We start from the raw sequence: 72,089 nt of genomic DNA, 5'->3' as shown, positions 1-72,089 counted from the left end.
TTTGGGATGCCACTAAGTTGCAGTATTTTTTGCTATTATTATAGCTTATTAAAAACAGAGCAGGAGGGTGTAATGCAGAGGTGCTAGAAATAGCTTGGCACCAGTGGGGCACAAATATAGTACAACAGCCACTTTTTGGATGCCACTAAGTTGCTGCATTTTTTGCTATTATTATAGCTTATTAAAAACAGAGCAGGAGGGTGTAATACAGAGGAGCTAGAAATAGCTTGGCACCAGTGGGGCACAAATGGAGTACAACAGCCACTTTTTGGATGCCACTAACTAGCAGCATTTTTTGCTATTATTATAACTTATTAAAAACAGAGCAGGAGGGTGTAATGCAGAGGTGCTAGAAATAGCTTGGCACCAGTGGGGCACAAATGTAGTACAACAGCCACTTTTTGGATGCCACTAAGCTGCAGCATTTTTTGCTTTTATTATAGCTCATTAAAAACAGAGCAGGATGGTGTAATACAGAGGTGCTAGAAATAGCTTGGCACCAGTGGGGCACAAATGGAGTACAACAGCCACTTTTTGGATGCCACTAAGCTGCAGCATTTTTTGCTATTATTATAGCTCATTAAAAACAGAGCAGGTGGGTGTCATGCAGAGGTGCTAGAAATAGCTTGGCACCAGTGGGGCACAAATGGAGTACAACAGCCATTTTTTGGATGCCACTAAGTTTCAGTATTTTTTGCTATTATTATAGCTTATTAAAAACAGAGCAAGAGGGGTTAATGCAGAGGTGCTAGAAATAGCTTGGCACCAGTGGGGCACAAATGGAGTACAACAGCCACTTTTTGGATGCCACTAACTGGCAGCATTTTTTGCTATTATTATAGCTCATTAAAAACAGAGCAGGATGGTGTAATACAGAGGTGCTAGAAATAGCTTGGCACCAGTGGGGCACAATTGGAGAACAACAGCCACTTTTTGGATGCCACTAAGCTGCAGCATTTTTTGCTATTATTATAGCTCATTAAAAACAGAGCAGGTGGGTGTCATGCAGAGGTGCTAGAAATAGCTTGGCACCAGTGGGGCACAAATGGAGTACAACAGCCATTTTTTGGATGCCACTAAGTTGCAGCATTTTTTGCTATTATTATAGCTTATTAAAAACAGAGCAGGAGGGTGTAATGCAGAGGTGCCAGAAATAGCTTGGCACCAGTGGGGGACAAATGGAGTACAACAGTCACTTTTTGGATGCCACTAACTGGCAGGATTTTTTGCTATTATTATAGCTTATTAAAAACAGAGCAGGAGGGTGTAATGCAGAGGTGCTAGAAATAGCTTGGCACCAGTGGGCACAAATGGAGTACAACAGCCACTTTTTAAATGACACTAAGTTGCAGTATTTTTTGCTATTATTATAGCTCATTAAAAACAGAGCAGGTGGGTGTCATGCAGAGGTGCTAGAAATAGCTTGGCAAAAGTGGGGCACAAATGGAGTACAACAGCCACTTTTTGGATGCCACTAAGTTGTAGTATTTTTTGCTATTATTATAGCTTATTAAAAACAGAGCAGGAGGGTGTAATGCAGAGGTGCTAGAAATAGCTTGGCACCAATGGGGCACAAATATAGTACAACAGCCACTTTTTGGATGCCACTAAGTTGCTGCATTTTTTGCTATTATTATAGCTTATTAAAAACAGAGCAGGAGGGTGTAATACAGAGGAGCTAGAAATAGCTTGGCACCAGTGGGGCACAAATGGAGTACAACAGCCACTTTTTGGATGCCACTAAGTTGCAGCATTTTTTGCTATTATTATAGCTTATTAAAAACAGAGCAGGAGTGTGTAATGCAGAGGTGGCAGAAATAGCTTGGCACCAGTGGGGCACAAATGGAGTACAACAGTCGTTTTTTGGATGCCACTAACTGGCAGCATTTTTTGCTATTATTATAGCTTATTAAAAACAGAGCAGGAGGGTGTAATGCAAAGTTGCTAGAAATAGCTTGGCACAAATGGGGGACAAATGAAGTACAACAGCCACTTTTTGGATGCCATTAACTGGCAGGATTTTTTGCTATTATTATAGCTTATTAAAAACAGAGCAGGAGGGTGTAATGCAGAGGTGCTAGAAATAGCTTGGCACCAGTGGGGCACAAATGGAGTACAACAGCCACTTTTTAAATGACACTAAGTTGCAGTATTTTTTGCTATTATTATAGCTCATTAAAAACAGAGCAGGTGGGTGTCATGCAGAGGTGCTAGAAATAGCTTGGCAACAGTTGCGCACAAATGAAGTACAACAGCCACTTTTGGATGCCACTAAGTTGCAGTATTTTTTGCTATTATTATAGCCTATTAAAAACAGAGCAGGCGGGTGTAATGCAGAGGTGCTAGAAATAGCTTGGCACCAGTGGGGCACAAATGGAGTACAACAGCCACTTTTTGAAAGCTACTAAGTTGCAGCATTTTTTGCTATTATTATAGCTTATTAAAAACAGAGCAGGAGGGTGTAATGCAGAGGTGCTAGAAATAGCTTGGCACCAGTGGGGCACAAATGGAGTACAACAGCCACTTTTTGGATGCCACTAACTAGCAGCATTTTTTGCTATTATTACAGCTTATTAAAAACAGAGCAGGAGGGTGTAATGCAGAGGTGCTAGAAACAGCTTGGCACCAGTGGGGCACAAATGAAGGACAACAGCCACTTTTTGGATGCCACTAAGTTGCAGCATTTTTTGCTATTATTATAGCTTATTAAAAACAGAGCAGGAGGGTGTAATACAGAGGTGCTAGAAATATATTGGCACCAGTGGGGCACAATTGGAGTACAACAGCCTCTTTTTGGATGCCACTAACTGGCAGCATTTTTTGCTATTATTATAGCTTATTAAAAACAGAGCAGGATGGTGTAATACAGAGGTGCTAGAAATAGCTTGGCACCAGTGGGGCACAATTGGAGTACATCAGCCACTTTTTGGATTCCACTAAGCTGCAGCATTTTTTGCTATTATTATAGCTCATTAAAAACAGAGCAGGTGGGTGTCATACAGAGGTGCTAGAAATAGCTTGGCACCAGTGGGGCACAAATGGAGTACAACAGCCACTTTTTGGATGCCACTAAGTTTCAGTATTTTTTGCTATTATTATAGCTTATTAAAAACAGAGCAGGGGGGTGTAATGCAGAGGTGCTAGAAATAGCTTGGCACCAGTGAAGCACAAATGGAGTACAACAGCTATGTTTTGGATGCCACTAACTGGCAGCATTTTTTGCTATTATTATAGCTTATTAAAAACAGAGCAGGAGGAAGTAATGCAGAGGTGCTAGAAAAAGCTTGGCACCAGTGGGGCACAAATGGAGTACAACAGCCACTTTTTGGATGCCACTAAGTTGCAGCATTTTTTGCTATTATTATAGCTTATTAAAAACAGAGCAGGAGGGTGTAATGCAGAGGTGCTAGAAATAGCTTGGCACCAGTGGGGCACAAATGGTGTACAATAGCCGCTTTTTGGATGCCACTAACTGGCAGCATTTTTTGCTATTATTATAGCTTATTAAAAACAGAGCAAGAGGGGTTAATACAGAGGTGCTAGAAATAGCTTGGCACCAGTGGGGCACAAATGGAGTACAACAGCCACTTTTTGGATGCCACTAAGTTTCAGTATTTTTTGCTATTATTATAGCTTATTAAAAACAGAGCAGGGGGGTGTAATGCAGAGGTGCTAGAAATAGCTTGGCACCAGTGAAGCACAAATGGAGTACAACAGCTATGTTTTGGATGCCACTAACTGGCAGCATTTTTTGCTATTATTATAGCTTATTAAAAACAGAGCAGGAGGAAGTAATGCAGAGGTGCTAGAAAAAGCTTGGCACCAGTGGGGCACAAATGGAGTACAACAGCCACTTTTTGGATGCCACTAAGTTGCAGCATTTTTTGCTATTATTATAGCTTATTAAAAACAGAGCAGGAGGGTGTAATGCAGAGGTGCTAGAAATAGCTTGGCACCAGTGGGGCACAAATGGTGTACAATAGCCACTTTTTGGATGCCACTAACTGGCAGCATTTTTTGCTATTATTATAGCTTATTAAAAACAGAGCAAGAGGGGTTAATACAGAGGTGCTAGAAATAGCTTGGCACCAGTGGGGCACAAATGGAGTACAACAGCCACTTTTTGGATGCCACTAACTAGCAGCATTTTTTGCTATTATTATAACTTATTAAAAACAGAGCAGGAGGGTGTAATGCAGAGGTGCTAGAAATAGCTTGGCACCAGTGGGGCACAAATGGAGTACAACAGCCACTTTTTGGATGCCACTAAGTTTCAGTATTTTTTGCTATTATTATAGCTCATTAAAAACAGAGCAGGTGGGAGTCATGCAGAGGTGCTAGAAATAGCTTGGCAAAAGTGTGGCACAAATGGAGTACAACAGCCACTTTTTGGATGCCACTAAGTTGCAGTATTTTTTGCTATTATTATAGCTTATTAAAAACAGAGCAGGAGGGTGTAATGCAGAGGTGCTAGAAATAGCTTTGCACCAGTGGGGCACAAATGGAGTACAACATCCACTTTTTGGATGCCACTAACTAGCAGCATTTTTTGCTATTATTACAGCTTCTTAAAAACAGAGCAGGAGGGTGTAATGCAGAGGTGCTAGAAATAGCTTGGCACCAGTGGGGAACAAATGTAGTACAACAGCCACTTTTTAAATGCCACTAAGTTGCAGCATTTTTTGCTATTATTATAGCTTATTAAAAACAGAGCAGGAGGGTGTAATACAGAGGTGCTAGAAATATATTGGCACCAGTGGGGCACAATTGGAGTACAACAGCCACTTTTTGGATGCCACTAACTGGCAGCATTTTTTGCTATTATTATAGCTGATTAAAAACAGAGCAGGATGGTGTAATACAGAGGTGCTAGAAATAGCTTGGCACCAGTAGGGCACAATTGGAGTACAACAGCAACTTTTTGGATGCCACTAAGCTGCAGCATTTTTTGCTATTATTATAGCTCATTAAAAACAGAGCAGGATGGTGTAATACAGAGGTGCTAGAAATAGCTTGGCACCAGTGGGGCACAATTGGAGTACAACAGCCACTTTTTGGATGCCACTAAGTTGCAGTATTTTTTGCTATTATTATAGCTTATTAAAAACAGAGCAGGAGGGTGTAATGCAGAGGTGCTAGAAATAGCTTTGCACCAGTGGGGCACAAATGGAGTACAACATCCACTTTTTGGATGCCACTAACTAGCAGCATTTTTTGCTATTATTACAGCTTCTTAAAAACAGAGCAGGAGGGTGTAATGCAGAGGTGCTAGAAATAGCTTGGCACAAGTGGGGCACAAATGGAGTACAACAGCCACTTTTTGGATGCCACTAAGCTGCAGCATTTTTTGCTATTATTATAGCTCATTAAAAACAGAGCAGGATGGTGTAATACAGAGGTGCTAGAAATAGCTTGGCACCAGTGGGGCACAATTGGAGTACAACAGCCACTTTTTGGATGCCACTAAGCTGCAGCATTTTTTGCTATTATTATAGCTCATTAAAAACAGAGCAGGTGGGTGTCATGCAGAGGTGCTAGAAATAGCTTGGCACCAGTGGGGCACAAATGGAGTACAACAGCCACTTTTTGGATGCCACTAAGTTTCAGTATTTTTTGCTATTATTATAGCTTATTAAAAACAGAGCAGGTGGGTGTCATGCAGAGGTGCTAGAAATAGCTTGGCACCAGTGGGGCACAAATGGAGTACAACAGCCACTTTTTGGATGCCACTAAGTTTCAGTATTTTTTGCTATTATTATAGCTTATTAAAAACAGAGCAGGAGGGTGTAATGCAGAGGTGCTAGAAATAGCTTGGAACCAGTGGGGCACAAATGGTGTACAACAGCCACTTTTTGGATGCCACTAACTGGCAGCATTTTTTGCTATTATTATAGCTTATTAAAAACAGAGCAAGAGGGGTTAATGCAGAGGTGCTAGAAATAGCTTGGCACCAGTGGGGCACAAATGGAGTACAACAGCCACTTTTTGGATGCCACTAACTAGCAGCATTTTGTGCTATTATTATAACTTATTAAAAACAGAGCAGGAGGGTGTAATGCAGAGGTGCTAGAAATAGCTTGGCACCAGTGGGGCACAAATGTAGTACAACAGCCACTTTTTGGATACCACTAAGTTTCAGCATTTTTTGCTATTATTATAGCTTATTAAAAACAGAGCAGGAGGGTGTAATACAGAGGTGCTAGAAATAGATTGGCACCAGTGGGGCACAAATATAGTACAACAGCCACTTTTAGGATGCCACTAAGTTGCAGCATTTTTTGCTATTATTATAGCTTATTAAAAACAGAGCAGGAGGGTGTAATACAGAGGAGATAGAAATAGCTTGGCACCAGTGGGGCACAAATGGAGTACAACAGCCACTTTTTGGATGCCACTAAGTAGAGATGAGCGAACCGGTCGCGGTTCGGCTCGAGGTTGGTTCGCCGAACGGACCTCCCGTTCGAGTTCGGTTCGTCGAACGTTCGACGAACCGAACTCGAACTGCATAGGAAACAATGGCAGGCAATCACAAATACAGAAAAACACCTAGAAAACACCCTCAAAGGTGTCCAAAAGGTCACAAACAACTCACAACACATGGGAAAGTGACAAGGACATATACTCATGCGAAAACAAAAGAGCTGGACAAGGAAAAAGAGGAGGACACACAGATATATGAGTATATGCAAGGAAACATGCCATTATTGTGCAACTTGAGCCCTGCTCATTCTTGGCTTCCAATCTTGATAAATTGCCTGAGCTCGCCACGTACGTCTTGGGGATCTTGTCGTGTCCTGCAGCCAGCGTTCTCTCGGAACCTGTCTTCAGTGCTGCTGTGGGTCTGCTGGCAGATAAGCACACGTGTCTGTCCACTGACAATGTGGACATGGCTCTCAGAGGACTTTTCTTCCCCGGGGTCAGCCAGGGGACGGGAAAGGCACGCGTATTTTTGAGAGTGCTTCATGCAAAGCATCTTTTTCTTTTTCAAAAGGGGGCTCAACCGATGCCAGTCAAGTGGGGTGTGTGTGGCCCAGTGAGTGGCAACGAGGGAGACTGTGGTTGGAGTCCCCTCGCTGTGTTTCTAAAAGAACCAAGATGAACAAGTCATGGCTCTCAGAGGACTTTTCTTCCCCGGGGTCAGCCAGGGGACGGGAAAGGCACGCGTATTTTTGAGAGTGCTTCATGCAAAGCATCTTTTTCTTTTTCAAAAGGGGGCTCAACCGATGCCAGTCAAGTGGGGTGTGTGTGGCCCAGTGAGTGGCAACGAGGGAGACTGTGGTTGGAGTCCCCTCGCTGTGTTTCTAAAAGAACCAAGATGAACAAGTCATGGCTCTCAGAGGACTTTTCTTCCCCGGGGTCAGCCAGGGGACGGGAAAGGCACACGTATTTTTGAGAGTGCTTCATGCAAAGCATCTTTTTCTTTCTCAAAAGGGGGCTCAACCGATGCCAGTCAAGTGGGGTGTGTGTGGCCCAGTGAGTGGCAACGAGGGAGACTGTGGTTGGAGTCCCCTCGCTGTGTTTCTAAAAGAACCAAGATGAACAAGTCATGGCTCTCAGAGGACTTTTCTTCCCCGGGGTCAGCCAGGGGACGGGAAAGGCACGCGTATTTTTGAGAGTGCTTCATGCAAAGCATCTTTTTCTTTTTCAAAAGGGGGCTCAACCGATGCCAGTCAAGTGGGGTGTGTGTGGCCCAGTGAGTGGCAACGAGGGAGACTGTGGTTGGAGTCCCCTCGCTGTGTTTCTAAAAGAACCAAGATGAACAAGTCATGGCTCTCAGAGGACTTTTCTTCCCCGGGGTCAGCCAGGGGACGGGAAAGGCACGCATATTTTTGAGAGTGCTTCATGCAAAGCATCTTTTTCTTTTTCAAAAGGGGGCTCAACCGATGCCAGTCAAGTGGGGTGTGTGTGGCCCAGTGAGTGGCAACGAGGGAGACTGTGGTTGGAGTCCCCTCGCTGTGTTTCTAAAAGAACCAAGATGAACAAGTCATGGCTCTCAGAGGACTTTTCTTCCCCGGGGTCAGCCAGGGGACGGGAAAGGCACGCGTATTTTTGAGAGTGCTTCATGCAAAGCATCTTTTTCTTTTTCAAAAGGGGGCTCAACCGATGCCAGTCAAGTGGGGTGTGTGTGGCCCAGTGAGTGGCAACGAGGGAGACTGTGGTTGGAGTCCCCTCGCTGTGTTTCTAAAAGAACCAAGATGAACAAGTCATGGCTCTCAGAGGACTTTTCTTCCCCGGGGTCAGCCAGGGGACGGGAAAGGCACGCGTATTTTTGAGAGTGCTTCATGCAAAGCATCTTTTTCTTTTTCAAAAGGGGGCTCAACCGATGCCAGTCAAGTGGGGTGTGTGTGGCCCAGTGAGTGGCAACGAGGGAGACTGTGGTTGGAGTCCCCTCGCTGTGTTTCTAAAAGAACCAAGATGAACAAGTCATGGCTCTCAGAGGACTTTTCTTCCCCGGGGTCAGCCAGGGGACGGGAAAGGCACGCGTATTTTTGAGAGTGCTTCATGCAAAGCATCTTTTTCTTTTTCAAAAGGGGGCTCAACCGATGCCAGTCAAGTGGGGTGTGTGTGGCCCAGTGAGTGGCAACGAGGGAGACTGTGGTTGGAGTCCCCTCGCTGTGTTTCTAAAAGAACCAAGATGAACAAGTCATGGCTCTCAGAGGACTTTTCTTCCCCGGGGTCAGCCAGGGGACGGGAAAGGCACGCGTATTTTTGAGAGTGCTTCATGCAAAGCATCTTTTTCTTTTTCAAAAGGGGGCTCAACTGATGCCAGTCAAGTGGGGTGTGTGTGGCCCAGTGAGTGGCAACGAGGGAGACTGTGGTTGAAGTCCCCTCGCTGTGTTTCTAAAAGAACCAAGATGAACAAGTCATGGCTCTCAGAGGACTTTTCTTCCCCGGGGTCAGCCAGGGGACGGGAAAGGCACGCGTATTTTTGAGAGTGCTTCATGCAAAGCATCTTTTTCTTTTTCAAAAGGGGGCTCAACCGATGCCAGTCAAGTGGGGTGTGTGTGGCCCAGTGAGTGGCAACGAGGGAGACTGTGGTTGGAGTCCCCTCGCTGTGTTTCTAAAAGAACCAAGATGAACAAGTCATGGCTCTCAGAGGACTTTTCTTCCCCGGGGTCAGCCAGGGGACGGGAAAGGCACGCGTATTTTTGAGAGTGCTTCATGCAAAGCATCTTTTTCTTTTTCAAAGGGGGGCTCAACCGATGCCAGTCAAGTGGGGTGTGTGTGGCCCAGTGAGTGGCAACGAGGGAGACTGTGGTTGGAGTCCCCTCGCTGTGTTTCTAAAAGAACCAAGATGAACAAGTCATGGCTCTCAGAGGACTTTTCTTCCCCGGGGTCAGCCAGGGGACGGGAAAGGCACGCGTATTTTTGAGAGTGCTTCATGCAAAGCATCTTTTTCTTTTTCAAAAGGGGGCTCAACCGATGCCAGTCAAGTGGGGTGTGTGTGGCCCAGTGAGTGGCAACGAGGGAGACTGTGGTTGGAGTCCCCTCGCTGTGTTATACATGCTTTTAGAAGGGCATGACATGGCTTGGAGGTTGACTTTCATAAAATGCAAACTGTTGGCTACCAAAATGCTGCCTTTCCAACAACTGTGGTTATAGGCAATGAGGAACATACTGATGAAGATGAGACGCAGATACCCGATTGGGATGACAACTTAAATATTCGGTCAGGGCAAGAAGAAACTCGGTCTGAGGGGGAGGGGAGTGCAAACACAACAATAGATGATGAAGTTCTAGATCCCACCTACTGTCAACCCACAGTCAGACACTCGAGGAGGTCAATAGAGGCGGTGGAGGAGGATGCAACCGACGTCGAAGTAACCTGGCGCCTTCCTGGACACAGTCGGAGCACTGGTAGCACGTCTACAACTGCATCCTCAGCCACCACTCTGCCTCTGAGTGGACACACAGGATTTTAGAGACCTTATGTCTGTCGCTGTGCCCCAGTACCAGATGCCTAGTCGCCACTACTTCTCTAAGAAAGGTGTGCCCGCGCTACACCAGCATGTCGCACACAACATCACCGCTTCCTTGAGAAACTCTGTGTGTGAACGGGTGCATTTCGCCACCGATACTTGGACCAGTAAGCATGGACAGGGACGTTACATGTCGCTGACTGGGCACTGGGTAACTATGGTGATAGATGGTGAAGGGTCTGCTGCACAAGTCTTGCCGTCCCCACGACTTGTGTGTCAATCCTCTGTCTGTCCAAGTTCCGCCACTGCTTCTGCATCCTCCACCTCATCTGGGTCCTCCACCTCCGCCCCAAGCCTGCCTGGTCAGGCCCCCAGCGTTCTCACTGCGCAGAAGGAATCACGCACCCCTCATTACTATGCTGGCAGCAGAGCGCAACGGCATCAGGCGGTCTTTAGCTTGACATGTCTTGGGAATAAGAGTCACACAGCTGAGGAGTTGTGGTCAGCTCTGCGGTCCGAGTTTAATAAATGGTTGTCTCCACTCAACCTGCAGCCTGGTAAGGCCGTGTGCGACAATGCTGCAAACCTGGGTGCGGCCCTTCGCCTGGGCAAGGTGACACACGTGCCTTGTATGGCTCACGTGTTGAACCTTGTTGTCCAGCAATTTTTAACACACTATCCCGGCCTAGATGGCCTTCTGACCAGGGCACGGAAACTGTCTGCAGTGCTCACTTCCGCCGTTCAAGCGCCGCAGCTGAGCGACTTGCATCGCTCCGGAAGTCTTTCGGCCTGCCGGTTCATCGCCTGAAATGCGATGTGGCGACACGCTGGAATTCAACTCTCCACATGTTACAGCGACTGTGGCAGCACCGCAGAGCCCTGGTGCAATACGTCATGACGTATAGCCTGGGCCAACGAGATGCAGAGGTGGGGCAGATCACCCTGATGGAGTGATCTCAGATCACGGACCTATGCACCCTTCTGCACAGTTTCGACATGGCGACGAATATGTTTAGCGCTGACAATGCCATTATCAGCATGACGATTACAGTCATTTACATGCTGGAGCACACGCTAAACACTATTCGGAGTCAGGGGGTGGGACAACAGGAAGTGGAGGAACTACAGGAGGATTCATATGCGCAAGACACAACAACATCACCAAGGTCCAGACGTTCATCATCACCAACGCGGCAGGCATGGGACCATGGGGGACAGGGATCAACAAGGGCGCATGGTAGCAGGCGAGATGTTGAGGAAGGTGCAGGAGGACATGAAGATATGGAGGACGAACTGTCCATGGACATGGAAGACTCAGCTGATGAGGGGGACCTTGGTCAAATTTAAGTTGAAAGAGGTTGGGGGGAGATGACAGAGGAAGAAAGAACGGTTAGCACCTCTATGCCACAAACACAGCGTGGACTTGGTCCGCATGGCTGCGCAAGACACATGAGTGCCTTCTTGTTGCACTACCTCCAACATGACCCTCGTATTGTCAAAATTAGAAGTGATGATGACTACTGGCTTGCCACACTATTAGATCCCCGGGACAAGTCCAAATTTTGTGACATAATTCCACCCATAGAAAGGGACGCATGTATGCAGGAGTATCAGCAGAAGCTGTTACTCGATCTTAGCTCGGCTTTTCCACCAAACAACCGTGCAGGTGAAGGGAGTGATTCTCCCAGTTGTAACTTGACAAACATGGGACGGCCTCGTCATCTTCAACAGTCTACCCGTACCAGTAGGACCGTATCTGGTGCTGGTAACAGCAATTTTATGGAATCTTTTCATAATTTTTTTAGACCCTCCTTTGCAAGGCCACCAGAGACATCAAGTGTGTCACATAGTCAACGGATGGAGAGGATGATACAGGAGTATCTCCAAATGAACATCGATGCAATGACTTTGCAAATGGAGCCTTGCTCCTTTTGTGCTTCAAATCTAGAAAAATGTCAAGAGCTCTCCAGTTACGCCTTGAAGATTTTGTCGTGTCCAGCTGCCAGCGTTGTCTCTGAACGTGTCTTCAGTGCTGCTGGGTGTGTGCTGACAGATAATCGCACGCGTCTGTCCAGTGACAATGTGGACAGACTGACGTTCATCAAAATGAACAAGTCATGGATCCAGAAGGAATTTACTACCCCTGTGTCATCCTGGGGAGAGTAAATGCTTGTGGATTTGGAATGTGCTTGATGCAAATCAAAACATCCTGTTTGCAACTAGGGCACAAGTCCTGCCACTGATGGGGTGTCTGTGTGCCCAATTTGGGGAAAAAAGGTAGACTCCGCTTGGAGTAACCCTTGCTTGCTGTGTTTTTTAAAAATGATACAAGATGAACAGATCTGAAGACAAGATGAAGGCAACATCATGTCTCCGCCTGCACTTTTCTCACAAACCTGCATTTTTCCAGGGACACCCTACTCAACACCGTCTACAGACAGCAGCCAGATCTCTGTCCCTCAGATGTGGTCAAATAAAAGGCCACTTACTGCGACCCATGACAAAGCTAAGTGGTTGACTCTATCCCTCTGTAAGCTGTTGGCTACCGAAATGCTGCCTTTACGCGTAGTGGACACACAGGATTTTACAGACCTGTTGTCTGTCGCTGTGCCCCAGTACCAGATGCCCAATCACCACTGCTTCTCCAAGAAAAGCATGCCCGCGCTACACCAGCATGTCGCACACAACATCACCACTTCCTTGAGAAAATCTGTGTGCGACAGGGTGCATTTCAACACAGATACTTGGACCAGTAAGCATAGACAGGGTCATTACATGTCACTGACTGGGCACTGGCAAACTATGGTGAGAGATGGAGAAGGGTCTGCTGTACAAGTCTTGCCGTCCCCACGAGTTGTTTCAATCCTTGTTCTGTATGTAGAAGTTAATACACTGCTTCTGCCTCTTCAACCTCGTGTGGGTCCTCTACCTTGGCGCAAACCCTGTGTGGTCAGGCCACCTTTCCTTGCAACTGCGCACAAGGACTACCACACACCTCCTTACTATGCTGGCAGCAGAGCTCAATGCCATCAGGCGGTCAAAGTTTTACTTTGAAATGTATGGGAAATGTGAGTCACACCGCTATTACAGAGAATAGTAGTCAGGCAGGGTCAAAACATTAATTGAGGAACAGGAACAGAATGGGACGGCCAGGAAAGAATCAGAAAACAAGCAGAGGTGAAATGCGTATCGGCCAACAAGGTACATAAACAGCAAGCAGGAAAAGTAGTCAGGTAACAAGCACACAAAATCATAAAACTGAACTGGGGGTAAAATTAACCAGAGGTTCATAGCTATGTCTGGCAGTGGTCTGCAGACAGGATGGGCATAAAAAAGGGTGTGGTGTCTTCCCATTGGTTGTAGCTGAATGATGGTATTTCATCTGTGAGATACCCACCAGCTACATTCAGCCAGAGATTCTGCATCTGTCAAGGTAATGCAGCCCAGTGGGTGAGCATAACCTGCGTCCACCTGCGCCGCTGGCATCGACTACTCTCCCATCATCAGCACTATTCATGAAAGGAACACGTTGTCACCTGGCGACCGGAGTACAAATTGACGGAGCGGACTCCGTTGGTGACTTAACAGCCGTGTGCGGCAATGATGCAAACCTGGCTGCGGGCCATCCTCAGGGCAATGTGACACACGTGCCTTTTAGGGCTCACGTGTTGAACCGAATTCGCCAGCAATTTTTAAAACACCATCACGGCCTACATGGCCTTGTGCAGTGGGCACGCTCGCTATGTGCTCACTTCCATCGTGCGCACACAGCAGCTCAACAACTTTCATCACTCCGGAAGTCTTAGGGTCTGGCAGTTAAACGCCGTAAATGCGATGTTTCGACACGCAGGAATTGGAATCTGCACATGTTGCAGCGTGTGTGGCAGCACCGCAGAGCCCTGCTGAAATACGGTAAGACATATAGCCTGGGATAACTTGATCCAGAGGTGGTGCAGATCACGCTGCTGGAGTGGTGTCAGATCAAGGACCTATGCACCCTGCTACACAGTTTTGAAATGTCGACGAAGATGTTTAGCACTGGCAATGTCATTCTCAGCGTGACAATTCTGGTCATCTACATGATGGAGCACACTGTAATTATTATTCGGAGTCAGGTGTTGGGACAAGAGGAAGGGGAGGAAGTACAGGAGGAGTCATATGCGGAAGGGATAACAAGATCTACGAGGTCCAGATGGTCAGCGGCACCTATGCGGCAGTCATGGTGAGGGAGAGGGATTAACAAGGGCGCATAGTATCAGCAAAAAGTGTTGATGAAAGTGCAGGAGCCCATGAAGAAATGGAGGACGAACTGGCGATGGGCATGGAAGACTCAGCAGATGAGTGAGAGCTTGCTCACATTTCGGTTGTGCGAGGTTGGGGGGAGAGGGCAGAGGAAGGATGCACGATTCTCACCTCTCTGCCACCAACACACCAAGGACTTGGTCCTCCTGGATGCACAAGACACATGAGCGCCTTCTTGCTGCACTACCTACATGACCCTCGGATTGTATGAATTTGAACTAATCCTGAATACTGGGTTGCCACACTGTTAGATCCCCGGTACAAGACAAAATTTGGCGAACTAATTCCTGCCATAGAAATAGACGCACGTATACAGGAGTATCTGCAGAATGTGGTACGCAATCTTAGATCTACTTGTCCACTAAACACCAGTGCTGCACAGAGTGAATCTCAACGCTTTGTCATGGATAGGAGGAAATGGTCTTTTACTTGTCCACATCGGAGGGACCGAGGGATGGCTGCTGTGCTGAGATGGCGTTGAGTACGGTGTCCCTGCACAGTTGCACTTTTGGTCATATCCCAAAATGAGTTGAAAAAGGACAGATGCTGTTGGAAAGGGGAACAGGTGTGTTGGAAAGGGGAAAAAAGTTTTGGTCCGTGGATTTGGTGGTTAAGCAACTGTAACATTTGCTGAAGAAACAACATCTGTTACAGTGGGACTGGCAGATTTGGATAAAGTGGTATATAATCTGTGACCGCTATATAACGAAAATTAATAAGAAAAGAAAGAGAAAGGTATATATCCCCATCAGCAGTCAGTGTCCACCGTGCTCCCAGTTGGAAAAGGAGAGGTTGGCAACTTGAAGGTTTGGTGGAGGATACAGAGCTGTGTGGCTATGAAACTAATAGTAGCCTGAACCGAGTTAGACGCCATTCGGATCTGGAGACTGTGAGCCCTGTTAGCGTCACAGGGTCCACATGCCCACCCAGCCCAGGAACTCCCTGTTAACAACACAGGGGCCATTGAGTACGCTGACCGTGTGCGTAGGGGCCACACCTGTGGACAGCAGGCGCATCAGCAGCAGCAGGCCTGTTAATGCCACTGGGCTGCACAAGCAGGACTGTTAGGACAGGAGCTGGTCTTAACCGTTCTGCGTTACCAACTGTGGTGGTGGCCTGCATCCACCACCCGATCCCTGCCTACCTCTGGCCTAAAGCCGCAATGGGTTCAACACATGGAGGTGTGCTCTTTCGGAGCATAATAGAAGACTGCGCACCTCCTTGTTGGCTCCAGCCCCTTTTATAACCTGGGTCCGCCCCAAACCAGGGTGAACCACAATGCACCTCCTGGAGACAAAAGTAGAGTGACACGTCATGAGTGGCATAACTAGCGTCCTATTTGGAAACGCAACTTCAATGATGACCTCATGGCTGCCATGACCCAAACACCTCACCAGTCATCGTCTGAGCATCAATAATGCGGTGACAAGTCATAGGTGTGGGCCTCTGCAAGCCATTTGGGAGGACACCTGATGCCCTGTGGTCTATATGGGACCCCCACATCAGGGCCAGGGCCAAAGAGTTCATTACCGGACCTAGTCTCTGATGCAGGAAGTGCCTGAGCATGCTCAGTAGCATGAAATACAGTCTCTGAAAAAAGACTATCAGCTTTAGCATGGTGTCTATGCCCAAAACAGGACTTATACCCGGCACGGAATGCAAGCACCTGTGCAAAGAGGCTTTTCACACTTAGTGTGGGAGCATGCGCTGTATCCCGAAATGAAAACTTAGCGTCAGGAATGGCACAGTCAGGCTGAGCATACTCACTAGGCGAAACACTGTAATTATGCTGCAGCTGGGGTACATCGGCACACGCATGCGCACTAGCTGCCTTTCCACACTTAGACGTGGAGGGGAAATTTGTCTTGGAGATGCTGTCTATGAACAGAAGGAAAAGCTAAAGGAAGCCTGACTTTCTATCCCTCCGAATTATGAAATGCAGCAATGAATTCCATGAGTTTGCTATAACATTAGCGTAGCAAAATGTGCATGAAGGTGTGATGTAGAGGTGCTAGAAATAGCTTGTCACCAGTGGGGCACTAATGGAATACAACAGCCAGTTCTATGATGCCACAAAATGGCAGTATTTTGTGCTATCATTATAGCTTATTAAAAACAGAGCACGAGGTTGTCATGCAGAGGTGCTGCACATAGATTTGCAGTAGTGTGAATTGACAAAAGTACAATAGCCACGTTTAGGATACAACTAGGTACAGTGAGTGTTTGCTAGTATAATGGCTGAGTTTAAAAAAGTTTGAGTGTGCAATGCAGGCAGATGTCCTGCAAATAACGTTCCAATACTGTGAATTGACAAAAGTACAATAGCCACGTTTAGGATACAACTAGGTACAGTGAGTGTTTGCTAGTATAATGGCTGAGTTTAAAAAAGTTTGAGTGTGCAAGGCAGGCAGATGTCCTGCAAATAACGTTCCAATACTGTGAATTGACAAAAGTACAATAGCCACGTTTAGGATACAACTAGGTACAGTGAGTGTTTGCTAGTATAATGGCTGAGTTTAAAAAAGTTTGAGTGTGCAATGCAGGCAGACGTGCTGCAAATAACGTTCCAATACTGTGAATTGACAAAAGTACAATAGCCACGTTTAGGATACAACTAGGTACAGTGAGTGTTTGCTAGTATAATGGCTGAGTTTAAAAAAGTTTGAGTGTGCAATGCAGGCAGACGTCCTGCAAATAACGTTCCAATACTGTGAATTGACAAAAGTACAATAGCCACGTTTAGGATACAACTAGGTACAGTGAGTGTTTGCTAGTATAATGGCTGAGTTTAAAAAAGTTTGAGTGTGCAAGGCAGGCAGATGTCCTGCAAATAACGTTCCAATACTGTGAATTGACAAAAGTACAATAGCCACGTTTACGATACAACTAGGTACAGTGAGTGTTTGCTAGTATAATGGCTGAGTTTAAAAAAGTTTGAGTGTGCAATGCAGGCAGACATGCTGCAAATAACGTTCCAATACTGTGAATTGACAAAAGTACAATAGCCACGTTTAGGATACAACTAGGTACAGTGAGTGTTTGCTAGTATAATGGCTGAGTTTAAAAAAGTTTGAGTGTGCAAGGCAGGCAGATGTCCTGCAAATAACGTTCCAATACTGTGAATTGACAAAAGTACAATAGCCACGTTTAGGATACAACTAGGTACAGTGAGTGTTTGCTAGTATAATGGCTGAGTTTAAAAAAGTTTGAGTGTGCAATGCAGGCAGACGTCCTGCAAATAACGTTCCAATACTGTGAATTGACAAAAGTACAATAGCCACGTTTAGGATACAACTAGGTACAGTGAGTGTTTGCTAGTATAATGGCTGAGTTTAAAAAAGTTTGAGTGTGCAATGCAGGCAGACGTGCTGCAAATAACGTTCCAATACTGTGAATTGACAAAAGTACAATAGCCACGTTTAGGATACAACTAGGTACAGTGAGTGTTTGCTAGTATAATGGCTGAGTTTAAAAAAGTTTGAGTGTGCAATGCAGGCAGACGTCCTGCAAATAACGTTCCAATACTGTGAATTGACAAAAGTACAATAGCCACGTTTAGGATACAACTAGGTACAGTGAGTGTTTGCTAGTATAATGGCTGAGTTTAAAAAAGTTTGAGTGTGCAATGCAGGCAGACGTGCTGCAAATAACGTTCCAATACTGTGAATTGACAAAAGTACAATAGCCACGTTTAGGATACAACTAGGTACAGTGAGTGTTTGCTAGTATAATGGCTGAGTTTAAAAAAGTTTGAGTGTGCAATGCAGGCAGATGTCCTGCAAATAACGTTCCAATACTGTGAATTGACAAAAGTACAATAGCCACGTTTAGGATACAACTAGGTACAGTGAGTGTTTGCTAGTATAATGGCTGAGTTTAAAAAAGTTTGAGTGTGCAAGGCAGGCAGATGTCCTGCAAATAACGTTCCAATACTGTGAATTGACAAAAGTACAATAGCCACGTTTAGGATACAACTAGGTACAGTGAGTGTTTGCTAGTATAATGGCTGAGTTTAAAAAAGTTTGAGTGTGCAATGCAGGCAGACGTCCTGCAAATAACGTTCCAATACTGTGAATTGACAAAAGTACAATAGCCACGTTTAGGATACAACTAGGTACAGTGAGTGTTTGCTAGTATAATGGCTGAGTTTAAAAAAGTTTGAGTGTGCAAGGCAGGCAGATGTCCTGCAAATAACGTTCCAATACTGTGAATTGACAAAAGTACAATAGCCACGTTTAGGATACAACTAGGTACAGTGAGTGTTTGCTAGTATAATGGCTGAGTTTAAAAAAGTTAGAGTGTGCAATGCAGGCAGATGTCATGCAAATAACGTTCCAATACTGTGAATTGACAAAAGTCCAATAGCCACGTATAGGATGCCACTAGGTACACTGAGTGTTTGCTAGTATAATGGCTTCGTTATAATTAGTTGGAGTGTGCAACGCAGGCAGATGCGCTCTGCAAATGTCTTGGCACTAGTGGGACTATAGCAAAGTCCAATAGCCACGTATAGGATGCCACTAGGTACACTGAGTGTTTGCTAGTAAAATTGCTTAGTTTAAAAAAGTTGGAGTGTGCAATGCAGGCAGATGTGCTCTGCTAATGTCTTTGCACTAGTGGGACTATAGCAAAGTCCAATAGCCACGTTTAGGATGCCACTAGGTACACTGAGTGTTTGCTAGTAAAATTGATTAGTTTAAAAAAGTTGTAGTGTGCAATGCAGGCAGACGTGCTCTGCAAATGTCTTTGCACTAGTGGGACTATAGCAAAGTCCAATAGCCACGTATAGGATGCCACTAGGTACACTGAGTGTTTGCTAGTAAAATTGCTTAGTTTAAAAAAGTTGTAGTGTGCAATGCAGGCAGACGTGCTCTGCAAATGTCTTTGCACTAGTGGGACTATAGCAAAGTCCAATAGCCACGTATAGGATGCCACTAGGTACACTGAGTGTTTGCTAGTAAAATTGCTTAGTTTAAAAAACTTGGAGTGTGCAATGCAGGCAGATGTGCTCTGCTAATGTCTTTGCACTAGTGGGACTATAGCAAAGTCCAATAGCCACGTATAGGATGCCACTAGGTACACTGAGTGTTTGCTAGTATAATGGCTTCGTTATAATTAGTTGGAGTGTGCAACGCAGGCAGATGCGCTCTGCAAATTTCTTGGCACTAGTGGGACTATAGCAAAGTCCAATAGCCACGTATAGGATGCCACTAGGTACACTGAGTGTTTGCTAGTAAAATTGCTTAGTTTAAAAAAGTTGTAGTGTGCAATGCAGGCAGACGTGCTCTGCAAATGTCTTTGCACTAGTGGGACTATAGCAAAGTCCAATAGCCACGTATAGGATGCCACTAGGTACACTGAGTGTTTGCTAGTAAAATTGCTTAGTTTAAAAAAGTTGTAGTGTGCAATGCAGGCAGACGTGCTCTGCAAATGTCTTTGCACTAGTGGGACTATAGCAAAGTCCAATAGCCACGTATAGGATGCCACTAGGTACACTGAGTGTTTGCTAGTAAAATTGCTTAGTTTAAAAAACTTGGAGTGTGCAATGCAGGCAGATGTGCTCTGCTAATGTCTTTGCACTAGTGGGACTATAGCAAAGTCCAATAGCCACGTTTAGGATGCCACTAGGTACACTGAGTGTTTGCTAGTAAAATTGATTAGTTTAAAAAAGTTGTAGTGTGCAATGCAGGCAGACGTGCTCTGCAAATGTCTTTGCACTAGTGGGACTATAGCAAAGTCCAATAGCCACGTATAGGATGCCACTAGGTACACTGAGTGTTTGCTAGTAAAATTGCTTAGTTTAAAAAAGTTGTAGTGTGCAATGCAGGCAGACGTGCTCTGCAAATGTCTTTGCACTAGTGGGACTATAGCAAAGTCCAATAGCCACGTATAGGATGCCACTAGGTACACTGAGTGTTTGCTAGTAAAATTGCTTAGTTTAAAAAACTTGGAGTGTGCAATGCAGGCAGATGTGCTCTGCTAATGTCTTTGCACTAGTGGGACTATAGCAAAGTCCAATAGCCACGTATAGGATGCCACTAGGTACACTGAGTGTTTGCTAGTATAATGGCTTCGTTATAATTAGTTGGAGTGTGCAACGCAGGCAGATGCGCTCTGCAAATGTCTTGGCACTAGTGGGACTATAGCAAAGTCCAATAGCCACGTATAGGATGCCACTAGGTACACTGAGTGTTTGCTAGTAAAATTGCTTAGTTTAAAAAAGTTGTAGTGTGCAATGCAGGCAGACGTGCTCTGCAAATGTCTTTGCACTAGTGGGACTATAGCAAAGTCCAATAGCCACGTATAGGATGCCACTAGGTACACTGAGTGTTTGCTAGTAAAATTGCTTAGTTTAAAAAAGTTGTAGTGTGCAATGCAGGCAGACGTGCTCTGCAAATGTCTTTGCACTAGTGGGACTATAGCAAAGTCCAATAGCCACGTATAGGATGCCACTAGGTACACTGAGTGTTTGCTAGTAAAATTGCTTAGTTTAAAAAACTTGGAGTGTGCAATGCAGGCAGATGTGCTCTGCTAATGTCTTTGCACTAGTGGGACTATAGCAAAGTCCAATAGCCACGTTTAGGATGCCACTAGGTACACTGAGTGTTTGCTAGTAAAATTGATTAGTTTAAAAAAGTTGTAGTGTGCAATGCAGGCAGACGTGCTCTGCAAATGTCTTTGCACTAGTGGGACTATAGCAAAGTCCAATAGCCACGTATAGGATGCCACTAGGTACACTGAGTGTTTGCTAGTAAAATTGCTTAGTTTAAAAAAGTTGTAGTGTGCAATGCAGGCAGACGTGCTCTGCAAATGTCTTTGCACTAGTGGGACTATAGCAAAGTCCAATAGCCACGTATAGGATGCCACTAGGTACACTGAGTGTTTGCTAGTAAAATTGCTTAGTTTAAAAAACTTGGAGTGTGCAATGCAGGCAGATGTGCTCTGCTAATGTCTTTGCACTAGTGGGACTATAGCAAAGTCCAATAGCCACGTATAGGATGCCACTAGGTACACTGAGTGTTTGCTAGTATAATGGCTTCGTTATAATTAGTTGGAGTGTGCAACGCAGGCAGATGCGCTCTGCAAATGTCTTGGCACTAGTGGGACTATAGCAAAGTCCAATAGCCACGTATAGGATGCCACTAGGTACACTGAGTGTTTGCTAGTAAAATTGCTTAGTTTAAAAAAGTTGTAGTGTGCAATGCAGGCAGACGTGCTCTGCAAATGTCTTTGCACTAGTGGGACTATAGCAAAGTCCAATAGCCACGTATAGGATGCCACTAGGTACACTGAGTGTTTGCTAGTAAAATTGCTTAGTTTAAAAAAGTTGTAGTGTGCAATGCAGGCAGACATGCTCTGCAAATGTCTTTGCACTAGTGGGACTATAGCAAAGTCCAATAGCCACGTATAGGATGCCACTAGGTACACTGAGTGTTTGCTAGTAAAATTGCTTAGTTTAAAAAAGTTGTAGTGTGCAATGCAGGCAGATGTGCTCTGCTAATGTCTTTGCACTAGTGGGACTATAGCAAAGTCCAATAGCCACGTTTAGGATGCCACTAGGTACACTGAGTGTTTGCTAGTATAATGGCTTACTTAGAATGAGTTGGAGTGTGCAGAGGACAAGAGGGTACAGTGGCAGGATTGTGGTGCTCTGGGTAGAGGAATGGAAGCCTGCCTTTCTATTCCCTCCTAATGGTGAAATGCAGGGAGGAAATCCCTGACCTGGGCTACACAGACGCTGTTGCTGTTTGCAGGACCTGTCACTTATGGCTCTCTGACCCTGCCGCTTTGAGCCCTTAAAAGGACTGCTAGAATGTGCTCTCCCTAAGCTGTCTAACGCTGTGTATGCAGCGCATACAGCTGTATCGGCTATAGGACTCAGGAGGACGGAGCTGCGACACTGATGTCTGACACCAAAGACGCAGAAGGCAGATAATGGCGTTCGTGAAGAAAATGTCCGGTTTTATAATGCAGGGACATGTGACATGCAGATCCTATCACACATGCCGTTGCTTCTCTGGCTCAAAGTCCACTTAGGTGTGTGTGTGTCTGTGATTGGCTGACATGCTGGCCCGCCCCACAAGACGCGCGCGCTTAGGGAAGGAAGACAAGAAAAAAAAAAAAAAAAATGGCGATCGCCATTATAGAAACAGCAGTGATCTGAAGGCGCTGTTCACGCACACTATACACTGAAATGTGATAATAGTTTGATTCACAGAGTGACTTACACTATTACAGCAGAAACCAAGCTAGGATTTAGCTGTTTTTTGGCTGCTAGAACCGTTCTCGAACGTTTCTAGAACTATCGAGCTTTTGCAAAAAGCTCGAGTTCTAGTTCGATCTAGAACATGCCCCAAAATCACTCGAGCCGCGAACTGGAGAACCACGAACCACGAACCGCGCTCAACTCTACCACTAAGTTGCAGCATTTTTTGCTATTATTATAGCTTATTAAAAACAGAGCAGGAGGGTGTAATGCAGAGGTGGCAGAAATAGCTTGGCACCAGTGGGGCACAAATGGAGTACAACAGTCACTTTTTGGATGCCACTAACTGGCAGCATTTTTTACTATTATTATAGGTTATTAAAAACAGAGCAGGAGGGTGTAATGCAAAGTTGCTAGAAATAGCTTGGCACAAGTGGGGCACAAATGAAGTACAACAGCCACTTTTTGGATGCCACTAACTGGCAGGATTTTTTGCTATTATTATAGCTCATTAAAAACAGAGCAGGAGGGTGTAATGCAGAGGTGCTAGAAATAGCTTGGCACCAGTGGGGCACAAATGGAGTACAACAGCCACTTTTTAAATGACACTAAGTTGCAGTATTTTTTGCTATTATTATAGCTTATTAAAAACAGAGCAGGAGGGTGTAATGCAGAGGTGCTAGAAATAGCTCGGCACCAGTGGTTCACAAATGGAGTACAACAGCCACTTTTTGGATGCCACTAAGTTGCAGCATTTTTTGCTATTATTATAGCTTATTAAAAACAGAGCAGGAGGGTGTAATGCAGAGGTGCTAGAAACAGCTTGGCACCAGTGGGGCACAAATGAAGTACAACAGCCACTTTTTGGATGTCACTAACTGGCAGCATTTTTTGCTATTATTATAGCTTATTAAAAACAGAGCAGGAGGCTGTAATGCAGAGATGCTAGAAATAGCTTGGCACCAGTGGGGCACAAATGGAGTACAACAGCCACTTTTTAAATGCCACTAAGTTGCAGCATTTTTTGCTATTATTACAGCTTATTAAAAACAGAGCAGGAGGGTGTAATGCAGAGGTGCTTGAAACAGCTTGGCACCAGTGGGGCACAAATTAAGTACAACATCCACTTTTTGGATGCCACTAACTGGCAGCATTTTTTGCTATTATTATAGCTTATTAAAAACAGAGCAGGAGGGTGTAATGCAGAGCATGCTGTCTAGGCACAACACAGGACTTAGACCCTGCACAGAGTGCAAGTACCTGTGCAAAGAGGCTTTTCTCAGTCAGTGTGAAGCCTCACAGGTGTTGTGTTGGTGCTTTACCTTCAGGGACTCCACATGGAGGAAGAGTCTGGTCACACTTAGGTTGCTTCTTTATATGTATTTTCGTGACGCCACTCTCGGTATTGCAGTCAGTGGGGACCGCCACTGCAGTGTAAGGGGACACCTGGGGCTGATGTTGCGTGCAGTTAGTTTTAGTGGCCTACCGACAGTGAGTCAAGCCCCATTGCCCTGTGTAAGTGTGTTGAGCCACAGGTCGCAGAATGACTCAGGCACAGTCCAAACGAGCATGCGCTGTAGCCCAAAATTAAGACTTTGCCTCAGGAATGACACAATCAGGCAGAGCATACTCAGTTGGCGAAACACTGGAGTTAGGCTGCGGCTGGGGTAAATCAGCACACAGGAAGGAGCAACCACGGAAACACTTCGTTCAATTTTGAGGGGAGTCATTTTGGAGTTTGGTGAGGAGTACCGTAACGCCAGTGAGCAGCATCCTGTGCCACAGACCAACATTCTTCCGGTGCTGTCTATACCATGATAGGAGCGTAAAGTCTGTATTTATGGCAACTGGACATCACAGTACCCGGGTATGGTAGGCTGTGCCCAGACAGTAATGCGTGCATGCAACACTTTGTTTTATTATGAAAACACATATCTGTTCTGGGTAGGTTGACTATATAGACAATCACACTTGCTTCCTCTGCAGTGTCAAATTGTCACGTACAGTTTAAATCATAGAGGGACAGCGACACATGTTTGCATTGAATGTTGCTTTTCAAGATTTACATGACTGTGTTGCAGAACGTGGGTGATGTGTTTTGTCTATGTTTAGGTAGATAACTGGGAAGCTCTTGTGATGCGCCACTAGTAAGTTGTCTTCGCACACACACACACACACACACACAAACACACAATTACTGCTGCTACGCAGAGGGCTTAGCAAGCAGTAGGCAACTGAATAGATTGTTCTATTATTTAAATTTAATGCATGGTTCTTATTGTTTGTTTTGGGAAAGTTAAACAATCATTTATCAACCCAACTGCAAACACTGCTTTTCATGTTGCGTGGTTTTGCTGCATACTGTGGATCCCACCAAATACAAGACTTAAAATGAAGCATAAGTAGCAAAGGGAATTTCGCTGTGCTACAATGCGGCCTAGCGGGACTGTCCAACCACCGCCTGCCCCATCACGTGCATCTGCGTGCTTTTCATCCTGTGTGACTGTGGAGACAGCAGTCACACATGCTTTTTCACACTGAACTTCCACCCCATTACCCGTAAGCGGGAGTGTGATTGACAGGTCGTCACTTGTTTTTTAAGTGCAAACAGATGGTATTGTTGAGCTGTCAGACATCGAGAGAACCACCATTGGATGAAGGAAACATTATATCCATGCCTGCACCTTCGTGAAAGATTGGCTGGACTACCTGCAGTTCATTATTGCGTTCCACAAATGGAAAGGAGTGTAGAATGCACATGTGTTGCACCTTGCTTGGCAGCAAAAGAACAATAACTTAGTAATCATAACAATTTTGTGATGGCAGAAAAAGAGTCAGCTCTTTGGGAAAATAAAATAGCGTAGAAAAAGTGGGCAGGTGGGTACAGTGGCCGTGCTCTGTGGGTACCAGGACAGTAAAGGAAGCCTGACTTTCTATCCCTCCTAATGATGAAATGCAGCAAGGAATTCCATGAGTTTGCTATAAAAATAGCGTAGCTAAATGAGCAGGAGGGTGTAATGCAGAGGTGCTAAAAATAACTTGGCCACATTGGGGCACAAATGGAGTACAACAGCCACTTTTTGGATGCCACTAAGTGGCAGCATTTTTTGCTATTATTATAGCTTATTAAAAATAGAGCAGGAGGGTGTAATACAGAGGAGCTAGAAATAGCTTGGCACCAGTGGGGCACAAATGGAGTACAAAAGCCACTTTTTGGATGCCACTAAGTTGCAGCATTTTTTTCTATTATTATAGCTTATTAAAAACAGAGCAGGAGGGTGTAATGCAGAGGTGCCAGAAATAGCTTGGCACCAGTGGGGGACAAATGGAGTACAACAGTCACTTTTTGGATGCCACTAACTGGCAGCATTTTTTGATATTATTATAGCTTATTACAAACAGAGCAGGAGGGTGTAATGCAGAGGTGCTAGAAATAGCTTGGCAAAAGTGGGGCACAAATGGAATACAACAGCCACTTTTTGGATGCCACCAAGTTGCAGTATTTTTTGCTATTATTATAGCTTATTAAAAACAGAGCAGGAGGGTGTAATGCAGAGGTGCTAGAAATAGCTTGGCACCAGTGGGGCACAAATATAGTACAACAGCCACTTTTTGGATGCCACTAAGTTGCAGCATTTTTTGTTATTATTATAGCTTATTAAAAACAGAGCAGGAGGGTGTAATACAGAGGAGCTAGAAATAGCTTGGCACCAGTGGGGCACAAATGGAGTACAACAGCCACTTTTTGGATGCCACTAAGTTGCAGCATTTTTTGCTATTATTATAGCTTATTAAAAACAGAGCAGGAGGGTGTAATGCAAAGTTGCTAGAAATAGCTTGGCACAAATGGGGCACAAATGAAGTACAACAGCCACTTTTTGGATGCCACTAACTGGCAGGATTTTTTGCTATTATTATAGCTTATTAAAAACAGAGCAGGAGGGTGTAATGCAGAGGTGCTAGAAATAGCTTGGCACCAGTGGGGCACAAATGGAGTACAACAGCCACTTTTTAAATGACACTAAGTTACAGTATTTTTTGCTATTATTATAGCTCATTAAAAACAGAGCAGGTGGGTGTCATGCAGAGGTGCTAGAAATAGCTTGGCAACAGTTGGGCACAAATGAAGTACAACAGCCACTTTTGGATGCCACTAAGTTGCAGTATTTTTTGCTATTATTATAGCTTATTAAAAACAGAGCAGGCGGGTGTAATGCAGAGGTGCTAGAAATAGCTTGGCACCAGTGGGGCACAAATGGAGTACAACAGCCACTTTTTGAAAGCCACTAAGTTGCAGCATTTTTTGCTATTATTATAGCTTATTAAAAACAGAGCAGGAGGGTGTAATGCAGAGGTGCTAGAAATAGCTTGGCACCAGTGGGGCACAAATGGAGTACAACAGCCACTTTTTGGATGCCACTAACTAGCAGCATTTTTTGCTATTATTAAAGCTTATTAAAAACAGAGCAGGAGGGTGTAATGCAGAGGTGCTAGAAACAGCTTGGCACCAGTGGGGCACAAATGAAGGACAACAGCCACTTTTTGGATGCCACTAAGTTGTGTTACATCTCGTGGCTCTCCTCTTGCAAGGAATGAGGTGGTCCCCCATTCCTTGTCTGCCGCGAGTCCTCCTACTCAGCAGCGCCAAAGGCCTGGGAGACTGCAGGAGTTTCCTCCTCCTAGATGCAGCAGAAGGGTGACACCTAGTGGTTTATTCCTTGTAAGGAATGGAGTGGTCTCCCATCCCTTGCCTGCCACGTGTCCTCCTGCTCAGCATCGCAGAGGGTCGGAGTGGTTGCACAGTGTGCAAAGGATAGATGCTCAGGGAAGCAGCAAGACTTCCCTTAGCTCTGCACATTGTGAAACCGAAGATCCCGCCTTTATGACCCAGAGGCAGGAGGTTGAGCATGTGCCCCACGTGACGTCTTCTGATTCGCTCACTGGTATCACACGGCCAGATAACGAGGCTGGTGATGTGCTGAATCCTGACTGGCCGGGCCAGGACGTCACAGATCATGATTGGGTCACATCCGTCTCGCGCCCGCCCTTGGCTGGAGCTACATCTCCTTAAAAACCCCTCCTGCCATCATGGCGGCGTGCGACCGTCCTTCTATGTTTGGATGTCTGGCAGCGTGCTGCCACGCCACTGTACAGACATTGTATTTTGCAGGTCTTGCCCCTGCCTTGCTGCTCCGGCAGTATTCCGTTTAACAGGCTGTGTTCCTGTCCCAGGTGAGCTCCTTGAATCTCTGTTGGACTCACCTGGTTTCTGAAGCACATGTGCGTGGGCACCTCTGTGCTACCCTCGTGCCATATTCCTGTGACTCCCGCTGGCACACGTGCGTAGGCACCTCTGTGCGTCCCCGTGCAACAGGTACACCGAGTTGTGAGCCCCGTGCCATACAACCCTCACAGGTTAGGGCGGACAGGTGTACGCAGATCGTCTGTGACATTCCAGACGATCGCTAGCAGCAACCCGCTCACTCTTCTCCCACCATAGCAGCGGTCCCTTACACCGCACAGTGGACCTTGACCGGCGGAAGCTGTCCATATACCATCTTGGCACGCTTCCCCGGGTCCCCCTCGTAACATTACGGTCGCGCCAAAGGTCTGGCTATGGCAGAAGAGCAGCAGCAGTTGCTGCGTTATGTGCAGCAGTTGGAGTCACGATTGGCAGCTGTGGAGCGGTCTTCCCCCGATAAGGCTGCTCTAGCGACAATTGCCACCCAAGAGGCTACTCAGGCTGTGGAATTGAGCGGAAAGTCGCCTCGCCTTGCACTCCCAGAGCGCTTCAACGGGGACAGCTCCGAGTGCCGTGGTTTCATAAACCAGGTTACCACCTACTTGGAGATGTCCGCCACTCTTTATGCTACGGAGAAGGCGAAAGTAGCATTCGTCCAGTCCCTGCTCACAGGGAGAGCGCTAAAATGGTCCACGCCGTTGTGGGAGCGCGGAGATCGGGTGGTGAATCACCTTCCAGTTTATCTTGAGGCCATGAGAAAGGTGTTCCTCGGGCCTCAAGTCACCCACGACTCCGCGCTTCGACTCCTACGCCTTCGGCAAAAGTCCACTTCAGTCGGGGACTTTGCGGTGCAGTTCAGGACACTCGCCGCAGAGCTGGACTGGCCAGATAAAGTCCTTGTCCCTGTGTTCTGGGAGGGTCTGGCAGGGTTCGTCAAAGACGCGCTGGCCACGCGTGATGTGCCGACCACCTTAGAGGCCTTGATACGGCTTGCTTCTCGCATAGACATCCGCCACGCGGAGCGCAGGCTCGAGGTCTCTTCGGCACCCACGTCTACCTGGCCTACAGAGCCTCTGACTCTCCTTCCCCACCAGACCAGTCTCCCAGCCAGTTCTGTTGATGACTCTGTGGAGCCCATGGAAGTCTCCAAGGTGGTCTCCTCCACCACAGGCTCTCGGCCGCCGGTCGTTTGCTTTGCCTGTGGGCAGAGGGGACATGTAGCTACCCGATGTTCAAAACCATCGGAAAAGAGACAAAGTCTGGTTTCCATCAGAGGAGGAACCCTAGACGCTGCCTCTCCTTCTAAATTAACCCTCAGCGCCCAGTTGCAGTTCGGCACCACTGTCTTCCCTGCCCTGGCTTGCTTAGACACTGGCGCTGACGGCAATTTCATTTCAGCCTCCCTGGCAACTAGGTACTCTGTTCCCCTGGTCCTGTTGCCTAAACCAATCAGTGTCCAGGTAGTCAACGGGTCCCTACTTGTCAAACCCATTACCCAGATCACCGTCCCTCTCAGGATGGATGTACCACCAGGCCACCATGAGCAGGTGTCCTTTCTGGTGCTTCCAGAAGGGACGGATGAGATCCTACTAGGACTCCCCTGGTTGAAACGGCATGCTCCAATACTCAACTGGACAACAGGGGAGATCTCATCCTGGGCAGGGTCATGTAAAGAACACCTCGGGACCACCGGGTCACCCACTCCCCTAGACCTGGTGCCACCTGGCCAGACCCTCGTTCCCCCTAGGTTACGGAACGATGTACTTTCCTGGGACCATACCTCCAAGGTCGTGGGCCTCTTCAGGTCCAAAAGGACCAGAGTTCTAGAGGCCAGGCAGGATTGGTGGCCGACGGCCGACTCCTCGTCCGACAACCCTGAAGTAGCGAGGTTGGTTAAAACAAAAATCGTTCAGGGTAAGAAGTACTTCCTCGTGGAGTGGGTCGGTCGTGGACCAAAGCATAGGACCTGGGAATTGGAGGATCATGTCCACGCTCCGGGTTTGGTAGCAGCCTTTGAGCACAGGCGGCGGGGGGGCCATGTTACATCTCGTGGCTCTCCTCTTGCAAGGAATGAGGTGGTCCCCCATTCCTTGTCTGCCGCGAGTCCTCCTACTCAGCAGCGCCAAAGGCCTGGGAGACTGCAGGAGTTTCCTCCTCCTAGATGCAGCAGAAGGGTGACACCTAGTGTTTTATTCCTTGTAAGGAATGGAGTGGTCTCCCATCCCTTGCCTGCCACGTGTCCTCCTGCTCAGCATCGCAGAGGGTCGGAGTGGTTGCACAGTGTGCAAAGGATAGATGCTCAGGGAAGCAGCAAGACTTCCCTTAGCTCTGCACATTGTGAAACCGAAGATCCCGCCTTTATGACCCAGAGGCAGGAGGTTGAGCATGTGCCCCACGTGACGTCTTCTGATTCGCTCACTGGTATCACACGGCCAGATAACGAGGCTGGTGATGTGCTGAATCCTGACTGGCCGGGCCAGGACGTCACAGATCATGATTGGGTCACATCCGTCTCGCGCCCGCCCTTGGCTGGAGCTACATCTCCTTAAAAACCCCTCCTGCCATCATGGCGGCGCGCGACCGTCCTTCTATGTTTGGATGTCTGGCAGCGTGCTGCCACGCCACTGCACAGACATTGTATTTTGAAGGTCTTGCCCCTGCCTTGCTGCTCCGGCAGTATTCCGTTTAACAGGCTGTGTTCCTGTCCCAGGTGAGCTCCTTGAATCTCTGTCGGACTCACCTGGTTTCTGAAGCACACGTGCGTGGGCACCTCTGTGCTACCCTCGTGCCATATTCCTGTGACTCCCGCTGGCACACGTGCGTAGGCACCTCTGTGCGTCCCCGTGCAACAGGTACACCGAGTTGTGAGCCCCGTGCCATACAACCCTCACGGGTTAGGGCGGACAGGTGTACGCAGATCGTCTGTGACATTCCAGACGATCGCTAGCAGCAACCCGCTCACTCTTCTCCCACCATAGCAGCGGTACCTTACACCGCACAGTGGACCTTGACCGGCGGAAGCTGTCCATATACCATCTTGGCACGCTTCCCCGGGTCCCCCTCGTAACAAAGTTGCATCATTTTTTGCTATTATTATAGCTTATTAAAAACAGAGCAGGAGGGTGTAATACAGAGGTGCTAGAAATATATTGGCACCAGTGGGGCACAATTGGAGTACAACAGCCACTTTTTGGATGCCACTAACTGGCAGGATTTTTTGCTATTATTATAGCTTATTAAAAACAGAGCAGGCGGATGTAATGCAGAGGTGCTAGAAATAGCTTGGCACCAGTGGGGCACAAATGGAGTACAACAGCCACTTTTTGGATGCCACTAACTAGCAGCATTTTTTGCTATTATTAAAGCTTATTAAAAACAGAGCAGGAGGGTGTAATGCAGAGGTGCTAGAAACAGCTTGGCACCAGTGGGGCACAAATGAAGGACAACAGCCACTTTTTGGATGCCACTAAGTTGCAGCATTTTTTGCTATTATTATTAGAGATGAGCGAACCGGTCCCGGTTCGGCTCGAGGCGGTTCGCCGAACGGGGGGTCTGGCTCGAGTTCGGCTCGTCGAACGTTCGACGAACCGAACTCGAGCCCATAGGAAACAATGGCAGGCAATCACAAACACAGTAAAACACCTAGAAAACACCCTCAAAGGTGTCCAAAAGGTGACAAACAACTCACAACACAACACAAACACATGGGAAAGTGACAAGGACATGTACTCATGCGAAAACAAAACAGCTGGACAAGGAAAAAGAGGAGGACACACAGATATAGGCATGGCACGCCCTTCTAAAGTCATGTAAAACACCGCAAGGTGACTCCAAGCGGAGTCTCCCTTTTTTCCAAAAATTGGGCCCCACACACCCACCCCTTCAGTGGCAGCAGTTGTGCCCCAGTTGTACACTTCACAGCTAGATTTGCATCAAGCACATTCAAAAATACGCCATTCTTATCCGTCCCCAGGATGACACCGGGGTAGGTAGCAAAGTCTTTCCTGATCCCAGCTCTGTTCATCTTGGCTTCTTTTAAAAACACAGCAAGCAAGGGTTACTCCAAGCGGAGTCTCCCTTTTTTCCAAAAATTGGGCCCCACACACACCCACCCCTTCAGTGGCAGCACTTGGGCCCCAGTTGTACACTTCACAGCTAGATTTGCATCAAGCACATTCAAAAATACGCTATTCTTAACCGTCCCCAGGATGACACCGGGGTAGGTAGCAAAGTCTTTCCTGATCCCAGCTCTGTTCATCTTGGCTTCTTTTAAAAACACAGCAAGCAAGGGTTACTCCAAGCGGAGTCTCCCTTTTTTCCAAAAATTGGGCCACACAGACACCCACCCCATCAGTGGCAGCACTTGGGCCCTAGTTGCAAACAGGATGTTTTGATTTGCATCAAGCACATTCAAAAATACGCTATTCTTAGCCGTCCCCAGGATGACACCGGGGTAGGTAGCAAAGTCTTTGCTGACCCATGACTTGTTCATCTTGGCTTCTTTTAAAAACAATGTAAGCAAGGGTTACTCCAAGCGGAGTCTCCCTTTTTTCCAAAAATTGGGCCACACAGACACCCACCCCATCAGTGGCAGCACTTGGGCCCTAGTTGCAAACAGGATGTTTTGATTTGCATCAAGCACATTCAAAAATACGCTATTCTTAGCCGTCCACAGGATGACACCGGGGTAGGTAGCAAAGTCTTTCCTGATCCCAGCTCTGTTCATCTTGGCTTCTTTTAAAAACACAGCAAGCAAGGGTTACTCCAAGCGGAGTCTCCCTTTTTTCCAAAAATTGGGCCACACAGACACCCACCACATCAGTGGCAGCACTTGGGCCCTAGTTGCAAACAGGATGTTTTGATTTGCATCAAGCACATTCAAAAATACGCTATTCTTAGCCGTCCCCAGGATGACACCGGGGTAGGTAGCAAAGTCTTTGCTGACCCATGACTTGTTCATCTTGGCTTCTTTTAAAAACAATGTAAGCAAGGGTTACTCCAAGCGGAGTCTCCCTTTTTTCCAAAAATTGGGCCACACAGACACCCACCCCATCAGTGGCAGCACTTGGGCCCTAGTTGCAAACAGGATGTTTTGATTTGCATCAAGCACATTCAAAAATACGCTATTCTTAGCCGTCCCCAGGATGACACCGGGGTAGGTAGCAAAGTCTTTCCTGATCCCAGCTCTGTTCATCTTGGCTTCTTTTAAAAACAATGTAAGCAAGGGTTACTCCAAGCGGAGTCTCCCTTTTTTCCAAAAATTGGGCCACACAGACACCCACCCCATCAGTGGCAGCACTTGGGCCCTAGTTGCAAACAGGATGTTTTGATTTGCATCAAGCACATTCAAAAATACGCTATTCTTAGCCGTCCACAGGATGACACCGGGGTAGGTAGCAAAGTCTTTCCTGATCCCAGCTCTGTTCATCTTGGCTTCTTTTAAAAACACAGCAAGCAAGGGTTACTCCAAGCGGAGTCTCCCTTTTTTCCAAAAATTGGGCCACACAGACACCCACCCCATCAGTGGCAGCACTTGGGCCCTAGTTGCAAACAGGATGTTTTGATTTGCATCAAGCACATTCAAAAATACGCTATTCTTAGCCGTCCCCAGGATGACACTGGGGTAGGTAGCAAAGTCTTTGCTGACCCATGACTTGTTCATCTTGGCTTCTTTTAAAAACAATGTAAGCAAGGGTTACTCCAAGCGGAGTCTCCCCTTTTTTCCAAAAATTGGGCCCCACACACACCCACCCATTCAGTGGCAGCAGTTGTGCCCCAGTTGTACACTTCACAGCTAGATTTGCATCAAGCACATTCAAAAATACGCCATTCTTATCCGTCCCCAGGATGACACCGGGGTAGGTAGCAAAGTCTTTCCTGATCCCAGCTCTGTTCATCTTGGCTTCTTTTAAAAACACAGCAAGCAAGGGTTACTCCAAGCGGAGTCTCCCTTTTTTCCAAAAATTGGGCCCCACACACACCCACCCCTTCAGTGGCAGCAGTTGTGCCCCAGTTGTACACTTCACAGCTAGATTTGCATCAAGCACATTCAAAAATACGCTATTCTTAACCGTCCCCAGGATGACACCGGGGTAGGTAGCAAAGTCTTTCCTGATCCCAGCTCTGTTCATCTTGGCTTCTTTTAAAAACACAGCAAGCAAGGGTTACTCCAAGCGGAGTCTCCCTTTTTTCCAAAAATTGGGCCACACAGACACCCACCCCATCAGTGGCAGCACTTGGGCCCTAGTTGCAAACAGGATGTTTTGATTTGCATCAAGCACATTCAAAAATACGCTATTCTTAGCCGTCCACAGGATGACACCGGGGTAGGTAGCAAAGTCTTTCCTGATCCCAGCTCTGTTCATCTTGGCTTCTTTTAAAAACACAGCAAGCAAGGGTTACTCCAAGCGGAGTCTCCCTTTTTTCCAAAAATTGGGCCACACAGACACCCACCCCATCAGTGGCAGCACTTGGGCCCTAGTTGCAAACAGGATGTTTTGATTTGCATCAAGCACATTCCAAATCCACAAGCATTTACTCTCCCCAGGATGACACAGGGGTAGTAAATTCCTTCTGGATCCATGACTTGTTCATTTTGATGAACGTCAGTCTGTCCACATTGTCACTGGACAGACGCGTGCGCTTATCTGTCAGCACACACCCAGCAGCACTGAATACACGTTCAGAGACAACGCTGGCAGCTGGACACGACAAAATCTCCAAGGCGTAAGTTGCGAGCTCTGGCCATTTTTGTAGGTTTGAAGCCCAAAAGGAGCAAGGCTCCAGTTGCACAGTCATGGCATCGATGTTCATTTGGAGATACTCCTGTATCATCCTCTCCAGCCGTTGACTATGTGTCAGACTTGTTGTCTCTGGTGGCCTTGCAAAAGAGGGTCTAAAAAAATTATGAAAAGATTCCATAAAATTGCTGTTACCGGCACCAGAAAAGGTCCTACTGGTACGGGTAGACTGTTGAAGATGACGAGACCGTCCCATGTTTGTCAAGTTACAACTGGGAGATTCACTCCCTGCACCTGCACGGTTGTTTGGTGGAAAAGCCGAGCTAAGATCTAGTAACAGCTTCTGCTGATACTCCTGCATACGTGCGTCCCTTTCTATGGCTGGAATTATGTCACAAAATTTGGACTTGTACCGGGGATCTAATAGTGTGGCAATCCAGTAGTCATCATCACTTCTAATTTTGACAATACGACTGTCATGTTGGAGGTAGTGCAACAAAAAGGCACTCATGTGTCTTGCGCAGCCATGCGGACCAAGTCCATGCTGTGTTTGTGGCATAGAGGTGCTACCCGTTCTTTCTTCCTCTGACATCTGACCCCAACCTCTTTCAACTGAAATTTGACCAAGGTCTCCCTCATCCGCTGAGTCTTCCATGTCCATGGACAGTTCGTCCTCCATTTCTTCATGTTCTCCTGCACCTTGCTCAACATTTCGCCTGCTACTATGCGCCCTTGTCGATCCCTGTCCCCCATGGTCCCATGCCTGCTGCGTTGGTGATGATGAACGTCTGGACCTTCGTGATGTTGTTGTCCCTTGCGCATATGAATCCTCCTGTAGTTCCTCCCCTTCATGTTGTCCCACCCCCTGACTCCGAATAGTGTTTAGCGTGTGCTCCAGCATGTAAATGACTGGAATCGTCATGCTGATAATGGCATTGTCAGAGCTAAACATATTCGTCGCCATGTCGAAACTGTGCAGAAGGGTGCATAGGTCCTTGATCTGAGACCACTCCATCAGGGTGATCTGCCCCACCTCTGCATCTCGTTGGCCCAGGCTATACGTCATGACGTATTGCACCAGGGCTCTGCGGTGCTGCCACAGTCGCTGTAACATGTGGAGAGTTGAATTCCAGCGTGTCGCCACATCGCATTTCAGGCGATGAACCGGCAGGCCGAAAGACTTCTGGAGCGATGCAAGTCGCTCTGCTGCGGCGCTTGAACGGCGGAAGTGAGCTGACAGTTTTCGTGCCCTGTTCAGAAGGCCATCTAGGCCGGGATAGTGTGTTAAAAATTGCTGCACGACAAGGTTCAACACGTGAGCCATACAAGGTACGTGTGTCACCTTGCCCAGGCGAAGTGCCGCACCCAGGTTTGCAGCATTGTCGCACACGGCCTTACCAGGCTGCAGTTTGAGTGGAGACAACCATTTATTAAACTCGGACCGCAAAGCTGACCACAACTCCTCAGCTGTGTGACTCTTATTACCAAGACATGTCAAGCTAAAGACCGCCTGATGCCGTTGCGCTCTGCTGCCAGCATAGTAATGAGGGGTGCGTGATTCCTTCTGCGCAGTGAGAACGCTGGTGGCCTGACCAGGCAGGCTTGGGGCGGAGGTGGAGGACCCAGATGAGGTGGAGGATGCAGAAGCAGTGGCGGAACTTGGACAGACAGAGGATTGACACACAAGTCGTGGGGACGGCAAGACTTGTGCAGCAGACCCTTCACCATCTATCACCATAGTTACCCAGTGCCCAGTCAGCGACATGTAACGTCCCTGTCCATGCTTACTGGTCCAAGTATCGGTGGTGAAATGCACCCGTTCACACACAGAGTTTCTCAAGGAAGCGGTGATGTTGTGTGCGACATGCTGGTGTAGCGCGGGCACACCTTTCTTAGAGAAGTAGTGGCGACTAGGCATCTGGTACTGGGGCACAGCGACAGACATAAGGTCTCTAAAATCCTGTGTGTCCACTAGGCGGAAAGGCAGCATTTCGGTAGCCAACAGCTTACAGAGGGATAGAGTCAACCTCTTAGCTTTGTCATGGGTCGGAGGAAGTGGCCTTTTATTTGACCACATCTGAGGGACAGAGATCTGGCTGCTGTGTGTAGACGGTGTTGAGTAGGGTGTCCCTTGAAAAATGCAGGTTTGTGAGGAAAGTGCAGGCGGAGACATGATGTTGCCTTCATCCAACGTTGGTGCTATCGATGTCTGAGAGAGCTGTACACACTCACTTGTTTCCCCTTCCAAACCAACTGACGACCTTACAAGCAAACTGCCTGTTGCGGTTACAGTGGTGGAAGTTTTGCGTGGAAAAACAGGTGTGGCAGCTGTCCCCACAGTCCTAGAAGATGAAGAGCGCGCGGATGCAGTGGAAGGGGCGGGCGGTGGATGGTTCGCTCCACTAGGCCGCATTGCAGCACGGTGAGCTTCCCACCGGGACTTATGATATTTAGTCATGTGACGATTCATGGAAGAAGTTGTCAAACTGCTGAGGTTTTGACCTCTACTAACAGAATCATGACAAATGTTACATATCACATGAGTTGGGCGATCTTTTTCGATGTGAAAAAAGGACCAGGCTAGGCAAGGCTTAGAGGCCATGCGACCTGTTGATCCACCCCGAATAATGCTCATAGGCAGAGTGGTGGCTGAGGATGCAGTTGTAGACGTGCTACCAGTGCTCCGACTCTGTCCAGGAAGGCGCAAGGTAACTTCGTCGTCGGTTGCATCCTCCTCCACCGCCTCTGTTGACCTCCTCGAGTGCCTGACTGGGGGTTGACAGTAGGTGGGATCTAGAACGTCATCATCAATTGTTGTGTTTGCACTCCCCTCCCCCTCAGACCGAGCCTCTTCTTGCCCTGACGGAATATTTAAGTTGTCATCCCAATCGGGTATCTGCGTCTCATCTTCATCAGTATGTTCCTCATTGTCTATAACCACAGGTGTTACAGTTTGTGACAAAGGGTCAACATTATGCTCAGAAACTTGGTCCTCACGGCCTGAATCTGAGTCACAAAGGTTCTGGGCATCACTGCAGACCATTTCCTGTTCTGTACTCACTGTAGCTTGGGAGCAGACCTCTGATTCCCAGGCTATAGTGTGACTGAACAGCTCTGCAGACTCAGCCATCTCAGTTCCACCATACTGTGCAGGGCTGATGGAGACTTCAGAGCTGGGAGAAAGCAAGTTTGATTGGGATGACAACTCAGAGGACTGGTGTTTTTTGGATGCGGTACTTGAAGTGGCAGAGAGGGCACTTGTTGGACCACTTGAGATCCATTCAAGCATTTTCCTTTTTTGCCCATCATCTACCTTTGTTCCTGTTGTTCGTGTCCGTAACAAAGGGAGCACATCGGATTGTCCACGGTAAGTAGTAGACATCTTACTTTTGCTGGTAGATGGTCTATCTTCAGCAGATGATAATGGAGCTTTGCCACCTTCCCCACGGACAAAACCTTTTTTGCCTTTTCCACCACGCCTCTTCCCCTTTCCACCAGCATCTGTCATTTTGCCACTCATGTTGATTGCGACAAGATTGTGGACTGAAAATGTGGTAGTAAAAATTGAGAGGTGGTGAAGATTGCAGTGGTGGTCTAGCTTTATTAACAGCAGAATAATAAAGAATAAATATCCCTGACAATGCAACTTAGTTATAATTAGTTGGAGTGTGCAACGCAGGCAGACGTGCTGCAAATGTCTTTGCACTAGTGGGACTATAGCAAAGTCCAATAGCCACGTATAGGATGCCACTAGGTACACTGAGTGTTTGCTAGTATAATGGCTTGGTTAGAATGAGTTGTAGTGTGCAACGCAGGCAGACGCGCTCTGCAAATGTCTTTGCACTAGTGGGACTATAGCAAAGTCCAATAGCCACGTATAGGATGCCACTAGGTACACTGAGTGTTTGCTAGTATAATGGCTTGGTTAGAATGAGTTGTAGTGTGCAACGCAGGCAGACGCGCTCTGCAAATGTCTTTGCACTAGTGGGACTATAGCAAAGTCCAATAGCCACGTATAGGATGCCACTAGGTACACTGAGTGTTTGCTAGTATAATGGCTTGGTTAGAATGAGTTGTAGTGTGCAACGCAGGCAGACGCGCTCTGCAAATGTCTTTGCACTAGTGGGACTATAGCAAAGTCCAATAGCCACGTATAGGATGCCACTAGGTACACTGAGTGTTTGCTAGTATAATGGCTTGGTTAGAATGAGTTGTAGTGTGCAACGCAGGCAGACGCGCTCTGCAAATGTCTTTGCACTAGTGGGACTATAGCAAAGTCCAATAGCCACGTATAGGATGCCACTAGGTACACTGAGTGTTTGCTAGTATAATGGCTTGGTTAGAATGAGTTGTAGTGTGCAACGCAGGCAGACGCGCTCTGCAAATGTCTTTGCACTAGTGGGACTATAGCAAAGTCCAATAGCCACGTATAGGATGCCACTAGGTACACTGAGTGTTTGCTAGTATAATGGCTTGGTTAGAATGAGTTGTAGTGTGCAACGCAGGCAGACGCGCTCTGCAAATGTCTTTGCACTAGTGGGACTATAGCAAAGTCCAATAGCCACGTATAGGATGCCACTAGGTACACTGAGTGTTTGCTAGTATAATGGCTTGGTTAGAATGAGTTGTAGTGTGCAACGCAGGCAGACGCGCTCTGCAAATGTCTTTGCACTAGTGGGACTATAGCAAAGTCCAATAGCCACGTATAGGATGCCACTAGGTACACTGAGTGTTTGCTAGTATAATGGCTTGGTTAGAATGAGTTGTAGTGTGCAACGCAGGCAGACGCGCTCTGCAAATGTCTTTGCACTAGTGGGACTATAGCAAAGTCCAATAGCCACGTATAGGATGCCACTAGGTACACTGAGTGTTTGCTAGTATAATGGCTTGGTTAGAATGAGTTGTAGTGTGCAACGCAGGCAGACGCGCTCTGCAAATGTCTTTGCACTAGTGGGACTATAGCAAAGTCCAATAGCCACGTATAGGATGCCACTAGGTACACTGAGTGTTTGCTAGTATAATGGCTTGGTTAGAATGAGTTGTAGTGTGCAACGCAGGCAGACGCGCTCTGCAAATGTCTTTGCACTAGTGGGACTATAGCAAAGTCCAATAGCCACGTATAGGATGCCACTAGGTACACTGAGTGTTTGCTAGTATAATGGCTTGGTTAGAATGAGTTGTAGTGTGCAACGCAGGCAGACGCGCTCTGCAAATGTCTTTGCACTAGTGGGACTATAGCAAAGTCCAATAGCCACGTATAGGATGCCACTAGGTACACTGAGTGTTTGCTAGTATAATGGCTTGGTTAGAATGAGTTGTAGTGTGCAACGCAGGCAGACGCGCTCTGCAAATGTCTTTGCACTAGTGGGACTATAGCAAAGTCCAATAGCCACGTATAGGATGCCACTAGGTACACTGAGTGTTTGCTAGTATAATGGCTTGGTTAGAATGAGTTGTAGTGTGCAACGCAGGCAGACGCGCTCTGCAAATGTCTTTGCACTAGTGGGACTATAGCAAAGTCCAATAGCCACGTATAGGATGCCACTAGGTACACTGAGTGTTTGCTAGTATAATGGCTTGGTTAGAATGAGTTGTAGTGTGCAACGCAGGCAGACGCGCTCTGCAAATGTCTTTGCACTAGTGGGACTATAGCAAAGTCCAATAGCCACGTATAGGATGCCACTAGGTACACTGAGTGTTTGCTAGTATAATGGCTTGGTTAGAATGAGTTGTAGTGTGCAACGCAGGCAGACGCGCTCTGCAAATGTCTTTGCACTAGTGGGACTATAGCAAAGTCCAATAGCCACGTATAGGATGCCACTAGGTACACTGAGTGTTTGCTAGTATAATGGCTTGGTTAGAATGAGTTGTAGTGTGCAACGCAGGCAGACGCGCTCTGCAAATGTCTTTGCACTAGTGGGACTATAGCAAAGTCCAATAGCCACGTATAGGATGCCACTAGGTACACTGAGTGTTTGCTAGTATAATGGCTTGGTTAGAATGAGTTGTAGTGTGCAACGCAGGCAGACGCGCTCTGCAAATGTCTTTGCACTAGTGGGACTATAGCAAAGTCCAATAGCCACGTATAGGATGCCACTAGGTACACTGAGTGTTTGCTAGTATAATGGCTTGGTTAGAATGAGTTGTAGTGTGCAACGCAGGCAGACGCGCTCTGCAAATGTCTTTGCACTAGTGGGACTATAGCAAAGTCCAATAGCCACGTATAGGATGCCACTAGGTACACTGAGTGTTTGCTAGTATAATGGCTTGGTTAGAATGAGTTGTAGTGTGCAACGCAGGCAGACGCGCTCTGCAAATGTCTTTGCACTAGTGGGACTATAGCAAAGTCCAATAGCCACGTATAGGATGCCACTAGGTACACTGAGTGTTTGCTAGTATAATGGCTTGGTTAGAATGAGTTGTAGTGTGCAACGCAGGCAGACGCGCTCTGCAAATGTCTTTGCACTAGTGGGACTATAGCAAAGTCCAATAGCCACGTATAGGATGCCACTAGGTACACTGAGTGTTTGCTAGTATAATGGCTTGGTTAGAATGAGTTGTAGTGTGCAACGCAGGCAGACGCGCTCTGCAAATGTCTTTGCACTAGTGGGACTATAGCAAAGTCCAATAGCCACGTATAGGATGCCACTAGGTACACTGAGTGTTTGCTAGTATAATGGCTTGGTTAGAATGAGTTGTAGTGTGCAACGCAGGCAGACGCGCTCTGCAAATGTCTTTGCACTAGTGGGACTATAGCAAAGTCCAATAGCCACGTATAGGATGCCACTAGGTACACTGAGTGTTTGCTAGTATAATGGCTTGGTTAGAATGAGTTGTAGTGTGCAACGCAGGCAGACGCGCTCTGCAAATGTCTTTGCACTAGTGGGACTATAGCAAAGTCCAATAGCCACGTATAGGATGCCACTAGGTACACTGAGTGTTTGCTAGTATAATGGCTTGGTTAGAATGAGTTGTAGTGTGCAACGCAGGCAGACGCGCTCTGCAAATGTCTTTGCACTAGTGGGACTATAGCAAAGTCCAATAGCCACGTATAGGATGCCACTAGGTACACTGAGTGTTTGCTAGTATAATGGCTTGGTTAGAATGAGTTGTAGTGTGCAATGCAGGCAGACGCGCTCTGCAAATGTCTTTGCACTAGTGGGACTATAGCAAAGTCCAATAGCCACGTATAGGATGCCACTAGGTACACTGAGTGTTTGCTAGTATAATGGCTTAGTTATCAGTTGGAGTGTGCAGAGGACAAGAGGGTACAGTGGCAGGATTGTGGTGCTCTGGGTAGAGGAATGGAAGACTGCCTTTCTATTCCCTCCTAATGGTGAAATGCAGGTAGGAAATCCCTGACCTGGGCTACACAGACGCTGTTGCTGTTTGCAGGACCTGTCACTTATGGCTCTCTGACCCTGCCGGTTGGAGCCCTTAAAAGGACTGCTATAAAGTGCTCTCCCTAAGCTGTCTAACGCTGTGTATGCAGCGCATACAGCTGTATCGGCTATAGGACTCAGGAAGACGGAGCTGCGACAGTGATGTCTGACACCAAAGACGCAGAAGGCAGATAATGGCGTCCGTGAAGAAAATGTCCGGTTTTATAATGCAGGGACATGTGACATGCAGATCCTATCACACATGCCGTTGCTTCTCTGGCTCAAAGTCCACTTAGCTGTGTGTGTGTCTGGGATTGGCTGACATGCTGGCCCGCCCCACAAGACGCGCGCGCTTAGGGAAGGAAGACAAGAAAAAAAAAAAAAAAAAATGGCGATCGCCATTATAGAAACAGCAGTGATCTGAAGGCGCTGTTCACGCACACTATACACTGAAATGTGATAATAGTTTGATTCACAGAGTGACTTACACTATTACAGCAGAAACCAAGCTATGATTTAGCTGTTTTTTGGCTGCTAGAACCGTTCTCGAACGTTTCTAGAACTACCGAGCTTTTGCAAAAAGCTCGAGTTCTAGTTCGATCTAGAACATGCCCCAAAATCACTCGAGCCGCGAACTGGAGAACCACGAACCACGAACCGCGCTCAACTCTAATTATTATAGCTTATTAAAAACAGAGCAGGAGGGTGTAATACAGAGGTGCTAGAAATATATTGGCACCAGTGGGGCACAATTGGAGTACAACAGCCACTTTTTGGATGCCACTAACTGGCAGCATTTTTTGCTATTATTATAGCTTATTAAAAACAGAGCAGGATGGTGTAATACAGAGGTGCTAGAAATAGCTTGGCACCAGTGGGGCACAAATGGAGTACAACAGCTATGTTTTGGATGCCACTAACTGGCAGCATTTTTTTGCTATTATTATAGCTTATTAAAAACAGAGCAGGAGGAAGTAATGCAGAGGTGCTAGAAATAGCTTGGCACTAGTGGGGCACAAATGGAGTACAACAGCCACTTTTTGGATGCCACTAAGTTGCAGCATTTTTTGCTATTATTATAGCTTATTAAAAACAGAGCAGGAGGGTGTAATGCAGAGGTGCTAGAAATAGCTTGGCACCAGTGGGGCACAAATGGTGTACAATAGCCACTTTTTGGATGCCACTAACTGGCAGCATTTTTTGCTATTATTATAGCTTATTAAAAACTGAGCAAGAGGGGTTAATGCAGAGGTGCTAGAAATAGCTTGGCACCAGTGGGGCACAAATGGAGTACAACAGCCACTTTTTGGATGCCACTAACTAGCAGCATTTTTTGCTATTATTATAACTTATTAAAAACAGAGCAGGAGGGTGTAATGCAGAGGTGCTAGAAATAGCTTGGCACCAGTGGGGCACAAATGGAGTACAACAGCCACTTTTTGGATGCCACTAAGTTTCAGTATTTTTTGCTATTATTATAGCTCATTAAAAACAGAGCAGGTGGGAGTCATTCAGAGGTGCTAGAAATAGCTTGGCAAAAGTGTGGCACAAATGGAGTACAACAGCCACTTTTTGGATGCCACTAAGTTGCAGTATTTTTTGCTATTATTATAGCTTATTAAAAACAGAGCAGGAGGGTGTAATGCAGAGGTGCTAGAAATAGCTTTGCACCAGTGGGGCACAAATGGAGTACAACATCCACTTTTTGGATGCCACTAACTAGCAGCATTTTTTGCTATTATTACAGCTTCTTAAAAACAGAGCAGGAGGGTGTAATGCAGAGGTGCTAGAAATAGCTTGGCACCAGTGGGGCACAAATGGAGTACAACAGCCACTTTTTAAATGCCACTAAGTTGCAGCATTTTTTGCTATTATTATAGCTTATTAAAAACAGAGCAGGAGGGTGTAATACAGAGGTGCTAGAAATATATTGGCACCAGTGGGGCACAATTGGAGTACAACAGCCACTTTTTGGATGCCACTAACTGGCAGCATTTTTTGCTATTATTATAGCTTATTAAAAACAGAGCAGGATGGTGTAATACAGAGGTGCTAGAAATGGCTTGGCACCAGTGGGGCACAATTGGAGTACAACAGCCACTTTTTGGATGCCACTAAGCTGCAGCATTTTTTGCTATTAATATAGCTCATTAAAAACAGAGCAGGCGGGTGTCATGCAGAGGTGCTAGAAATAGCTTGGCACCAGTGGGGCACAAATGGAGTACAACAGCCACTTTTTGGATGCCACTAAGTTTCAGTATTTTTTGCTATTATTATAGCTTATTAAAAACAGAGCAGGTGGGTGTTATGCAGAGGTGCTAGAAATAGCTTGGCACCAGTGGGGCACAAATGGAGTACAACAGCCACTTTTTGGATGCCACTAACTAGCAGCATTTTTTGCTATTATTATAACTTATTAAAAACAGAGCAGGAGGGTGTAATGCAGAGGTGCTAGAAATAGCTTGGCACCAGTGGGGCACAAATGGAGTACAACAGCCACTTTTTGGATGCCACTAAGTTTCAGTATTTTTTGCTATTATTATAGCTCATTAAAAACAGAGCAGGTGGGAGTCATGCAGAGGTGCTAGAAATAGCTTGGCAAAAGTGTGGCACAAATGGAGTACAACAGCCACTTTTTGGATGCCACTAAGTTGCAGTATTTTTTGCTATTATTATAGCTTATTAAAAACAGAGCAGGAGGGTGTAATGCAGAGGTGCTAGAAATAGCTTTGCACCAGTGGGGCACAAATGAAGTACAACATCCACTTTTTGGATGCCACTAACTAGCAGCATTTTTTGCTATTATTACAGCTTCTTAAAAACAGAGCAGGAGGATGTAATGCAGAGGTGCTAGAAATAGCTTGGCACCAGTGGGGCACAAATGGAGTACAACAGCCACTTTTTAAATGCCACTAAGTTGCAGCATTTTTTGCTATTATTATAGCTTATTAAAAACAGAGCAGGAGGGTGTAATACAGAGGTGCTAGAAATAGATTGGCACCAGTGGGGCACAATTGGAGTACAAAAGCCACTTTTTGGATGCCACTAACTGGCAGCATTTTTTGCTATTATTATAGCTTATTAAAAACAGAGCAGGATGGTGTAATACAGAGGTGCTAGAAATAGCTTGGCACCAGTGGGGCACAATTGGAGTACAACAGCCACTTTTTGGATGCCACTAAGCTGCAGCATTTTTTGCTATTATTATAGCTCATTAAAAACAGAGCAGGTGGGTGTCATGCAGAGGTGCTAGAAATAGCTTGGCACCAGTGGGGCACAAATGGAGTACAACAGCCACTTTTTGGATGCCACTAAGTTTCAGTATTTTTTGCTATTATTATAGCTTATTAAAAACAGAGCAGGAGGGTGTAATGCAGAGGTGCTAGAAATAGCTTGGCACCAGTGGGGCACAAATGGTGTACAATAGCCACTTTTTGGATGCCACTAACTGGCAGCATTTTTTGCTATTATTATAGCTTATTAAAAACAGAGCAGGAGGGTGTAATGCAGAGGTGCTAGAAATAGCTTGGCACCAGTGGGGCACAAATCAAGTACAACAGCCACTTTTTAAATGCCACTAAGTTGCAGCATTTTTTGCTATTATTATAGCTTATTAAAAACAGAGCAGGAGGGTGTAATACAGAGGTGCTAGAAATAGATTGGCACCAGTGGGGCACAAATATAGTACAACAGCCACTTTTAGGATGCCACTAAGTTGCAGCATTTTTTGCTATTATTATAGCTTATTAAAAACAGAGCAGGAGGGTGTAATACAGAGGAGCTAGAAATAGCTTGGCACCAGTGGGGCACAAATGGAGTACAACAGTCACTTTTTGGATGCCACTAACTGGCAGCATTTTTTGGTATTATTATAGCTTATTAAAAACAGAGCAGGAGGGTGTAATACAGAGGTGCTAGAAATAGATTGGCACCAGTGGGGCACAAATATAGTACAACAGCCACATTTTGGATGCCACTAAGTTGCAGCATTTTTTGCTATTATTATAGCTTATTAAAAACAGAGCAGGAAGGTGTAATGCAGAGGTGGCAGAAATAGCTTGGCACCAGTGGGGCACAAATGGAGTACAACAGTCACTTTTTGGATGCCACTAACTGGCAGCATTTTTTGGTATTATTATAGCTTATTAAAAACAGAGCAGGAGGGTGTAATACAGAGGTGCTAGAAATATATTGGCACCAGTGGGGCACAATTGGAGTACAACAGCCACTTTATGGATGCCACTAATTGGCAGCATTTTTTGCTATTATTATATCCTATTAAAAACAGAGCAGGATGGTGTAATACAGAGGTGCTAGAAATAGCTTGGCACCAGTGGGGCACAATTGGAGTACAACAGCCACTTTTTGGATGCCACTAAGTTTCAGTATTTTTTGCTATTATTATAGCTTATTAAAAACAGAGCAGGAGGGTGTAATGCAGAGGTGCTAGAAATAGCTTGGCACCAGTGGGGCACAAATGGAGTACAACAGCCACTTTTTGGATGCCACTAAGTTGCAGCATTTTTTGCTATTATTATAGCTTATTAAAAACAGAGCAGGAGGGTGTAATGCAGAGGTGCTAGAAATAGCTTGGCACCAGTGGGGCACAAATGGAGTACAACAGCCACTTTTTGGATGCCAGTAACTAGCAGCATGTTTTGCTATTATTATAGCTTATTAAAAACAGAGCAGGAGGGTGTAATACAGAGGTGCTAGAAATATATTGGCACCAGTGGGGCACAATTGGAGTACAACAGCCACTTTTTGGATGCCACTAATTGGCAGCATTTTTTGCTATTATTATAGCCTATTAAAAACAGAGCAGGATGGTGTAATAAAGAGGTGCTAGAAATAGCTTTGCACCAGTGGGGCACAATTGGAGTACAACAGCCACTTTTTGGATGCCACTAAGCTGCAGCATTTTTTTCTATTATAGCTCATTAAAAACAGAACAGGTGGGTGTCATACAGAGGTGCTAGAAATAGCTTGGCACCAGTGGGGCACAAATGGAGTACAACAGCCACTTTTTGGATGCCACTAAGTTTCAGTATTTTTTGCTATTATTATAGCTTATTAAAAACAGAGCAGGAGGGTGTAATGCAGAGGTGCTAGAAATAGCTTGGCACCAGTGGGGCACAAATGGAGTACAACAGCCACTTTTTGGATGCCACTAAGTTGCAGCATTTTTTGCTATTATTATAGCTTATTAAAAACAGAGCAGGAGGGTGTAATGCAGAGGTGCTAGAAATAGCTTGGCACCAGTGGGGCACAAATGGAGTACAACAGCCACTTTTTGGATGGCACTAACTAGCAGCATTTTTTGCTATTATTACAGCTTATTAAAAACAGAGCAGGAGGGTGTAATGCAGAGGTGCTAGAAACAGCTTGGCACCAGTGGGGCACAAATGAAGTACAACAGCCACTTTTTGGATGCCACTTACTGGCAGCATTTTTTGCTATTATTATAGCTTATTAAAAACAGAGCAGGAGGGTGTAATGCAGAGATGCTAGAAATAGCTATGCACCAGTGGGGCACAAATGGAGTACAACAGCCACTTTTTAAATGCCACTAAGTTGCAGCATTTTTTGCTATTATTATAGCTTATTAAAAACAGAGCAGGATGGTGTAATACAGACGTGCTAGAAATAGCTTGGCACCAGTGGGGCACAATTGGAGTACAACAGCCACTTTTTGGATGCCACTGAGCTGCAGCATTTTTTGCTATTATTATAGCTCATTAAAAACAGAGCAGGTGGGTGTCATGCAGAGGTGCTAGAAATAGCTTGGCACCAGTGGGGCACAAATGGAGTACAACAGCCACTTTTTGGATGCCACTAAGTTTCAGTATTTTTTGCTATTATTATAGCTTATTAAAAACAGAGCAGGAGGGTGTAATGCAGAGGTGCTAGAAATAGCTTGGCACCAGTAGGGCACAAATGGAGTACAACAGCCATTTTTTGGATGCCACTAACTGGCAGCATTTTTTGCTATTATTATAGCTTATTAAAAACAGAGCAAGAGGGGTTAATGCAGAGGTGCTAGAAATAGCTTGGCACCAGTGGGGCACAAATGGAGTACAACAGCCACTTTTTGGATGCCACTAACTAGCAGCATTTTTTGCTATTATTATAACTTATTAAAAACAGAGCAGGAGGGTGTAATGCAGAGGTGCTAGAAATAGCTTGGCACCAGTGGGGCACAAATGGAGTACAACAGCCACTTTTTGGATGCCACTAAGTTACAGTATTTTTTGCTATTATTATAGCTCATTAAAAACAGAGCAGGTGGGTATCATGCAGAGGTGCTAGAAATAGCTTGGCACCAGTGGGGCACAAATGGAGTACAACAGCCACTTTTTGAAAGCCACTAAGTTGCAGCATTTTTTGCTATTATTGTAGCTTATTAAAAACAGAGCAGGAGGGTGTAATGCAGAGGTGCTAGAATTAGCTTGGCACCAGTGGGGCACAAATGGAGTACAACAGCCACTTTTTGGATGCCACTAACTAGCAGCATTTTTTGCTATTATTAAAGCTTATTAAAAACAGAGCAGGAGGGTGTAATGCAGAGGTGCTAGAAACAGCTTGGCACCAGTGGGGCACAAATGAAGGACAACAGCCACTTTTTGGATGCCACTAAGTTGCAGCATTTTTTGCTATTATTATAGCTTATTAAAAACAGAGCAGGAGGGTGTAATACAGAGGTGCTAGAAATATATTGGCACCAGTGGGGCACAATTGGAGTACAACAGCCACTTTTTGGATGCCACTAACTGGCAGCATTTTTTGCTATTATTATAGCTTATTAAAAACAGAGCAGGATGGTGTAATACAGAGGTGCTAGAAATAGCTTGGCACCAGTGGGGCACAAATGGAGTACAACAGCTATGTTTTGGATGCCACTAACTGGCAGCATTTTTTGCTATTATTATAGCTTATTAAAAACAGAGCAGGAGGAAGTAATGCAGAGGTGCTAGAAATAGCTTGGCACTAGTGGGGCACAAATGGAGTACAACAGCCACTTTTTGGATGCCACTAAGTTGCAGCATTTTTTGCTATTATTATAGCTTATTAAAAACAGAGCAGGAGGGTGTAATGCAGAGGTGCTAGAAATAGCTTGGCACCAGTGGGGCACAAATGGTGTACAATAGCCACTTTTTGGATGCCACTAACTGGCAGAATTTTTTGCTATTATTATAGCCTATTAAAAACAGAGCAAGAGGGGTTAATGCAGAGGTGCTAGAAATAGCTTGGCACCAGTGGGGCACAAATGGAGTACAACAGCCACTTTTTGGATGCCACTAACTAGCAGCATTTTTTGCTATTATTATAACTTATTATAAACAGAGCAGGAGGGTGTAATGCAGAGGTGCTAGAAATAGCTTGGCACCAGTGGGGCACAAATGGAGTACAACAGCCACTTTTTGGATGCCACTAAGTTTCAGTATTTTTTGCTATTATTATAGCTCATTAAAAACAGAGCAGGTGGGAGTCATGCAGAGGTGCTAGAAATAGCTTGGCAAAAGTGTGGCACAAATGGAGTACAACAGCCACTTTTTGGATGCCACTAAGTTGCAGCATTTTTTGCTATTATTATAGCTTATTAAAAACAGAGCAGGAGGGTGTAATGCAGAGGTGCTAGAAATAGCTTGGCACCAGTGGGGCACAAATGGTGTACAATAGCCACTTTTTGGATGCCACTAACTGGCAGCATTTTTTGCTATTATTATAGCTTATTAAAAACTGAGCAAGAGGGGTTAATGCAGAGGTGCTAGAAATAGCTTGGCACCAGTGGGGCACAAATGGAGTACAACAGCCACTTTTTGGATGCCACTAACTAGCAGCATTTTTTGCTATTATTATAACTTATTAAAAACAGAGCAGGAGGGTGTAATGCAGAGGTGCTAGAAATAGCTTGGCACCAGTGGGGCACAAATGGAGTACAACAGCCACTTTTTGGATGCCACTAAGTTTCAGTATTTTTTGCTATTATTATAGCTCATTAAAAACAGAGCAGGTGGGAGTCATGCAGAGGTGCTAGAAATAGCTTGGCAAAAGTGTGGCACAAATGGAGTACAACAGCCACTTTTTGGATGCCACTAAGTTGCAGTATTTTTTGCTATTATTATAGCTTATTAAAAACAGAGCAGGAGGGTGTAATGCAGAGGTGCTAGAAATAGCTTTGCACCAGTGGGGCACAAATGGAGTACAACATCCACTTTTTGGATGCCACTAACTAGCAGCATTTTTTGCTATTATTACAGCTTCTTAAAAACAGAGCAGGAGGGTGTAATGCAGAGGTGCTAGAAATAGCTTGGCACCAGTGGGGCACAAATGGAGTACAACAGCCACTTTTTAAATGCCACTAAGTTGCAGCATTTTTTGCTATTATTATAGCTTATTAAAAACAGAGCAGGAGGGTGTAATACAGAGGTGCTAGAAATATATTGGCACCAGTGGGGCACAATTGGAGTACAACAGCCACTTTTTGGATGCCACTAACTGGCAGCATTTTTTGCTATTATTATAGCTTATTAAAAACAGAGCAGGATGGTGTAATACAGAGGTGCTAGAAATGGCTTGGCACCAGTGGGGCACAATTGGAGTACAACAGCCACTTTTTGGATGCCACTAAGCTGCAGCATTTTTTGCTATTAATATAGCTCATTAAAAACAGAGCAGGCGGGTGTCATGCAGAGGTGCTAGAAATAGCTTGGCACCAGTGGGGCACAAATGGAGTACAACAGCCACTTTTTGGATGCCACTAAGTTTCAGTATTTTTTGCTATTATTATAGCTTATTAAAAACAGAGCAGGTGGGTGTTATGCAGAGGTGCTAGAAATAGCTTGGCACCAGTGGGGCACAAATGGAGTACAACAGCCACTTTTTGGATGCCACTAACTAGCAGCATTTTTTGCTATTATTATAACTTATTAAAAACAGAGCAGGAGGGTGTAATGCAGAGGTGCTAGAAATAGCTTGGCACCAGTGGGGCACAAATGGAGTACAACAGCCACTTTTTGGATGCCACTAAGTTTCAGTATTTTTTGCTATTATTATAGCTCATTAAAAACAGAGCAGGTGGGAGTCATGCAGAGGTGCTAGAAATAGCTTGGCAAAAGTGTGGCACAAATGGAGTACAACAGCCACTTTTTGGATGCCACTAAGTTGCAGTATTTTTTGCTATTATTATAGCTTATTAAAAACAGAGCAGGAGGGTGTAATACAGAGGTGCTAGAAATAGATTGGCACCAGTGGGGCACAATTGGAGTACAAAAGCCACTTTTTGGATGCCACTAACTGGCAGCATTTTTTGCTATTATTATAGCTTATTAAAAACAGAGCAGGATGGTGTAATACAGAGGTGCTAGAAATAGCTTGGCACCAGTGGGGCACAATTGGAGTACAACAGCCACTTTTTGGATGCCACTAAGCTGCAGCATTTTTTGCTATTATTATAGCTCATTAAAAACAGAGCAGGTGGGTGTCATGCAGAGGTGCTAGAAATAGCTTGGCACCAGTGGGGCACAAATGGAGTACAACAGCCACTTTTTGGATGCCACTAAGTTTCAGTATTTTTTGCTATTATTATAGCTTATTAAAAACAGAGCAGGAGGGTGTAATGCAGAGGTGCTAGAAATAGCTTGGCACCAGTGGGGCACAAATGGTGTACAATAGCCACTTTTTGGATGCCACTAACTGGCAGCATTTTTTGCTATTATTATAGCTTATTAAAAACAGAGCAGGAGGGTGTAATGCAGAGGTGCTAGAAATAGCTTGGCACCAGTGGGGCACAAATCAAGTACAACAGCCACTTTTTAAATGCCACTAAGTTGCAGCATTTTTTGCTATTATTATAGCTTATTAAAAACAGAGCAGGAGGGTGTAATACAGAGGTGCTAGAAATAGATTGGCACCAGTGGGGCACAAATATAGTACAACAGCCACTTTTAGGATGCCACTAAGTTGCAGCATTTTTTGCTATTATTATAGCTTATTAAAAACAGAGCAGGAGGGTGTAATACAGAGGAGCTAGAAATAGCTTGGCACCAGTGGGGCACAAATGGAGTACAACAGTCACTTTTTGGATGCCACTAACTGGCAGCATTTTTTGGTATTATTATAGCTTATTAAAAACAGAGCAGGAGGGTGTAATACAGAGGTGCTAGAAATAGATTGGCACCAGTGGGGCACAAATATAGTACAACAGCCACATTTTGGATGCCACTAAGTTGCAGCATTTTTTGCTATTATTATAGCTTATTAAAAACAGAGCAGGAAGGTGTAATGCAGAGGTGGCAGAAATAGCTTGGCACCAGTGGGGCACAAATGGAGTACAACAGTCACTTTTTGGATGCCACTAACTGGCAGCATTTTTTGGTATTATTATAGCTTATTAAAAACAGAGCAGGAGGGTGTAATACAGAGGTGCTAGAAATATATTGGCACCAGTGGGGCACAATTGGAGTACAACAGCCACTTTTTGGATGCCACTAATTGGCAGCATTTTTTGCTATTATTATATCCTATTAAAAACAGAGCAGGATGGTGTAATACAGAGGTGCTAGAAATAGCTTGGCACCAGTGGGGCACAATTGGAGTACAACAGCCACTTTTTGGATGCCACTAAGTTTCAGTATTTTTTGCTATTATTATAGCTTATTAAAAACAGAGCAGGAGGGTGTAATGCAGAGGTGCTAGAAATAGCTTGGCACCAGTGGGGCACAAATGGAGTACAACAGCCACTTTTTGGATGCCACTAAGTTGCAGCATTTTTTGCTATTATTATAGCTTATTAAAAACAGAGCAGGAGGGTGTAATGCAGAGGTGCTAGAAATAGCTTGGCACCAGTGGGGCACAAATGGAGTACAACAGCCACTTTTTGGATGCCAGTAACTAGCAGCATGTTTTGCTATTATTATAGCTTATTAAAAACAGAGCAGGAGGGTGTAATACAGAGGTGCTAGAAATATATTGGCACCAGTGGGGCACAATTGGAGTACAACAGCCACTTTTTGGATGCCACTAATTGGCAGCATTTTTTGCTATTATTATAGCCTATTAAAAACAGAGCAGGATGGTGTAATAAAGAGGTGCTAGAAATAGCTTTGCACCAGTGGGGCACAATTGGAGTACAACAGCCACTTTTTGGATGCCACTAAGCTGCAGCATTTTTTTCTATTATAGCTCATTAAAAACAGAACAGGTGGGTGTCATACAGAGGTGCTAGAAATAGCTTGGCACCAGTGGGGCACAAATGGAGTACAACAGCCACTTTTTGGATGCCACTAAGTTTCAGTATTTTTTGCTATTATTATAGCTTATTAAAAACAGAGCAGGAGGGTGTAATGCAGAGGTGCTAGAAATAGCTTGGCACCAGTGGGGCACAAATGGAGTACAACAGCCACTTTTTGGATGCCACTAAGTTGCAGCATTTTTTGCTATTATTATAGCTTATTAAAAACAGAGCAGGAGGGTGTAATGCAGAGGTGCTAGAAATAGCTTGGCACCAGTGGGGCACAAATGGAGTACAACAGCCACTTTTTGGATGGCACTAACTAGCAGCATTTTTTGCTATTATTACAGCTTATTAAAAACAGAGCAGGAGGGTGTAATGCAGAGGTGCTAGAAACAGCTTGGCACCAGTGGGGCACAAATGAAGTACAACAGCCACTTTTTGGATGCCACTTACTGGCAGCATTTTTTGCTATTATTATAGCTTATTAAAAACAGAGCAGGAGGGTGTAATGCAGAGATGCTAGAAATAGCTATGCACCAGTGGGGCACAAATGGAGTACAACAGCCACTTTTTAAATGCCACTAAGTTGCAGCATTTTTTGCTATTATTATAGCTTATTAAAAACAGAGCAGGATGGTGTAATACAGACGTGCTAGAAATAGCTTGGCACCAGTGGGGCACAATTGGAGTACAACAGCCACTTTTTGGATGCCACTGAGCTGCAGCATTTTTTGCTATTATTATAGCTCATTAAAAACAGAGCAGGTGGGTGTCATGCAGAGGTGCTAGAAATAGCTTGGCACCAGTGGGGCACAAATGGAGTACAACAGCCACTTTTTGGATGCCACTAAGTTTCAGTATTTTTTGCTATTATTATAGCTTATTAAAAACAGAGCAGGAGGGTGTAATGCAGAGGTGCTAGAAATAGCTTGGCACCAGTAGGGCACAAATGGAGTACAACAGCCATTTTTTGGATGCCACTAACTGGCAGCATTTTTTGCTATTATTATAGCTTATTAAAAACAGAGCAAGAGGGGTTAATGCAGAGGTGCTAGAAATAGCTTGGCACCAGTGGGGCACAAATGGAGTACAACAGCCACTTTTTGGATGCCACTAACTAGCAGCATTTTTTGCTATTATTATAACTTATTAAAAACAGAGCAGGAGGGTGTAATGCAGAGGTGCTAGAAATAGCTTGGCACCAGTGGGGCACAAATGGAGTACAACAGCCACTTTTTGGATGCCACTAAGTTACAGTATTTTTTGCTATTATTATAGCTCATTAAAAACAGAGCAGGTGGGTATCATGCAGAGGTGCTAGAAATAGCTTGGCACCAGTGGGGCACAAATGGAGTACAACAGCCACTTTTTGAAAGCCACTAAGTTGCAGCATTTTTTGCTATTATTGTAGCTTATTAAAAACAGAGCAGGAGGGTGTAATGCAGAGGTGCTAGAATTAGCTTGGCACCAGTGGGGCACAAATGGAGTACAACAGCCACTTTTTGGATGCCACTAACTAGCAGCATTTTTTGCTATTATTAAAGCTTATTAAAAACAGAGCAGGAGGGTGTAATGCAGAGGTGCTAGAAACAGCTTGGCACCAGTGGGGCACAAATGAAGGACAACAGCCACTTTTTGGATGCCACTAAGTTGCAGCATTTTTTGCTATTATTATAGCTTATTAAAAACAGAGCAGGAGGGTGTAATACAGAGGTGCTAGAAATATATTGGCACCAGTGGGGCACAATTGGAGTACAACAGCCACTTTTTGGATGCCACTAACTGGCAGCATTTTTTGCTATTATTATAGCTTATTAAAAACAGAGCAGGATGGTGTAATACAGAGGTGCTAGAAATAGCTTGGCACCAGTGGGGCACAAATGGAGTACAACAGCTATGTTTTGGATGCCACTAACTGGCAGCATTTTTTGCTATTATTATAGCTTATTAAAAACAGAGCAGGAGGAAGTAATGCAGAGGTGCTAGAAATAGCTTGGCACTAGTGGGGCACAAATGGAGTACAACAGCCACTTTTTGGATGCCACTAAGTTGCAGCATTTTTTGCTATTATTATAGCTTATTAAAAACAGAGCAGGAGGGTGTAATGCAGAGGTGCTAGAAATAGCTTGGCACCAGTGGGGCACAAATGGTGTACAATAGCCACTTTTTGGATGCCACTAACTGGCAGAATTTTTTGCTATTATTATAGCCTATTAAAAACAGAGCAAGAGGGGTTAATGCAGAGGTGCTAGAAATAGCTTGGCACCAGTGGGGCACAAATGGAGTACAACAGCCACTTTTTGGATGCCACTAACTAGCAGCATTTTTTGCTATTATTATAACTTATTATAAACAGAGCAGGAGGGTGTAATGCAGAGGTGCTAGAAATAGCTTGGCACCAGTGGGGCACAAATGGAGTACAACAGCCACTTTTTGGATGCCACTAAGTTTCAGTATTTTTTGCTATTATTATAGCTCATTAAAAACAGAGCAGGTGGGAGTCATGCAGAGGTGCTAGAAATAGCTTGGCAAAAGTGTGGCACAAATGGAGTACAACAGCCACTTTTTGGATGCCACTAAGTTGCAGTATTTTTTGCTATTATTATAGCTTATTAAAAACAGAGCAGGAGGGTGTAATGCAGAGGTGCTAGAAATAGCTTTGCACCAGTGGGGCACAAATGGAGTACAACATCCACTTTTTGGATGCCACTAACTAGCAGCATTTTTTGCTATTATTACAGCTTCTTAAAAACAGAGCAGGAGGGTGTAATGCAGAGGTGCTAGAAATAGCTTGGCACCAGTGGGGCACAAATGGAGTACAACAGCCACTTTTTAAATGCCACTAAGTTGCAGCATTTTTTGCTATTATTATAGCTTATTAAAAACAGAGCAGCAGGGTGTAATACAGAGGTGCTAGAAATATATTGGCACCAGTGGGGCACAATTGGAGTACAACAGCCACTTTTTGGATGCCACTAACTGGCAGCATTTTTTGCTATTATTATAGCTTATTAAAAACAGAGCAGGATGGTGTAATACAGAGGTGCTAGAAATAGCTTGGCACCAGTGGGGCACAATTGGAGTACAACAGCCACTTTTTGGATGCCACTAAGCTGCAGCATTTTTTGCTATTATTATAGCTCATTAAAAACAGAGCAGGTGGGTGTCATGCAGAGGTGCTAGAAATAGCTTGGCACCAGTGGGGCACAAATGGAGTACAACAGCCACTTTTTGGATGCCACTAACTAGCAGCATTTTTTGCTATTATTATAGCTTATTAAAAACAGAGCAGGAGGGTGTAATGCAGAGGTGCTAGAAATAGCTTGGCACCAGTGGGGCACAAATAATGTACAACAGCCACTTTTTGGATGCCACTAACTGGCAGCATTTTTTGCTATTATTATAGCTTATTAAAAACAGAGCAGGAGGGTGTAATGCAGAGGTGCTAGAAATAGCTTGGCACCAGTGGGGCACAAATCAAGTACAACAGCCACTTTTTAAATGCCACTAAGTTGCAGCATTTTTTGCTATTATTATAGCTTATTAAAAACAGAGCAGGAGGGTGTAATACAGAGGTGCTAGAAATAGATTGGCACCAGTGGGGCACAAATATAGTACAACAGCCACTTTTAGGATGCCACTAAGTTGCAGCATTTTTTGCTATTATTATAGCTTATTAAAAACAGAGCAAGAGGGTGTAATACAGAGGAGCTAGAAATAGCTTGGCACCAGTGGGGCACAAATGGAGTACAACAGCCACATTTTGGATGCCACTAAGTTGCAGCATTTTTTTGCTATTATTATAGCTTATTAAAAACAGAGCAGGAGGGTGTAATGCAGAGGTGGCAGAAATAGCTTGGCACCAGTGGGGCACAAATGGAGTACAACAGTCACTTTTTGGATGCCACTAACTGGCAGCATTTTTTGGTATTATTATAGCTTATTAAAAACAGAGCAGGAGGGTGTAATACAGAGGTGCTAGAAATATATTGGCACCAGTGGGGCACAATTGGAGTACAACAGCCACTTTTTGGATGCCACTAATTGGCAGCATTTTTTGCTATTATTATATCCTATTAAAAACAGAGCAGGATGGTGTAATACAGAGGTGCTAGAAATAGCTTGGCACCAGTGGGGCACAATTGGAGTACAACAGCCACTTTTTGGATGCCACTAAGTTTCAGTATTTTTTGCTATTATTATAGCTTATTAAAAACAGAGCAGGAGGGTGTAATGCAGAGGTGCAAGAAATAGCTTGGCACCAGTGGGGCACAAATAGAGTACAACAGCCACTTTTTGGATGCCACTAAGTTGCAGCATTTTTTGCTATTATTATAGCTTATTAAAAACAGAGCAGGAGGGTGTAATGCAGAGGTGCTAGAAATAGCATGGCACCAGTGGGGCACAAATGGAGTACAACAGCCACTTTTTGGATGCCAGTAACTAGCAGCATTTTTTGCTATTATTATAGCTTATTAAAAACAGAGCAGGAGGGTGTAATACAGAGGTGCTAGAAATATATTGGCACCAGTGGGGCACAATTGGAGTACAACAGCCACTTTTTGGATGCCACTAATTGGCAGCATTTTTTGCTATTATTATAGCCTATTAAAAACAGAGCAGGATGGTGTAATAAAGAGGTGCTAGAAATAGCTTGGCACCAGTGGGGCACAATTGGAGTACAACAGCCACTTTTTGGATGCCACTAAGCTGCAGCATTTTTTTCTATTATTATAGCTCATTAAAAACAGAGCAGGTGGGTGTCATACAGAGGTGCTAGAAATAGCTTGGCACCAGTGGGGCACAAATGGAGTACAACAGCCACTTTTTGGATGCCACTAAGTTTCAGTATTTTTTGCTATTATTATAGCTTATTAAAAACAGAGCACGAGGGTGTAATACAGAGGTGCTAGAAATATATTGGCACAAGTGGGGCACAATTGGAGGACAATAGCCACTTTTTGGATGCCACTAATTGGCAGCATTTTTTGCTATTATTATAGCTTATTAAAAACAGAGCAGGAGGGTGTAATGCAGAGGTGCTAGAAATAGCTTGGCACCAGTAGGGCACAAATGGAGTACAACAGCCATTTTTTGGATGCCACTAACTGGCAGCATTTTTTGCTATTATTATAGCTTATTAAAAACAGAGCAGGAGGGTGTAATGCAGAGGTGCTAGAAATAGCTTGGCACCAGTGGGGCACAAATGGAGTACAACAGGCACTTTTTAAATGCCACTAAGTTGCAGCATTTTTTGATATTATTATAGCTTATTAAAAACAGAGCAGGAGGGTGTAATACAGAGGTGCTAGAAATATATTGGCACCAGTGGGGCACAATTGGAGTACAACAGCCACTTTTTGGATGCCACTAACTGGCAGCATTTTTTGCTATTATTATAGCTTATTAAAAACAGAGCAGGAGGGGTTAATGCAGAGGTGCTAGAAATAGCTTGGCACCACTGGGGCACAAATGGAGTACAACAGCCACTTTTTGGATGCCACTATGTTTCAGTATTTTTTGCTATTATTATAGCTCATTAAAAACAGAGCAGGAGGGTGTAATGCAGAGGTGCTAGAAATAGCTTGACACCAGTGGGGCACAAATGGAGTACAACAGCTACGTTTCGGATGCCACTAACTGGCAGCATTTTTTGCTATTATTATAGCTTATTAAAAACAGAGCAGGAGGGTGTAATGCAGAGGTGCTAGAAATAGCTTGGCACCAGTGGGGCACAAATGGAGTACAACAGCCACTTTTTGGATGCCACTAAGTTGCAGCATTTTTTGCTATTATTATAGCTTATTAAAAACAGAGCAGGAGGGTGTAATGCAAAGGTGCTAGAAATAGCTTGGCACCAGTGGGGCACAAATGGTGTACAATAGCCACTTTTTGGATGCCACTAACTGGCAGCATTTTTTGCTATTATTATAACTTATTAAAAACAGAGCAGGAGGGTGTAATGCAAAGGTGCTAGAAAAAGCTTGGCAAAAGTGGGGCACAAATGGAGTACAACAGCCACATTTTGGATGACACTAAGTTTCAGTATTTTTTGCTATTATTATAGCTTATTAAAAACAGAGCAGGATGGTGTAAAGCAGAGGTGCTAGAAATAGCTTGGCACTAGTGGGGCACAAATGGAGTACAACAGACACTTTTTGGATGCCACTAACTAGCAGCATTTTTTGCTATTATTATAGCTTATTAAAAAAAGAGCAGAAGGGTGTAATACAGAGGTGCTAGAAATAGATTGGCACCAGTGGGGCACAAATATAGTACAACAGCCACTTTTTGCATGCCACTAAGTTGCAGCATTTTTTGCTATTATTATAGCTTATTAAAAACAGAGCAGGAGGGTGTAATACAGAGGAGCTGGAAATAGCTTGGCACCAGTGGGGCACAAATGGAGTACAACAGCCACTTTTTGTATGCCACTAAGTTGCAGCATTTTTTGCTATTATTATAGCTTATTAAAAACAGAGCAGGAGGGTGTAATGCAGAGGTGGCAGAAATAGCTTGGCACCAGTGGGGCACAAATGGAGTACAACAGTCACTTTTTGGATGCCACTAACTGGCAGCATTTTTTGCTATTATTATAGCTTATTAAAAACAGAGCAGGAGGGTGTAATGCAGAGATGCTAGAAATAGCTATGCACCAGTGGGGCACAAATGGAGTACAACAGCCACTTTTTAAATGCCACGAAGTTGCAGCATTTTTTGCTATTATTATAGCTTATTAAAAACAGAGCAGGAGGGTGTAATGCAGAGGTGCTAGAAATAGCTTGGCACCAGTGGGGCACAAATGGAGTACAACAGCCACTTTTTAAATGACACTAAGTTGCAGTATTTTTTGCTATTATTATAGCTCATTAAAAACAGAGCAGGTGGGTGTCATGCAGAGGTGCTAGAAATAGCTTGGCACCAGTGGGGCACAAATGAAGTACTACAGCCACTTTTTGGATGCCACTAAGTTGCAGCATTTTTTGCTATTATTATAGCTTATTAAAAACAGAGCAGGAGGGTGTAATGCAGAGGTGCTAGAAATAGCTTGGCACCAGTTGGGCACAAATGAAGTACAACAGCCACTTTTTGGATGCCACTAACTAGCAGCATTTTTTGCTATTATTACAGCTTATTAAAAACAGAGCAGGAGGGTGTAATGCAAAGGTGCTAGAAACAGCTTGGCACCAGTGGGGCACAAATGAAGTACAACAGCCACTTTTTGGATGCCACTAACTGGCAGCATTTTTTGCTATTATTATAGCTTATTAAAAACAGAGCAGGAGGGTGTAATGCAGAGATGCTAGAAATAGCTATGCACCAGTGGGGCACAAATGGAGTACAACAGCCACTTTTTAAATGCCACGAAGTTGCAGCATTTTTTGCTATTATTATAGCTTATTAAAAACAGAGCAGGAGGGTGTAATACAGAGGTGCTAAAAATATATTGGCACCAGTGGGGCACAATTGGAGTACAACAGCCACTTTTTGGATGCCACTAATTGGCAGCATTTTTTGCTATTATTATAGCTTATTAAAAACAGAGCAGGATGGTGTAATACATAGGTGCTAGAAATAGCTTGGCACCAGTGGGGCACAATTGGAGTACAACAGCCACTTTTTGGATGCCACTAAGTTGCAGCAATTTTTGCTTTTATTATAGCTCATTAAAAACAGAGCAGGTGGGTGTCATGCAGAGGTGCTAGAAATAGCTTGGCACCAGTGGGGCACAAATGGAGTACAACAGCCACTTTGTGGATGCCACTAAGTTTCAGTATTTTTTTGCTATTATTATAGCTTATTAAAAACAGAGCAGGAGGGTGTAATGCAGAGGTGCTAGAAATAGCTTGGCACCAGTAGGGCACAAATGGATTACAACAGCCACTTTTTGGATGCCACTAACTGGCAGCATTGTTTGCTATTATTATAGCTTATTAAAAAAAGAGCAGGAGGGTGTAATGCAGAGGTGCTAGAAATAGCTTGGCACCAGTGGGGCACAAATGGAGTACAACAGCCACTTTTTAAATGCCACTAAGTTGCAGCATTTTTGCTATTATTATAGCTTATTAAAAACAGAGCAGGAGGGTGTAATACAGAGGTGCTAGAAATATATTGGCACCAGTGGGGCAAAATTGGAGTACAACAGCCACTTTTTGGATGCCACTAACTGGCAGCATTTTTTGCTATTATTATAGCTCATTAAAAACAGAGCAGGTGGTTGTCATACAGAGGTGCTAGAAATAGCTTGGCATCAGTGGGGCACAAATGGAGTACAACAGCCACTTTTTGGATGCCACTAAGTTTCAGTATTTTTTGCTATTATTATAGCTTATTAAAAACCGAGCAGGAGGGTGTAATGCAGAGGTGCTATAAATAGCTTGGCACCAGTGGGGCACAAATGGAGAACAACAGCTACGTTTTGGATGCCACTAACTGGCAGCATTTTTGGCTATTATTATAGCTTATTAAAAACAGAGCAGGAGGGTGTAATGCAGAGGTGCTAGAAATAGCTTGGCACCAGTGGGGCACAAATGGAGTACAACAGCCACTTTTTAAATGCCACGAAGTTGCAGCATTTTTTGCTATTATTATAGCTTATTAAAAACAGAGCAGGAGGGTGTAATACAGAGGTGCTAGAAATATATTGGCACCAGTGGGGCACAATTGGAGTACAACAGCCACTTTTTGGATGCCACTAATTGGCAGCATTTTTTGCTATTATTATAGCTTATTAAAAACAGAGCAGGATGGTGTAATACATAGGTGCTAGAAATAGCTTGGCACCAGTGGGGCACAATTGGAGTACAACAGCCACTTTTTGGATGCCACTAAGCTGCAGCAATTTTTGCTATTATTATAGCTCATTAAAAACAGAGCAGGTGGGTGTCATGCAGAGGTGCTAGAAATAGCAAGGCACCAGTGGGGCACAAATGGAGTACAACAGTCACTTTGTGGATGCCACTAAGTTTCAGTATTTTTTTGCTATTATTATAGCTTATTAAAAACAGAGCAGGAGGGTGTAATGCAGAGGTGCTAGAAATAGCTTGGCACCAGTAGGGCACAAATGGAGTACAACAGCCACTTTTTGGATGCCACTAACTGGCAGCATTGTTTGCTATTATTATAGCTTATTAAAAAAAGAGCAGGAGGGTGTAATGCAGAGGTGCTAGAAATAGCTTGGCACCAGTGGGGCACAAATGGAGTACAACAGCCACTTTTTGGATGCCAATAAGTTGCAGCATTTTTTGCTATTATTATAACTTATTAAAAACAGAGCAGGAGGGTGTAATGCAGAGGTGCTAGAAATAGCTTGGCACCAGTGGGGCACAAATGGTGTACAATAGCCACTTTTTGGATGCCACTAACTGGCAGCATTTTTTGCTATTATTATAGCTTATTAAAAACAGAGCAAGACGGGTTAATGCAGAGGTGCTAGAAATAGCTTGGCACCAGTGGGGCACAAATAGAGTACAACAGCCACTTTTTGGATGCCACTAGCTAGCAGCATTTTTTGCTATTATTATAACTTATTAAAAACAGAGCAGGAGGGTGTAATGCAGAGGTGCTAGAAATAGCTTGGCACCAGTGGGGCACAAATGGAGTACAACAGCCACTTTTTGGATGCCACTATGTTTCAGTATTTTTTGCTATTATTATAGCTCATTAAAAACAGAGCAGGAGGGTGTAATGCAGAGGTGCTAGAAATAGCTTGGCACCAGTGGGGCACAAATGAAGTACAACAGCTACGTTTTGGATGCCACTAAGTTGCAGCATTTTTTGCTATTATTACAGCTTCTTAAAAACAGAGCTGGAGGGTGTAATGCAGAGGTGCTAGAAATATATTGGCACCAGTGGGGCACAATTGGAGTACAACAGCCACTTTTTGGATGCCACTAACTGGCAGCATTTTTTGCTATTATTATAGCTTATTAAAAACAGAGCAGGAGGGTGTAATACAGAGGTGCTAGAAATATATTGGCACTAGTGGGGCACAATTGGAGTACAACAGCCACTTTTTGGATGCCACTAACTGGCAGCATTTTTTGCTATTATTATAGCTTATTAAAAACAGAGCAGGATGGTGTAATACAGAGGTGCTAGAAATAGCTTGGCACCAGTGGGGCACAATTGGAGTACAACAGCCACTTTTTGGATGCCACTAAGCTGCAGCATTTTTTGCTATTATTATAGCTCATTAAAAACAGAGCAGGATGTTGTAATACAGAGGTGCTAGAAATAGCTTGGCACCAGTGGGGCACAATTGGAGTACAACAGCCACTTTTTGGATGCCACTAAGCTGCAGCATTTTTTGCTATTATTATAGCTCATTAAAAACAGAGCAGGTGGGTGTCATGCAGAGGTGCTAGAAATAGCTTGGCACCAGTGGGGCACAATTGGAGTACAACAGCCACTTTTTGGATGCCACTAAGTTGCAGCATTTTTTGCTATTATTATAGCTTATTAAAAACAGAGCAGGAGGGTGTAATGCAGAGGTGCTAGAAATAGCTTGGCACCAGTGGGGCACAAATGGAGTACAACAGCCACTTTTTGGATGCCACTAACTAGCAGCATTTTTTGCTATTATTACAGCTTATTAAAAACAGAGCAGGAGGGTGTAATGCAAAGGTACTAGAAACAGCTTGGCACCAGTGGGGCACAAATGAAGTACAACAGCCACTTTTTGGATGCCACTAACTGGCAGCATTTTTTGCTATTATTATAGCTTATTAAAAACAGAGCAGGAGGGTGTAATGCAGAGATGCTAGAAATAGCTATGCACCAGTGGGGCACAAATGAAGTACAACAGCCACTTTTTGGATGCCACTAACTGGCAGCATTTTTTGCTATTATTATAGCTTATTAAAAACAGAGCAGGAGGGTGTAATACAGAGGTGCTAGAAATATATTGGCACCAGTGGGGCACAATTGGAGTACAACAGCCACTTTTTGGATGCCACTAATTGGCAGCATTTTTTGCTATTATTATAGCTTATTAAAAACAGAGCAGGATGGTGTAATACAGAGGTGCTAGAAATAGCTTGGCACCAGTGGGGCACAATTGGAGTACAACAGCCACTTTTTGGATGCCACTATGCTGCAGCAATTTTTGCTATTATTATAGCTCATTAAAAACAGAGCAGGTGGGTGTCATGCAGAGGTGCTAGAAATAGCTTGGCACCAGTGGGGCACAAATGGAGTACAACAGCCACTTTGTGAATGCCACTAAGTTTCAGTATTTTTTTGCTATTATTATAGCTTATTAAAAACAGAGCAGGAGGGTGTAATGCAGAGGTGCTAGAAATAGCTTGGCACCAGTAGGGCACAAATGGAGTACAACAGCCACTTTTTGGATGCCACTAACTGGCAGCATTGTTTGCTATTATTATAGCTTATTAAAAAAAGAGCAGGAGGGTGTAATTCAGAGGTGCTAGAAATAGCTTGGCACCAGTGGGGCACAAATGGAGTACAACAGCCACTTTTTAAATGCCACTAAGTTGCAGCATTTTTGCTATTATTATAGCTTATTAAAAACAGAGCAGGAGGGTGTAATACAGAGGTGCTAGAAATATATTGGCACCAGTGGGGCAAAATTGGAGTACAACAGCCACTTTTTGGATGCCACTAACTGGCAGCATTTTTTGCTATTATTATAGCTTATTAAAAACAGAGCAGGATGGTGTAATACAGAGGTGCTAGAAATAGCTTGGCACCAGTGGGGCACAATTGGAGTACAACAGCCACTTTTTGGATGCCACTAAGCTGCAGCATTTTTTTCTATTATTATAGCTCATTAAAAACAGAGCAGGTGGGTGTCATACAGAGGTGCTAGAAATAGCTTGGCATCAGTGGGGCACAAATGGAGTACAACAGCCACTTTTTGGATGCCACTAAGTTTCAGTATTTTTTGCTATTATTATAGCTTATTAAAAACAGAGCAGGAGGGTGTAATGCAGAGGTGCTAGAAATAGCTTGGCACCAGTGGGGCACAAATGGAGAACAGCTACGTTTTGGATGCCACTAACTGGCAGCATTTTTTGCTATTATTATAGCTTATTAAAAACAGAGCAGGAGGGTGTAATGCAGAGGTGCTAGAAATAGCTTGGCACCAGTGGGGCACAAATGGAGTACAACAGCCACTTTTTGGATGCCAATAAGTTGCAGCATTTTTTGCTATTATTATAACTTATTAAAAACAGAGCAGGAGGGTGTAATGCAGAGGTGCTAGAAATAGCTTGGCACCAGTGGGGCACAAATGGTGTACAATAGCCACTTTTTGGATGCCACTAACTGGCAGCATTTTTTGCTATTATTATAGCTTAATAAAAACAGAGCAAGACGGGTTAATGCAGAGGTGCTAGAAATAGCTTGGCACCAGTGGGGCACAAATGGAGTACAACAGCCACTTTTTGGATGACACTAGCTAGCAGCATTTTTTGCTATTATTATAACTTATTAAAAACAGAGCAGGAGGGTGTAATGCAGAGGTGCTAGAAATAGCTTGGCACCAGTGGGGCACAAATGGAGTACAACAGCCACTTTTTGGATGCCACTATGTTTCAGTATTTTTTGCTATTATTATAGCTCATTAAAAACAGAGCAGGAGGGTGTAATGCAGGGGTGCTAGAAATAGCTTGGCACCAGTGGGGCACAAATGGAGTACAACAGCTACGTTTTGGATGCCACTAACTGGCAGCATTTTTTGCTATTATTATAGCTTATTTAAAACAGAGCAGGAGGGTGTAATGCAGAGGTGCTAGAAATAGCTTGGCACCATTGGGGCACAAATGGAGTACAACAGCTACGTTTTGGATGCCACTAAGTTGCAGCATTTTTTGCTATTATTACAGCTTCTTAAAAACAGAGCTGGAGGGTGTAATGCAGAGGTGCTAGAAATATATTGGCACCAGTGGGGCACAATTGGAGTACAACAGCCACTTTTTGGATGCCACTAACTGGCAGCATTTTTTGCTATTATTATAGCTTATTAAAAACAGAGCAGGAGGGTGTAATACAGAGGTGCTAGAAATATATTGGCACCAGTGGGGCACAATTGGAGTACAACAGCCACTTTTTGGATGCCACTAACTGGCAGCATTTTTTGCTATTATTATAGCTTATTAAAAACAGAGCAGGATGGTGTAATACAGAGGTGCTAGAAATAGCTTGGCACCAGTGGGGCACAATTGGAGTACAACAGCCACTTTTTGGATGCCACTAAGCTGCAGCATTTTTTGCTATTATTATAGCTCATTAAAAACAGAGCAGGATGTTGTATTACAGAGGTGCTAGAAATAGCTTGGCACCAGTGGGGCACAATTGGAGTACAACAGCCACTTTTTGGATGCCACTAAGCTGCAGCATTTTTTGCTATTATTATAGCTCATTAAAAACAGAGCAGGTGGGTGTCATGCAGAGGTGCTAGAAATAGCTTGGCACCAGTGGGGCACAATTGGAGTACAACAGCCACTTTTTGGATGCCACTAAGTTGCAGCATTTTTTGCTATTATTATAGCTTATTAAAAACAGAGCAGGAGGGTGTAATGCAGAGGTGCTAGAAATAGCTTGGCACCAGTGGGGCACAAATGGAGTACAACAGCCACTTTTTGGATGCCACTAACTAGCAGCATTTTTTGCTATTATTACAGCTTATTAAAAACAGAGCAGGAGGGTGTAATGCAAAGGTACTAGAAACAGCATGGCACCAGTGGGGCACAAATGAAGTACAACAGCCACTTTTTGGATGCCACTAACTGGCAGCATTTTTTGCTATTATTATAGCTTATTAAAAACAGAGCAGGAGGGTGTAATGCAGAGATGCTAGAAATAGCTTGGCACCAGTGGGGCACAATTGGAGTACAACAGCCACTTTTTGGATGCCACTAAGCTGCAGCATTTTTTTCTATTATTATAGCTCATTAAAAACAGAGCAGGTGGGTGTCATACAGAGGTGCTAGAAATAGCTTGGCATCAGTGGGGCACAAATGGAGTACAACAGCCACTTTTTGGATGCCACTAAGTTTCAGTATTTTTTGCTATTATTATAGCTTATTAAAAACAGAGCAGGAGGGTGTAATGCAGAGGTGCTAGAAATAGATTGGCACCAGTGGGGCACAAATGGAGAACAGCTACGTTTTGGATGCCACTAACTGGCAGCATTTTTTGCTATTATTATAGCTTATTAAAAACAGAGCAGGAGGGTGTAATGCAGAGGTGCTAGAAATAGCTTGGCACCAGTGGGGCACAAATGGAGTACAACAGCCACTTTTTGGATGCCAATAAGTTGCAGCATTTTTTGCTATTATTATAACTTATTAAAAACAGAGCAGGAGGGTGTAATGCAGAGGTGCTAGAAATAGCTTGGCACCAGTGGGGCACAAATGGTGTACAATAGCCACTTTTTGGATGCCACTAACTGGCAGCATTTTTTGCTATTATTATAGCTTAATAAAAACAGAGCAAGACGGGTTAATGCAGAGGTGCTAGAAATAGCTTGGCACCAGTGGGGCACAATTGGAGTACAACAGCCACTTTTTGGATGCCACTAAGCTGCAGCATTTTTTGCTATTATTATAGCTCATTAAAAACAGAGCAGGTGGGTGTCATGCAGAGGTGCTAGAAATAGCTTGGCACCAGTGGGGCACAATTGGAGTACAACAGCCACTTTTTGGATGCCACTAAGTTGCAGCATTTTTTGCTATTATTATAGCTTATTAAAAACAGAGCAGGAGGGTGTAATGCAGAGGTGCTAGAAATAGCTTGGCACCAGTGGGGCACAAATGGAGTACAACAGCCACTTTTTGGATGCCACTAACTAGCAGCATTTTTTGCTATTATTACAGCTTATTAAAAACAGAGCAGGAGGGTGTAATGCAAAGGTACTAGAAACAGCATGGCACCAGTGGGGCACAAATGAAGTACAACAGCCACTTTTTGGATGCCACTAACTGGCAGCATTTTTTGCTATTATTATAGCTTATTAAAAACAGAGCAGGAGGGTGTAATGCAGAGATGCTAGAAATAGCTTGGCACCAGTGGGGCACAATTGGAGTACAACAGCCACTTTTTGGATGCCACTAAGCTGCAGCATTTTTTTCTATTATTATAGCTCATTAAAAACAGAGCAGGTGGGTGTCATACAGAGGTGCTAGAAATAGCTTGGCATCAGTGGGGCACAAATGGAGTACAACAGCCACTTTTTGGATGCCACTAAGTTTCAGTATTTTTTGCTATTATTATAGCTTATTAAAAACAGAGCAGGAGGGTGTAATGCAGAGGTGCTAGAAATAGCTTGGCACCAGTGGGGCACAAATGGAGAACAGCTACGTTTTGGATGCCACTAACTGGCAGCATTTTTTGCTATTATTATAGCTTATTAAAAACAGAGCAGGAGGGTGTAATGCAGAGGTGCTAGAAATAGCTTGGCACCAGTGGGGCACAAATGGAGTACAACAGCCACTTTTTGGATGCCAATAAGTTGCAGCATTTTTTGCTATTATTATAACTTATTAAAAACAGAGCAGGAGGGTGTAATGCAGAGGTGCTAGAAATAGCTTGGCACCAGTGGGGCACAAATGGTGTACAATAGCCACTTTTTGGATGCCACTAACTGGCAGCATTTTTTGCTATTATTATAGCTTAATAAAAACAGAGCAAGACGGGTTAATGCAGAGGTGCTAGAAATAGCTTGGCACCAGTGGGGCACAAATGGAGTACAACAGCCACTTTTTGGATGACACTAGCTAGCAGCATTTTTTGCTATTATTATAACTTATTAAAAACAGAGCAGGAGGGTGTAATGCAGAGGTGCTAGAAATAGCTTGGCACCAGTGGGGCACAAATGGAGTACAACAGCCACTTTTTGGATGCCACTATGTTTCAGTATTTTTTGCTATTATTATAGCTCATTAAAAACAGAGCAGGAGGGTGTAATGCAGGGGTGCTAGAAATAGCTTGGCACCAGTGGGGCACAAATGGAGTACAACAGCTACGTTTTGGATGCCACTAACTGGCAGCATTTTTTGCTATTATTATAGCTTATTTAAAACAGAGCAGGAGGGTGTAATGCAGAGGTGCTAGAAATAGCTTGGCACCATTGGGGCACAAATGGAGTACAACAGCTACGTTTTGGATGCCACTAAGTTGCAGCATTTTTTGCTATTATTACAGCTTCTTAAAAACAGAGCTGGAGGGTGTAATGCAGAGGTGCTAGAAATATATTGGCACCAGTGGGGCACAATTGGAGTACAACAGCCACTTTTTGGATGCCACTAACTGGCAGCATTTTTTGCTATTATTATAGCTTATTAAAAACAGAGCAGGAGGGTGTAATACAGAGGTGCTAGAAATATATTGGCACCAGTGGGGCACAATTGGAGTACAACAGCCACTTTTTGGATGCCACTAACTGGCAGCATTTTTTGCTATTATTATAGCTTATTAAAAACAGAGCAGGATGGTGTAATACAGAGGTGCTAGAAATAGCTTGGCACCAGTGGGGCACAATTGGAGTACAACAGCCACTTTTTGGATGCCACTAAGCTGCAGCATTTTTTGCTATTATTATAGCTCATTAAAAACAGAGCAGGATGTTGTATTACAGAGGTGCTAGAAATAGCTTGGCACCAGTGGGGCACAATTGGAGTACAACAGCCACTTTTTGGATGCCACTAAGCTGCAGCATTTTTTGCTATTATTATAGCTCATTAAAAACAGAGCAGGTGGGTGTCATGCAGAGGTGCTAGAAATAGCTTGGCACCAGTGGGGCACAATTGGAGTACAACAGCCACTTTTTGGATGCCACTAAGCTGCAGCATTTTTTGCTATTATTATAGCTTATTAAAAACAGAGCAGGAGGGTGTAATGCAGAGGTGCTAGAAATAGCTTGGCACCAGTGGGGCACAAATGGAGTACAACAGCCACTTTTTGGATGCCACTAACTAGCAGCATTTTTTGCTATTATTACAGCTTATTAAAAACAGAGCAGGAGGGTGTAATGCAAAGGTACTAGAAACAGCATGGCACCAGTGGGGCACAAATGAAGTACAACAGCCACTTTTTGGATGCCACTAACTGGCAGCATTTTTTGCTATTATTATAGCTTATTAAAAACAGAGCAGGAGGGTGTAATGCAGAGATGCTAGAAATAGCTATGCACCAGTGGGGCACAAATGAAGTACAACAGCCACTTTTTGGATGCCACTAACTGGCAGCATTTTTTGCTATTATTATAGCTTATTAAAAACAGAGCAGGAGGGTGTAATACAGAGGTGCTAGAAATATATTGGCACCAGTGGGGCACAATTGGAGTACAACAGCCACTTTTTGGATGCCACTAATTGGCAGCATTTTTTGCTATTATTATAGCTTATTAAAAACAGAGCAGGATGGTGTAATACAGAGGTGCTAGAAATAGCTTGGCACCAGTGGGGCACAATTGGAGTACAACAGTCACTTTTTGGATGCCACTATGCTGCAGCAATTTTTGCTATTATTATAGCTTATTAAAAACAGAGCAGGTGGGTGTCATGCAGAGGTGCTAGAAATAGCTTGGCACCAGTGGGGCACAAATGGAGTACAACAGCCACTTTTTGGATGCCACTAAGTTTCAGTATTTTTTTGCTATTATTATAGCTTATTAAAAACAGAGCAGGAGGGTGTAATGCAGAGGTGCTAGAAATAGCTTGGCACCAGTAGGGCACAAATGGAGTACAACAGCCACTTTTTGGATGCCACTAACTGGCAGCATTGTTTGCTATTATTATAGCTTATTAAAAAAAGAGCAGGAGGGTGTAATTCAGAGGTGCTAGAAATAGCTTGGCACCAGTGGGGCACAAATGGAGTACAACAGCCACTTTTTAAATGCCACTAAGTTGCAGCATTTTTGCTATTATTATAGCTTATTAAAAACAGAGCAGGAGGGTGTAATACAGAGGTGCTAGAAATATATTGGCACCAGTGGGGCAAAATTGGAGTACAACAGCCACTTTTTGGATGCCACTAACTGGCAGCATTTTTTGCTATTATTATAGCTTATTAAAAACAGAGCAGGATGGTGTAATACAGAGGTGCTAGAAATAGCTTGGCACCAGTGGGGCACAATTGGAGTACAACAGCCACTTTTTGGATGCCACTAAGCTGCAGCATTTTTTTCTATTATTATAGCTCATTAAAAACAGAGCAGGTGGGTGTCATACAGAGGTGCTAGAAATAGCTTGGCATCAGTGGGGTACAAATGGAGTACAACAGCCACTTTTTGGATGCCACTAAGTTTCAGTATTTTTTGCTATTATTATAGCTTATTAAAAACAGAGCAGGAGGGTGTAATGCAGAGGTGCTAGAAATAGCTTGGCACCAGTGGGGCACAAATGGAGAACAGCTACGTTTTGGATGCCACTAACTGGCAGCATTTTTTGCTATTATTATAGCTTATTAAAAACAGAGCAGGAGGGTGTAATGCAGAGGTGCTAGAAATAGCTTGGCACCAGTGGGGCACAAATGGAGTACAACAGCCACTTTTTGGATGCCAATAAGTTGCAGCATTTTTTGCTATTATTATAACTTATTAAAAACAGAGCAGGAGGGTGTAATGCAGAGGTGCTAGAAATAGCTTGGCACCAGTGGGGCACAAATGGTGTACAATAGCCACTTTTTGGATGCCACTAACTGGCAGCATTTTTTGCTATTATTATAGCTTAATAAAAACAGAGCAAGACGGGTTAATGCAGAGGTGCTAGAAATAGCTTGGCACCAGTGGGGCACAAATGGAGTACAACAGCCACTTTTTGGATGACACTAGCTAGCAGCATTTTTTGCTATTATTATAAATTATTAAAAACAGAGCAGGAGGGTGTAATGCAGAGGTGCTAGAAATAGCTTGGCACCAGTGGGGCACAAATGGAGTACAACAGCCACTTTTTGGATGCCACTATGTTTCAGTATTTTTTGCTATTATTATAGCTCATTAAAAACAGAGCAGGAGGGTGTAATGCAGAGGTGCTAGAAATAGCTTGGCACCAGTGGGGCACAAATGGAGTACAACAGCTACGTTTTGGATGCCACTA

Source organism: Anomaloglossus baeobatrachus, chromosome 3, assembly GCF_048569485.1.
Source record: "Anomaloglossus baeobatrachus isolate aAnoBae1 chromosome 3, aAnoBae1.hap1, whole genome shotgun sequence".
NCBI classification, from domain to species: Eukaryota; Metazoa; Chordata; class Amphibia; order Anura; family Aromobatidae; genus Anomaloglossus; species Anomaloglossus baeobatrachus.
This window is presented reverse-complemented; position numbering follows the sequence as displayed.